General features: G+C 40.2%; 1 protein-coding gene across 1 annotated transcript; it reads left to right on the forward strand.

Annotated features, from left to right (window-relative positions):
* The first annotated feature begins 9,371 nt into the window (after positions 1-9,371).
* On the forward strand, positions 9,372-60,576 carry UFL1 (UFM1 specific ligase 1). Its single transcript, XM_061623377.1, has 19 exons — positions 9,372-9,549; positions 11,335-11,480; positions 18,773-18,801; positions 19,500-19,597; positions 20,689-20,803; positions 22,659-22,789; positions 23,345-23,403; positions 31,337-31,483; positions 32,409-32,584; positions 34,303-34,482; positions 37,809-37,929; positions 40,238-40,360; positions 45,649-45,769; positions 47,471-47,637; positions 48,381-48,511; positions 50,074-50,154; positions 52,281-52,366; positions 53,706-53,886; positions 60,328-60,576. Exons 1-19 carry the CDS (start codon positions 9,473-9,475, stop codon positions 60,541-60,543), a joined length of 2,385 nt encoding a protein of 794 aa, XP_061479361.1. The 5' UTR covers positions 9,372-9,472; the 3' UTR covers positions 60,544-60,576.
* Positions 60,577-62,583: the final 2,007 nt, after the last annotated feature.

Here is a 62,583-nt window from a genome sequence, read left to right on the forward strand (position 1 = left end):
TCTCTAGGGTCGCTCTCAGAGAACAGCATTGGGTGACTGTCTTTTGGCCCCCTGGCAGGTGTGCTGTGGGGTGCCGCAGGGTACCATCTTGTCTCCCATGCTGTTTAACATCTATATGAAGCCCTTGGGAGCAATCATCAGGAGCTTTGGGGCGAGGTGTCAGCAATATGGTGATGATACCCAGCTCTATTTCTATGAATCGGGAGAGGCTGTGCAAGCCCTGAACCACTGCCTGGACTCGGTGGTGGGCTGGATGAGGGTCAATAAACTGAGTCTGAATCCTAGCAAGACGGAGGTGCTGTGCTTTGGTGGTTCTCGAGTTCGGATAATTGGTCAGTTGCCTGCTTTGGACAGGGTCGTACTCCCTCTGAAAGAGCAGGTCCGTAGCCTCGAGGTGCTCCTGGATCCATCTTTGTTGCTAGAGGCCCAGGTGACCTCAGCGGCTAGGAGTGCCTTTTACCAGCTTCAGCTGGTGAGACAGCTGCGGCCGTTTCTGGACTGGGATAGCCTGGCCACTGTTGTCCTTGCACTGGTAATCTCCAGGCTGGATTACTGTAATGCGCTCCATGTGGGGCTGCCCTTGAGGTTGGTCTGGAAGTTGCAGCTGGTGCAAAATGCAGCAGCGAGACTGCTCACTGGGGCAGGGTATCACCAACATGTCACCCCGCTGCTGAAAGAATTGCACTGGCTGCCCATTTGTTACCGAGCCAAGTTCAAGGTTCTAGTTTTGGTGTACAAAGTCCTATACAGCTCGGGACCAGGATACTTGCAAGACCGTCTTACCCCTTATATACCCAGTCGATCACTGCACTCTGCAGGTGAGGGCCTCCTGCAGATACCATCTTATCAGGAGGTTCTGCACAATATAGCAAATGGACCTTTAGTGTGGCAGCACCTACCCTGTGGAATTCCCTCCCTTTGAATATTAGGCAGGCGCCATCTCTGCTATCTTTTCAGCGCCTTTTGAAGACTTTCCTCTTTCAACAAGCCTTTTAGGTTGAGACCTATCCCAGTCTATGTCTGTGTTAGAATTGCTTAATATGTTTTGAATAATATTTTAACCCTTTTTTAAAGTTGTTGCTTGTTTTTTTAAAATGCTTTTAACGCTGTTTTGTTTTAATGTATTTTAAGATCTGTTTTTATGATGTTTTAAAATGTTTTTAGCGCTTTGTTTCCCGCCCTGGGCTCCTGTTGGGAGGAAGGGTGGGATACAAAATAAATAAATAAATAAATTATATGGAAAATTGACCTGGAAGATTGGCAAGGAGGTAGAATGGCCTGTGACAATTGTTCCTTCATGTCTGACTTTCTGACTCTTTGACTGTGAATTTAGCAGCCAGGCCCTTTAGGAGTTTGCAACCTTTAGAGGCTTAGCTATTTTCTCAAATAGACTGTAAGCTTGTTAACTTAATGAGCTGTTTTCTTAAAAGTAGCCACCTGTTCAAGACAACATCCTTGAAGTTTGGGAGAAGTCCTTGTCTGTTTAGGGTGGGTAATTGATGTTCTTGGCTCATCTGCAAAAATATTCATAAACATTGATAAGAGTTGGGAATATAACCTTCAAACCAGGTGCAACTAATTAAGTTGGTCCAAACTAACTGCAACCAGTTAAGTTAGTGTAAACTTCAAAAAAAGATGCTAAGCAAGCAATGATAAGACCAAGAACATGACTATTACAATAGGTATGATTAATGAAATTGTTGTTGAGAATCAGCACATAGCCTTTGGGACTTTTAGTTATATAAGACCCCACAATTGCTACCCAGGTGGACTTTGACACAGACCTTGACCACGGCAGTGCTGTGTACCTGTTGGCCACCATCTGGGATCTCTCTGTTGTTGCCTATTTGGAGCTCCCAACAATTGACAGGAGAACGTAAGATCATCTTTGCTCAATAGCTCATTTTCTGCTTGCTTTAAAATAAAAAGTTTCAAGCTTTCCCCTACTTGTGTTTCTGGCCTCTGAATCCCCTGAACCTCTTGCCCTTGGCAAGACAGCCCCTATATCCTCCCCATCCAAGGATAGCCATGCCTATGTGGTTTTGTCCTTAGAAATACACACGCTACAGTACACATTTTCATCTCTATCACATTCATTCAATTCTAGCATTCATTTCCTTGCTAAATGAAAGGGGCTGATGAAGCAAATCCTCTGAGAGATTTGGTTTTCATACAAATTGCATTATTAGTATTTTTTTTCCACTCAGGTTCAATCAAAATGTATGAAAGCTCATTTAGCATCCTAACTCTTTCTCTTTCTCTTGTGTGTATGTGTGTGTGATGTGCAGTGGCTCACAGTCAAGGGTTTCTTCTGTGAGAGTATTGGCAGTGGATGACATACCTCTCCTTAATGTTACAGAGGAGTACCTGTGACCTGCTTTGTGGCAGGACCCTGTTCCCTTCATCATCTAAACCAGTTATTTCGTTTGTGGTTTCAAACACTTAGCCAACTGTAGCACTAAAACAGCTCTCTGTTCTCCTCCACATGTCACAGATCCTTTTGCTGACTTGCCTCATTCTTCATTGCAGCTCAAATAAGCCTCCATGTGCCATCTGTTAGTAATCCTCTGAGGAGGGAGCCACTGAGGGCACATGTAGCTGTATAAAATTATTCTTTGGAAGCTGATGTCAAGACACAATGCAAGATTGGCAAAAGTAGTTTAACCTAAGGCTCATAGCAAAACTTTAGTAGATTAAAGTTTTCTGTCAAATAATGATGTTTGAGGGATTTTCCCATTTTTTATATATATAAAAGCAGTCTTAGTGCTTGGGCAAGGGGGGAGATAGTGAGAATATTAAAGGAAGGCACAGCTGCCAGTACAGGAAAGTCAATGGCTGTTCCAGTTCTTGTGGTGGTACTGGGGTCAGGTATCAGAAGTGATGAGAGCCAGTATGGCATGGTGGTTAGAATGTTGGACTACAACCTGGGAGATCAGGGTTCGAATCCCCACACAGCCACGAAGCTCACTGGGTAACCTTGGGCCAGTCACTCCCTCTCAGCCTCAGAGGAAGGCAATGGTAAAACCACCTCTGGATACCGCTTACCATGAAAACCCTATTCATAGGGTCCCCATAAGTCGGAATTGACTTGAAAGTGCTCCATTTCCATTTTCATCAGAAGTGGTACAAGTTCTGTTATTGGAAACCCTACGTGTAAAGCAGATCTCCTTCAAACTAATGCTGATCATGCATTGTTGGGGAGTGTGGGGCAAGGGAGTAGAACTTGCCCCACACATTCCCACTTGCCAATTTGAGCATTCATACTGGTTGCTCAAAGACAGCTTACTGTGAGTCCTGCAAGATCAGTCCCTGCTCTCTGTCTGACCCATTTCCATCTGGGCTGGGAAGGCAGAGCCCTGACTGACTCCAGCTATAAAGGCTGTTTCTGCTGCTCAAGATGCCTGGAGACCATCAGGGTGAGGTATTGTTCAGTGGCTGTTGGTGGGGGACAAGGTTTAGTTCTGGAGATACATTATCTTTTCTGTTATGTGGATTATGTTCTTATACTTTTATTACGGACTATCAATGGATTGTTTAATGTTATTGTATATTTATTAATTCTAGATGTTCTCATTCCCTTGTTGTTCATGTGATTATTTAAATTTTGTTGTGCTTTGTAATTGAATTATCTTTTGCAAACTCTTTGATGTTGTGAGCCAGTTAGAGTATGGTTTACCATAGAAAAGTGGCATACATAAATGATCATGATACGGTTATTGCAGTATTGTCTTTAGACTTTAGTAAAAATGCAATCCTCAGTATAATATTAAAACTGTATCCCTTAACATTGACCAGTTGTTCTACAGTTGATAGACTAATCTAGTTTTTTCAGTCAAGTATTTAGCTGCACAATGACATGCAGGTGGTTAATCCAGTTTTAATATTTTTCATCCTATCCTAGTAATATGACAATAAATTTTATTTCAAGCTGTGCAAAAGCCTGAGAACATTAACAATGTATCTTTTCTCTGCTGAAAAGATGCTGCATGGTATTCAACAGATGAGGTAAAATAAATAGTCTCAGTAAACCCGTGTTTCATTTCAACATTTTCCTGAAACAAGATCAAAGACAATTTGGCACAACATTAAAGTATGAAAATGTATTTAGTGAAATGCTTTAGTACATTCAGCCTTCATTCCTACCCAAATAAAGTAATAGATTTACAGTGCTATCCTATACATGTTTACTCAGAAGTAAATCCCATTGAGATCAGTGGGACTTACTCTCAGGTTCAACTGGTGAAATGTTTTGGTTTGTGCATTGATCCAGGAAGTGCAAATTATGTGAGTTTGCATTAAAATGTGAACTGAATAAATTTCCCCCCATCCATATCAGAAAGTGGAGTCAGCCTTCTTTCAACACTTAGCCCAAAGTATGCCACTAGCCACAGCATCTTCACTAGTATTCAAATCTGACACAGGAGGGCACAACCTGTCTTCTTAGTGTCCTGTCTATGCAGAAGAAACGAACTTTAAAATGTGAGTGAAACAAAAAAACCTGTCAAAATTATTTTTAAAACTATGAAATGTTTATGTGTTGCTATACAGTTCTCCAGAAATTGATCTCATGAATCTCAGGGAGTCCCTCAGTACCTCTGAGCAGGAATTATAGAACTGGCATATTCCATTAACTTATACGTGGTTAATCAACTAAAGTGTTTGTTCCTATATGAATGATCAGTGACTGCAAACACCTGTGAATATTTAAATATTTTGTAACATAGTTTGTCACACTTACAGCATTGATTCATTCTGACAACATTAATACCTTGGAATTTATACCTTGGAATTGTTTCTAATTATGGTAGGCAAATGCCTTTCCCAGAGTGAATCAATATCGTACAGTGGTGAAATGTATAATATATGGTAAACCTGCGTTCATTGTATTTTTTTGCGAACAATCATCAATCAATGTTACAATACTGACATAGTGACTTTTTAAAATATCAATCCACTATCTGCCACTGTTTACCCTCGATGAATCTGTATAATGAGACAAAATTGTTTTTGTGATCTTTATTGCCCGCAAAGCTTGAAAAGTCACTTTAAAATGGAATAGGAACACAATAAACAATTCATTTATATTGCTGGCTGTAGTTCATCAAAACTGAAAAATGGTTCACCCTGTCTCCCCTCACTCTGTCTCACTCTGAGGAGTTATCCTTAGAAAAATGTGAGAGAGGAAGAAGAACTTGCCCATTGCCACCAACTCAGTTTTAGTTCCAGGTCAAGAAGGGGTCTGGGTAGGAAGAGCTTGGGTAACTTGGATTGAACATGAAAAGATCTCCCCATCCTCCCAACAGACTGCACCAAAGAACCTCTCCCCCAAGGGCATGAGGGCCCTTTTAAAAGTTGAGAACCGCATTCCTTTGGGGGAAAGTGGTTGGGGGTGCATATCACTGGTGGGGTGTGTGTGGCAAAGCCAAAAGTCGGCAGTGAAACCATGTGCTAGCGGGAGAAGGGTGTGTTCATTGAGAAGTGTAGGTATTGGAGAACCACACTTGCTCCTTTCATGCCTAAAGATTCCTTTGGGCCAAAGTCCTGCAATGGGTAATTTTTTATTATTCTGTAAAATAGTCATTATTCTCTAAAATAGTAGTTACAGGGGTGGAAATAGCACCACTGAGCAGAGCCTGGGAATGTTGATCATTTGTCTCTTTCAAAGAGATAAGCTTACTATTACACCACAGTGTTCAGCTGGTACTTGTACAAGGGGGGAACAGCTGGTCAGTTATGTATCTTGGCTGCTCGCCATAAAGTAAAGTGCTGTCATGACCTTGTAAATGTTAACACTGTCACAAGTACTGATGTATAAACCAAATAGCAGGTGTGATTAATTAGCATTTAATGGTATATAATGCCCTGCAAAACCTTACAATATTGGAACTCAGTATAGATCAGAGAAATCCCAGGGCGGTGCTATGTATTGTATCTGCTAGCTCTAGCTACAGGGGTCCATCCCCTGTCAGTTTGAAGGTTCCCAGGCAGCAACAGGGACATAAGATTTATAATCATCTTTCCTTTTGTATATGCTTTCTTTAGTAGTTAAATAAAATCTTTAACTTTCACCCCATCTGTGTGGTCACTGCCTCCAAATTCACAATGAACCATTGCCCTTTGGCAATACACACCCCTCTTCTCCCTATGCCAACTTCTTTTCTTTCTGTCTCCTTCTCTTTCACCCCCATCCACCCTCATAGGCACCCTTTCCTTTCTCCCATTCACATGCTTTCTTTCCATTCATCTTTCCTTCTGTGCAGGGTACAGAAAAAAAGAGGCTTCTCTTTATCCCAGTCCAGCACAGAAGGAAAGTGAGCTGTTAGGACAGGAACAGAGTGATCTGTTCCTCTACTGGCAGCTTGCTTGCTTGCTTTCCTGAGTGGGTGAGGAAGAAGAGGCTTCTCTTTCTCCCAACCTGGTACACGAGGAAAGTAAGCTGGTAGGGCAAGAACAGTGTGTGTGAGAAGTGGAAATGCTGTGGGGCAGCGGGAGTGGGTGGGGCCGCGGGAGTGGGTGGGGCCAACAGAGAGGGCCACAAGCCAGATTGAAAATCTCCATGAGCACCATTCAGTCTGCATATGGGTGGATCTCCAAGCCTGTCTTAGGGCAAGCTTCACCAAGTAATTTCTACTCTGCTTAGAACTCTGGGTGTGCCAGGTGTGCACATTGCAGCTGCAGATCCTTGTTTGCTGTGGTTGCTTTGCCCTGTGATCCCAGGCCACCTGCCCTGCCTGTCTGGAGCTTCAGTGTGCCTTAGCTTGAGGCAGGGCAGCTGCAGAGCCCTGAGAGAGACCAGTTTGCCAGGAAGTCATTGAAAGAGGTAAGGTGGCTGTTCTGTCTACTAGTTGGATGGTATGGACACTACTGGTGTGGATGAATCCAAAGAGCACACATATAACTGGAGGTCAGTGTGACCAAATGACAAAGAGACATATCTATTTATCTATCCCACACAACTCAGTACTCATAAAAATGTATCAGCCTCTTTTTTCTACACCCAGCACAGAATATACATGTTCATTTGTTGTAGTAAATGGCCCTCTTGTGGAGTAGCTTCCAGGTTCTAAACTCATCTCGTCATGACTAACCAAAAGCAATACTGTCATTACTAGCAGTAGACAGTTACAATAATGATCACTCAAGATAATTTTCACAGTTAAAAAAAAGCTTGCATGTAATCAGTGTTGACATCACAAGGGCTGGCTCTAGGTATGACAGGGCTCTGGGCAATGTTCTCAGGTGGCCTGTATTCTCTCAGTGGGCCCTTAACAGGTTACCTAATTGTGGTGGCAGTGCTCCAAGCAGCCACCCTCTTAATTTCTCACAATGACCCAGAATGACATTAGGTTGGGGATCTGTGGGAAATTTAAGGGTGTCTAGATCCAAATGCCGTGCACTGCTGAGCCATACAAAACAAATATGGAGAGGGTGTCTGGAACAGGTATCTGCAGTAGGCGCTGCAAGCTGATAGCCCACTGGCAGTTGCTCAAGGATGCCAGCTGATGACACCTGTCCTAGATACCACCATACAAGTTGCTACCAATTAATTGCTATTGGTGTTACTTCTGGTATTAACAATTCATTTACAAGCTTTTCAGACTGGCTCTGCCTTAGTCTTGAAGGTTCAGGAGGGGATTACAAGAACAGAATGGCCAAAAGTATATTTATGCGAACAATTAATATCTTTGTTTTAACTGAAGCCATTGAGAACCACTCTCAGTGGACTAGGGCCATTTCCAGATTGTTGCTGTTTTGCAGGTGGAATTCAATTGCTTACCAGCAGATTCACATTATGCAATTAAAGTGGGCTCGGTGCTCTTGTACAACAAATCTCTTCTCTCCCCCGTCCTACTAGATTTTTTTGTAGTAAGGAAAGTGACAAGGAATGTGCTGGAAAGTGCGATAACAATTGCTTGATATAATGTTGTATAAGCTCTCTGCAAACATATCAGAAACAGTGGACATCATATAACCTCCTTCCCAATATACAGGGCCAGCAAATCAGGATTAATGCTCAGTAAACAGGTTGTCTGGAAGCAACTTTAGAATGGAGAGTTAGTTCAGATTCCTGGTCAGCTGTGAAGGGTTGTTGTGAGGATATAATGAGAGGAAAGAACCATGCAGGGCATCTTGGAGGAAAGCCAGGATATAAATCAGATGAATAATAAATGAATACTAATGATTATATTTCGTATAGAACAAGCAGTATATAACCAGTGGTAGTCTGCAGTGTATGTGACGCTGTCTCCTGGTGATATGTGAACATTTTTTATCACAGAAAATCCTAACAGAAATTATACAAATGTGGGACAATAGTGTGCTGTGTTATTATTAATCCTTTCCGTGAACCCTTTCAGTATATAAAGTGCTTTATAATTCTCATCTGGTTCTATTTCATATTATGGCTTGTACTTTCAGATAGAGCCAAGAAAAATATGGGCAAAATGTTAATTTAGATTGGTTCAGACAATTGCGTACCTCAAACCGGTAAGGCGATCTCGCTATGGAGTGGAAGGACGCTTCAGGATGAGGTAGGTCAGTCACCCTCGGTAGATAGGATAGGACATGTTCTGCTCAGGACAAAATCTGAGCCACATGTGTAGCTCTGTTAGGTTGCATAATCTAACCCGTCCCTTACTCCTTCCAAGAAATGACCGGCACTGACAAACTCAAGAACACGGAAAGCGGTGAAATTATTGGCCAACCAAAATGCGTATCTTCCACAGTTTTCCATGACACCACACGCACATAGAACGCTTTAAAGTCTCAATTTTTTTGGTCAAACTAGTCAACCATAATTACAGCTTTATTGTTTCAAAAATTTATTTTAAGAAGCATTCCCAATCCACTGTTAGACAAGCAACAGTAGTAACTATATATTAGATGGACAGCCACAGCATTTGATGTTCCAGGAAACGCCAGGAGCCAGAAAGATAAATGCAACAGTGCATATTGCAGTAATGACTACCTAGTGGCATTTTATGAGAGGCAGTGTGGTGTAGTGGTTAAGGTGTTGGACTACAACCTGGGAGACCAGGGTTCAAATCCCCACATAGCCATGAAGCTCACTGGGTAACCTTGGGCCAGTGGTATTTTATTGCCTCTACCTCTTCCTTCCCGGGTCTCGTATGTCGCGGTTCTGCCACACGGATCCCAAAAGGAACAGCTCTCCTGCAGGGGCTCTTAACCGAGCAGAGAGGCTTGTTCCTTTCCCGCTTGCGCCGCCGCTGCAGCAGCATCTGTTACTGCCGCACTGAACGTGACCTCCTGCAGGTGGCGCTGCCGCGAAACAAAATCGCGTTCTAGTGAAGAGTGATTGTCCATCGTCGCGCCCCGTCGCTAGAAAACGGCTTTTGAGCTGACGTGTGAGTTGCAAAGATCTCCTCTGGGCACGCCCTGCTCTTCCCACTCTGCCGCCCGCCGTCTCCCTCTCCTCCCCCTTTCCCCGCCCCTCCTCGGAACCGGGGCAGCTATGGCGGCTACCTGGGAAGAGATTTTGAAGTTGTCCCAACAGTTCCAATCTGCCCAGTTCGCTCAGGCGACGCAGAGGTGAGGAGAGGCGGAGAGGGAGGCGGAGCCACCTGCGAGCCCCTCGCGCAGTGTAGTCTCGTGCCTTCCGCGGTCCCTTACCTACGCGCGCGCCGCCCCTCTTCCTTGAGGCTCTTTAATTCTATAAGCGGCCCCTCCGCTCCCTCCCCTAGTCAGTGTCCCGTAAACGCATATGCAAGCGGCGCAACAGAAAAGGTGGTCTCTACTGTTCAAGTCGCAACCGTAACACTCAAATAGGGCTGCCTGTTACCGTCGTTGTTAGTCCTGCTGAACCTGCTCTGCTAAACAACAGCCTAAGAAATCTAGCGGGTGAGGCTTTCCCTGGTATGGAGATAAAGTGGTGGGGAAAACTTCGACCGCTTGATTTTTGTTTCGTATGGTGCTGTCAAAGGGACAGGAGCAAGAGAGAGAAAAACAACACACCTAATCTTACTTGCAAAAATCTGGCCTGGAAATCTGCTTTGCTTGCTGTTGCACCGTCCCATACGTGCTGCCAGTGTGTCAAAGGGCCATGTGTCTTTTAACATTTGCCAAGCTCCAGCGTCAGTCTTGTTTGGCAGCAAAAGCACTAAGGGGTCTTGTAGCTCCTTAAAGGTGAACAAATTGACTATGGCATAAGCTTTCATCGTACTTCTAATAATAATAATAAAGATTATTATTATTACTTCTAATGAAGTGGGCTGTAGTCCATGAAAGCTTATGCCACAATAAATTAGTTAACCTTTAAGGTGCTGAAAGATGTCTTGTTTTTTGCTCGTCAACCTGCCATGTTGCTCTGAAAGGACACAAAGGGTGACTGGCCGCCTGAAAATCATTATCTCACAATTTTGCCTACATGTTTATTTGATCAGGCTATATCATTTAAAGAATTGTATTGGATCTTTGATGACTGCGATGATAATCTGAAATACGTACATATGGGTAATATATGAGAGCAGAACTTAAATAGGTCAACATACATTTATGGCTATTTTCAGAATATATATTACTGTGTACTGTTTTGTATTCATTTATATAATAATATAAAACTTAAAATCCCATGACAGCCCATGAAGTCTAGTGTATCTGTGAGTTTGTGGTCAGGCTGACAGTTGTTTTAGTGACCGTGAAACACAACATGGACTTTGAATACACTTAGCTGCAAAAGAGAGCCATTGAGGTCACTCAGAATGTGTCATCATGGTTAGAATGGCAATCAAAGGCTATGGTCCAAAAACACAATAGGATTACATCTAAAGTTCTGATAAGCTACAGCAGAAAAAAAATCTGTAGTTTTATAGAACCTGCATTAAGTATCAAGTGTTGAATGTGCCTACATGTTGCCATTTTGACGTTTGGGGAATACCTTGGATGCTTAAGGGCTTGGAGAAGACTGTTCAGTATATTTGAAGTTCCACAAAGCTATCAGACATGTTAATTGAAGTAGTGCACAGCCCCAGTCTAAGACATTCTTGCCTGTTTTGCACCAATTAATCAGGAATTAATTAATTAACACAGACATTAGTAGCATACCCAGATTTATTAATATTGATTAGAATCCCTGCTTAACATGTAAGAATGGGAGGTGGGGAAATCCATCCTCCTGCTTCCTGTTTTCAGTAAGACTTGATTGTATCATAGATTGGCCAGAAACCCTTGTCTTTACTTATTCTGCAGACATTTTCAGTTAAGACAAAGGTCTTAACTGGGTCTTGAAGCGTCTCAAGATTATCTTAGTAGCACTTGTTTAAAATCAAGTTGTCAGAATCTCACATGAGGTGTTTTGGCTCTTCTTTATGTATGCAGACTGTCAGAACGTAATTGCATAGAGATCGTTTCTAAGTTAATCGCCGAAAAACAGCTGGAAGTGGTGCATACTCTTGATGGAAAGGAGTACATTACTCCTGCACAGATTAGCAGAGAGATACGTGATGAACTTCATGTTCGTGGTGGTAAGTGCATGAAAAAATACATTTAAGAGTTTAGCTGCAGAAAAAGAAAACATTAAAGCTAATTTGCTTTTGAAAAATAAAACATAGAAACATGTATCTTTCTCATTCAGGCACTTAAGGGTCATGAGTCTAGCAGTATAAATAATAAAATGATATTTAATATTGTGTACTGTGGATAGGCTCAACGAAGTCAAATTTCCGGTAGAAATATACTCTTGATGACAAATCTTCAAGATTGTAGTGAGTGGGGATTGTTCTGCAAAACAAAAGCAGCACTCCTAATTATTCAAAATGCTAGTGGCAATATTATGTAATTTTACAGTGCACTCCTATACATGCCTACTCAAAAGTAAGTCCCATTCAGTTCAATAGGTTACTTCCAGGTATCGGATTGCAGCCTTTATGCCATTCCACTTACCTCTCAAGCTACTGCTGAATGTGGAATGGTCACTGAATCTTAATAGCCACTTTATCACTTAAAAGAAACTGCAAAAAAGTGTCTAGAATGTTTTTATATGAGATTACAGTGTACTGGGGTGTTACATATCTTGTTTGCATTGGATAGCAATATTGTGAAAAATTAAGTGGAATTAATTTAAGGATTTTGTCAGTTTACTACTGAGAATCAGTTGTATTTACAGAGCTGCCTGATTTGATCTGAAAGGTAAAAGCCAGCCTCTGTGATTGGATATTCCATCCTTTTACATTTTTAATAAAAAGCATCTGGGAGAGACCTCACTTTGGATCAGGAGTGCAGTACTGGGGAAGGGGGTTGCTAACCTTTTCTCCAGCACAATTTCTTTTACATGTATAAAATGATTGTTCCCCCTCCTCAGAAGCTTACATTTGCCTTGCTTACAAAAACATATGGGTACACAGAATTCTTGTTCGTTGTTTATAAGAATTGTGTTTTGAACTGTAGCAAATGCCACCCCTGGTAATAATTAAACTCCTAGGATATGTGGAAAGGAGTAATTGAGGGAGCTTTCTTCCTGGCAAGCATTGGTTTGTATCAGAACTTGTAGCATCCCTTTCATGTTGAACACAGGAATGAAGGCAAAGATCTGGGTTTTTTTTTATTTTTCATTGTAAAGATTATTTTCCTGTCTATAATAACCACTGTTTATTTAGTCTAAGAACAAAGCATTGTCATTAGAAGGCTTTATCTCCAGAAATCTTGTTCTTTCTATTAAATGTAAATGTACTGCCTTCAAGTCAATTCTGACTTATGGCGATCCTATGAATAGGGTTTTCATGGTAAGTGGTATTCAGAGGTGGTTTACCTTGCCTTCATCTGAGGCTGAGAGGAAGTGACTGGCCCAAGGTCACCCACTAAGCTCCATGGCTGTGTGGGGAATCAAACGCTGGTCCCAGATCGTAGTCCAGCATTCTAACTACTACACCACACTGGGTTTACCTCCACATAGTGTAACTGATATAAGCCCCTGTGTGCACCTTTTTCCACAAGCGGACTGTGATGTTCCTATATTAATGTATATATGGTAAGTGTTGTTGTTTTAGAAGATACATGGTAAGTGGAGTGAAAGAGGAGGGGGAGTGAATGGGCAGTAGAATGCGAGATGATTGGCTGAGTTTTTAAAATGGCTGAATGTATAAAAGGAAGAGTGAGAGTGGAATCGGGGGGGGAGAAGAGAACTGAGTGGATTGCTTGGTGGGGTTTAGAGAGTTGTTTACCAGGAGGGAGGTGGAGTTCGGATTAGTATTGAGTAAAACCATATGCTTACGTGCCTTAAGAAGAAATCTTGTTAATCTTGTTAGCTTTGTTATCTGTAATAAATACTTAATTTGGTTTACCAAAGGCCTGATCCTTGGCTGGGGTTTCACAGACCAGAAGGGAGGGTAAGGTAATGACCAAGGCTGAAGGGGAACTATAACAAATGGTGGCAGCGGTGAAGAGAATAACAATACCAGTATTCAGAGTCTCTGGGAATATTAGTATTGGGACGTTACTGGTGGTTGCCTAGCAGGGGGATCTGTTGAGATCTGTGCTAGAGCGGATAGGTAAACCATAAGAGAGTGCGGTCCGGACTGGTGGAGTCCCTGGTGGTGCCTAGAGACAGGCAGTAACCACGAGCAGGTAGGAACCTGACAGGGAGAGCCAGGGAAGGACGCATCACATGTGGTGTCAGTAGCGGTGGGATACGAACAACAGAGAATCCAGATACGAATACTAGAGAATCCAGAACAGTGGTGTGGCAAACAGAAATAACAAAACAAGATTTCTTGTGAGAGTGACTGGCAAAGAGTGTGTGGCAAAGAGTGAGTGAACTCAAACACCATGGCTGAATACATAAAAATGAAAAGAGAGGAGCTGGTGGAGAAGTGCGTAACATTCAATTTACCTCACGAGGGTAAAGGGGTAGATGAATCGAGGGTAGCACTTATAGGATTTGCTACTGCCCAGCAAAAACAACCTGTCAGAGAAGAGACCCCAGGAGGATATTTAAGCAATCCCGCTTATATAGAGTACTTGAGAGAGAAGTTAAGATGGGAGGCTGAGGAAAAAGACAAGCAGAGGGAGTTGGAAGCTGAGAGATTGAGGAGGGAGGCTGATGAGAAAGAAAAGCAGCGGGTCTTTGAGGCTGAGGAAAAAGATAAACAGCGAGAGTTGGAAGCTTAGAGATTGAGGATGGAAGCTGAGAAGTTGAAGATGGAAACTGAGAGAATGAGAATGGGGTTTGAGGAGAGGGAGAAGCAACGAGCAGTGCATGCCGAATTACAAGTAGAAAAGTTAAAATTTGAAAGAGATAAGTTTCATTCTGATGAAACAAGAAAGGACAGAGATGGCGCAAAAATAAAAATTACTCCAAAGGACTTTGCTGTCTGTGAGCCTGGTCAAGATCCTCAAATTTACCTCAGCACCTTTGAAAAAGCAGCTCAGTTGTGGGGGCTACCTGAAGATAAATACATGCAGTATTTATCAAATCTGATTAAAGGGGAATTGGCTGAGGTATACCAATATTTCCCCTCAGACAGGCCCGTCACCTATGCTGAATTCAAAGAAGCAGTGTTTAAAAGATTCAGACTGGGGCCTGATTATTTTAGAAAGCTTTTCAGAAATTGCCAGATACAGACAGGGAGGTCTTTTGTGGAACTGGGAGCAAAGGTGATGGATATATTTGGAAAGTGGATGAGTAGTGCCAAAGCTCAGTCTGTGGAGGAGGTGAAAAACCTCATGATATTGGATCAATTATACCATCAGTTACCACCAGAAATAAGGCTCCTGGTCAAAGACCGTTCCCCTACATCTGTGCAGGAGGCCGCAGAGATGGCGGATCACTTCGCCTCCAATAGAACTGGCTGGGTGGGGAAAACATCAAGAGAGTTTAAACCCAGACCATATAGTGCTGGCAGAAGGGATGTGGTACCACAGCGAGTGAGTCCTCCATTAAAATCTGAAGGGCACAGGACACCCCAGAGTGGATCTGTGTACCCTAAAAGTGAGGAGAAATTATGCTACAAATGTGGTAGACCAGGGCACCTACGTTTTCAATGTGAGGTTGCCAACCCCATTAGTAATCCTGCTCAGACAAGGGCAGTGAAAACAGAGCCCAAGGCTTTAGAAACAGCGAAAAAGGTTCAGTTCTGCCAGATAAACTGGACAGAAGTAACAGACCTTGATTCAAGTCTGAGAGAGGAAGTGAGTATACAAGGGGCAAATTATTGGGCATTGCTTGATACTGGTGCCGCTCAGACATTACTGAGGCCAGATTTAATAAAATCTGAGGTAATATTACCTCAGGAAACTGTGACTATCCAAGGAGTGAGAGATCAACCAGAAAGTTTGCCTGTGGCCCTGGTGGATATGACTTGGAGAGGCCAAGAGGGCCGATATAAAGTAGGCATTAATGCCCAGCAACAAGAACCAGTAATACTGGGAAGGGATGTAATGGGCGCCCAAGGAAAGATCTATGTAGTGACCAGACAGCAAATTGGCAGAGAAAAAGAAGCCATATTAAGGGGGGCTGAAACAAACAGGGTGGAATCTGTTAGCCAGCCTCAGGTCACCATAGCAACCACTAGCAGGCCTGCTGAAGGAGACAAAATGTATCAAGTGGTCTCTGGGGAAGAAGCAGATCAATTCAGGGAAGAGCTGCATCAAGATATAAGTTTGAAGCAGATAAAGGAACAACCTCTGACCCAACAGATTCCTTTCACTGACAAACTGAGGAATCAAGTTGTGTGTGAGAATGGGATTTTATATAGACTGTGGATGCCTGCTGAGAGAAAGGATGAATGTGAACCAGTGAAACAAATGATGGAAGTGGTGAAAGAGAATCTCAGTCAAGCACAGGAGAAGCAATGTTACTGGTATGACAGAACAGCCAGAGAACGTGTGTATGATGTGGGAGATATGGTTATGGCGTTCATACCCAGGAAACATGACAAATTACAGGCTAACTGGGAAGGACCATATACCATCAGAGAAAGGCTTGACACAGTGACATATGTAATAACCACAGACCAATTAAACAAAAGCAAAGTGGTTCATGTAAATATGTTAAAGCCTTACCATACCAGGGATGCACAGGTGTTGCAAGTTACCTTATTCCCTGAGGGAAGTGGGCCTGAACTTCCAGATTTGGTACAGGAAAGCAAAGACAAAGGAGGGGTAGATCAAGTGGAATGGTCAGAGGAGGTGAAGGAGGAAATAAAAGAAGAGATTCTGAGAGTTTTGAAAACCTATAGGAATCTCTTTAGCAACAAACCTGGCCGAACCAGTATAGTTATACATTCCATTGATACTGGAGATCATGCCCCAATCAGATCTGTTCCGTACCATGTAAATGGGAAAGTTTTGAATGAGATCAAAAAGGAGGTGGAAGAGATGCTGGAATTAGGAGTGATCAGGGAATCCATCAGTCCCTGGGCCTCAAGTATTGTCCTGGTTCCGAAAAAAGATGGAACGACCAGGTTTTGCATTGATTATCGGCTAATCAATAAAATTACTGTCCCAGATGCGTATCCTATGCCTAGGGTAGACGCAATGTTAGAGTTATTGGGGGCAGCAACCATTATCTCTACACTAGATCTCTGTAAAGGATTTTGGCAAATGGAACTAGACGAGCAATCCAGAGCCAAAACTGCCTTCAGTACACCAGATGGGTTATATGAGTTTGTGACCTTACCCATGGGACTAAGGAATTCACCAAGTTCATTTCAGAGGCTAATCAATACTGTGTTGCGAGGCATGTCAGATTTTGCAGTGGCCTATATCGATGACGTGGCCATTTTTAGCAAGTCGGTGCCTGAGCATGTCCAACACCTGACAACAGTATTGGAGGCCTTAAGAAAAGCAGGCCTCACAATAAAAGCTAAGAAATGCCAGTTTGGACTAAAGGAAGTAATCTATTTAGAAGGTGGGGAGTGGGAAAATCACCCCCTTATGGAGCAAGGTGGAGGCAATACAAGCGTGGCCGATCCCCTTAACCAAAAAACAAGTAAGGGCATTTCTGGGTGTGGCTGGATTTTATAGGAAGTTTGTGAGAAATTTTGGGGAAATAGCAACCCCCTTGCATGAATTAACAAAGAAGAAGTGTTCTGAGCGTGTGGTATGGACGGATGAATGTCAGAAGGCTTTTGATCTACTGAAGCAAGCCTTGTGCCAAGGACCCATATTAATAGCACCAGACTATGAGAAACCATTCATCGTGGCTACAGATGCGTCGGACCTGGCACTGGGAGTCATCTTGCTACAGGAGAGAGAAGGCTCCAGACATCCAGTGGCGTACCTGAGTCGCAAGCTGACGCCGAGGGAGAAAAACTATTCGTTGGTCCAGAAGGAGTGCCTAGCGGTCGTGTGGGGACTGAACAAGTTGCTCCCATACATGTGGGGACGAAGATTCACAGTGACTACGGATCATCGGGCCTTGTTATGGTTGCAGACTATGAAAAACAATAACACTATGCTGCAGAGGTGGTCCTGGGCCCTACAGGACTATCAAGTGGACTTCCAGTTCATCAAAGGCAAGGACAATGTACTGGCCGATGGACTTTCCAGGCAATTGGCTGGGACTGCAGTGACGTGACCAGACAGAGGAACAAGAAAGACATTTTCCCCATAGAGACTTTTATTTGTTAACGCGACGTATAAATCCTGGAACAGGAATAATACTCTGCTGTTGTTTAGGGGGGGGAAATGTGATGTTCCTATATTAATGTATATATGGTAAGTGTTGTTGTTTTAGAAGATACATGGTAAGTGGAGTGAAAGAGGAGGGGGAGTGAATGGGCAGTAGAATGCAAGATGATTGGCTGAGTTTTTAAAATGGCTGAATGTATAAAAGGAAGAGTGAGAGTGGAATCGGGGGGGGGAGAAGAGAACTGAGTGGATTGCTTGGTGGGGTTTAGAGAGTTGTTTACCAGGAGGGAGGTGGAGTTCGGATTAGTATTGAGTAAAACCATATGCTTACGTGCCTTAAGAAGAAATCTTGTTAATCTTGTTAGCTTTGTTATCTGTAATAAATACTTAATTTGGTTTACCAAAGGCCTGATCCTTGGCTGGGGTTTCACAGACCAGAAGGGAGGGTAAGGTAATGACCAAGGCTGAAGGGGAACTATAACAAATGGTGGCAGCGGTGAAGAGAATAACAGTACCAGTATTCAGAGTCTCTGGGAATATTAGTATTGGGACGTTACTGGTGGTTGCCTAGCAGGGGGATCTGTTGAGATCTGTGCTAGAGCGGATAGGTAAACCATAAGAGAGTGCGGTCCGGACTGGTGGAGTCCCTGGTGGTGCCTAGAGACAGGCAGTAACCACGAGCAGGTAGGAACCTGACAGGGAGAGCCAGGGAAGGACGCCTCACACGGACTTCCAAATTCACTTCACGTAGAGACCTTTTCTGAGATGCATCCCTCCACTGATGTAAATTGCAGTGGCAGTGTGCATGGAAGGTATCTTTCCATTCCAGATGTTGCTGCTGCAGCCTTTGCAATTAATATCATGCTGGTCCAGGAATATATAAAGATTTCTGCACAAATGGCATAGATTCCTTCCATGAAGATGCCTTTATATATTCTTGGACCAATATGCAAGAAATGCACAGGCACCTGCAATCATACTAGGAAAAGTATGTATAAAAGACGTTTTAAGCACACTTCATTAGTGAATCCCATTGAACGAATAGGGTTAGTTCCAAGATAATATGCTTAAGAAAACTTCAGATCAGGATGTTAAGGATAACTAATAAATAGTAAATTAAAATGTACTTCCTGTGTCTATGACTACTTCTGTATTATGCTTTGTTAATATATTCTTCATTTTGTCACAGGTCGTGTAAACATTGTTGACTTGCAACAGGTAATTTTAAATATAAACATATTATCTCTTCTTAATTGGATCCATTTGAAGTGTACAATTTTTTAATGGTTGTCTAATTTATAGTGCAATCTGATATATGGCTACTCAGAAGTAGTCTCATTGTTTTCAGTGAGGCTTACTGCCAGGTAAATGGGTACAGGATAGAAACCTTACTTACAGAATAGAGTATAAACACTTATGCTAGCCTGTATTTTATTATTACTAACTGTAGGTTCCATTATGTTGCTCTCATTCTTTGTAATTTTACAGTCAGGTATCTTTAGTCATCTTGAAAGTATCCATCACATTGTTTTAAGTTCTGGAAGTCTGTTTTAACCTATCAAGAAAGTTGGGCTTTTTAAATGTCACAGTATGTATAAATAACAATGACTGAGCACTGAGCATATTAATTAATATTTCATTCGTCCTAACCTTTTTCTCTCCAAAGATTTCAGGTAAATTGAACCTTTTCATAATGATTAGACATTTACTAAAATGTTACTTTGTGTGTTAACTTGTCTCGATTGCTATTTTCTTTTTTAATATTAAAATTTCTTTTTCAGTTAAGATATAGTTAGTGTATTGGAATTATTGAAAAGTAGCTGGTATATAATAATTTGTGAATTGGAAAGTGTATATTATTTTAACAGCAGAGAATAGATTTGAATTCTAGATACTAACTTGTTTTCCCCCCATAGGTAGTAAATGTAGATCTGCTCCATATTGAAAACCGAGCTAATGACATTGTCAAATCAGACCGAACAATTCAACTAGTACTGGGACAACTTATAGATGAGTGAGTTCTTTCAAGGGTAATTAAATACAGTACAAATGCATAACAGGCTTTTAAATACGATGAATGCAGAATGGGGTAATGGAGACCAATAATTATGAATTATGACTGAGAATGCATTCTTGGACACTGAATTCAACAGCTTTTACACAAGCTGAGTGGTTGAACTCCCATAAAAGTCTGAGATCCACTGTTCCAGAATATTATTTTAAGCTCCCTAATTGAAGGTAAAGCATTTAAATCTTCCTCATTCCTGTTAAGACATAAGAGAAATGGATTGTCTTGTAGTCCTTGTTATCCTTTGTGTGAGAAAAACCCAAAAATATACAATAGACTCATGTCACATGGTATGATTCATATACTTCAGAGAAGAAACACTAGAAATCACAGAAGATAGGAACTTTGTGTCCCTTTTATGCCCAGTATATAAGTAGTCTGCCTTCTGAATCATTTGAGAGAGAGACACAGACAAAGTGCCAGGAACTCTTACTACTATTGTAGTCTGTATCACCTTTAAGAACCAGTTGTTGGGAATCACAAGTGAGGAGAGCACTGTTGCACACAGGTCGTGCTTGCAGGCTTCTCATAGGCATCTGGGTGGCTGCTCTGAGAACAGGATGCTGGAGTAGATGAGCCTTTGGCCTCATCCGGTAGGGCTGATCTTACGGTCTTATTTTTCATGTTTGGTGGAAGGAATTGTACTTGAGTTTATGAACAGTGGGTAAAATAACCTATCTCTAAATATAACCAGCTTATATCTTGACTTATGTCTCATACTTACGCAATGCTCTATTGATGACACGGACTACTTACCATAATTTGGCTGTGATATCAAATATGGTTGCAGTCTAATTTAAAAGCCAAAATCAATCTATGAACTCTGAGCTCCAGAAATGAGGTTCAGAGGAGATGGGTATATTAGTAACTTCTGAGAGAGGCAAATTCATCACATCTACAAGGTTTATTGTAGAAGCAACATACAATTAAGGCTCTCATATAGTACTATTATATATGATTACTAAAAGCAAATATTGCTATGAAATACAGGGCAAATTTGGAATTTTATACTAATATTTATTTTTGTTTCATTTTAGGAGTTATCTAGATCAGATAGCAGAAGAAACAAATGACAAGTTACAGGAATCTGGCCAAGTGAAAATATCAGACTTGTGCAAGGCATATGACCTTCCAGGAGATTTCTTGAAGCAGGTAATTAATATGAAAATGGCCAACTTTTCACTAAAGCACATGATATTTCGCCTCCTGTAGTTGTTATATTTTTTTCCAGCATCATATGTCCTAAATGGTGATCCAAATTTGACAACATTGCTTTATTTTAATGCTTGATAACAAGGTTTAATTTGCTTATCCTTTTAAAACTGTAACTGCAATATTGAATCTAATTTCCTGGCAGCTGTTGTGCCTAATATAGAGAAGTAAAGCAGTGCCTTTCAAGTATAAAAATAAACACCTATCTGGTCTCCTGCTTCATTAGAAATAGGCTGAAATAATTTTTGGATCCATGTAGGGTAATAGTCATTGCTTTAGCACAGAACTTTGAAAAGACTTGCTGATTCCCTGATGTGGTGGTTTTCAGACAGGTAAGGAAAAATGCATATTCCTAAACTGATGTACAAGGAAAGTAAATTAAGAAGCAAGTTGGGTTACAACAGGTCTCACTTACATGATAGCAAGTACATGTCAGTAGTATATATGTAATACTGAGTAATGTAATTGTGTGTGATCTGATGGTGGTACACTTTCAAATATTCCTGCTCTAAAGGTCTTGATATTTTTCTGTAAGAACCTTAATTGTACTTCAGAATTGAATGAACAATTAACCACATTACTTGCTTTTACTCTGCTTTGATCATTCACTATAACACTGATTTCTTTATAAGAATGGTGGATTTTGATTACTGCCTTCAGGTCATCATGTTTTCAAAAAATAAAAAAATACCAGTGCAGGTATTTCCATGCCACACCATCATCAGAAAGGCAGCAGCACTTCAAGGATTTTTTCCTGTCCCCACCCTCTAATTTCACAAAATTTCCTGCTGCAAGCTGATACAAGGAGATGGCTCTGAAATAGAGAAATAATATTAGAAGGTTTGGTTTGGAGAATGGTTTGTTAATTTTTAATTTGAAACATTTGTATACCACCCTTTATCATGTGAGATTTCAGGGTTGTGTACAAAGCTTATTAAGATCATCTACAGAGTCCTATTGGGTGTCTCCAACAACCCCCAAAATACATCTGGTTGAGACCATGGCAAGGGTCTTCTCAGGAGCTGTGCCCAAGCTTTGGAGCTCCATTCCAAGGAAAGCCCACCTTGCTATCTCTTAAATGACATTTTTTAGGAAGGCTTTGTTGGAAGCTATTTTAATTATTTTATTTTATGCCTTTTCATTCTTGGTTTAACCTCTGCTGCTTTTAAGTTTTTTGATAGTATATTATTTTGATTGTTAGCTGCCTAAGGTGAAGTCTTTCTGAGTAAAGGCAGGATAAAAATATTTTAAAATAAATAAAATGCAGCCCCGGTATAATACAGACCAAAGAAGTAGAAATCTGTTTCCATTAAGTCTTTATCATTCTGTAACAGAGATGGGGCAAAGCACACCAAAGTTTCAGGTGAATGATTGCTTCCAGCTTGCACAAATTTTGACACACACGTCAGTCTTGAAGCAATGGAATATTTTTCAGAATGTTCCAATGGGACTGTAGAAGATGGAGGCTTCTATCAGCTGCCCATTGGCAAACTTAATCCTAGTGCTACGATGTCTTCCGTTCTTCAGAAATTTCTCAAGCCCTGTGATAATGAACAGGAATGTAAGACTCTACATGAGTTTAAATGTCCTATGAGGATTCAAATTCTGAAGAGGGATCTAGTATCTGTACTTACAAGCAATGGGGGATGAATTGTTGGTGGTAGTCTAACATTGCCTCAAGGCTGAATTCGTATGCATATATTATATGCCTGTTGTAAACAGCAACCCTTCAAAATATAAAAACAGTGCACCATTAAACAGCTTCTCTAATTAATTGCTGTGTTTTTGTTCTCAGACATTTTCTATCCGTCTGGGCAAAATTATCCATGGGCAAATCGATCAGGACAATCGAGGGGTGATTTTCACAGATGCATTTGTCACACGGCATCGGGCCCGTATCCGTGGTCTCTTCAGTGCCATTACCCGGTAAGTAATAATACACATTTCTGCTTTTGGATGAACAACTGTGATTATTTGGACTTCTGTTCTTTGTGCTAAATAAGCAGACAGTAAGTCCTGCAAAAGGCAAGTCTAAATGCTTCATGGTAAACTAAAAAAAACTATTTTAATTGCCTAGCTATGACAGCTGCATCACTCTGATGCTTGCTTTTCTTCAAAGAATCAACCATAATTATTCAAATTAATAGGCCATGCTTCAGGTTTTCACATAAAAAAATCAAAAATTTTATTGAGGCACTGAAGTCCCATCCCTAAGCATTCCCACCATGCAAGAATTCCATACGTTTCTTGTCTTTTACCATTGGACATGCAGAAACTATAAACCAAAGCATTGATGGTTGCATAATCTATTCTAACAGTATTCTATTTACAAAGGCGTAAATACCTATTTAATCTTTATTTCAGACCTTGCATAATTATTCCAATATTCACAAACTTGGTGTTTGATGTGGAATAAACAAAGATACTTAGTGTTTATGTGTCAGTGTCCTAGCTTCTTATATGTATTACTTTTCTCTTTAGACCTACACCAATAATTAACCTTATCACTCGGCATGGATTTCAGGAGCATCTGCTTTACTGTGAGTTTTGTTCTGATGCATTTAATGCTGATATTAATTTTGGTAATTAATATCTGAAAGTGCTAGGTAAGAGGCAACTTAGGTGAATTTTAAAGCTTGCATGCCTTTTTGTTGTTTCAAAAGCAAGGTGAAACTGACCCTGAGAAATGCAACTTTCTTGTTTTTATTTATTTTATTTTCAGTAGCTGCTATCTGTGCTAACTAGTTTCAGTTAAACAGTTTTGACATAGCATGCTTTTATTTTAACAAGAAGTAGTCTCTTCAGACCATCCCACGTAAAGCAGTGAAAATTCTGATGAACAGACCATAGGAAGTGAAAACTGCAGTACTGGTTTTGTCATCCATTATTTGCCTTTAGCAGCTGGCAATTTTATCAGTCAAGAGTAAAGAATTCATAGCACATAATGGTGTTAACAGCCCAGGATTTTTATTTGTAGGCTTTGTCCTCTGATACTAAAGCTAAAGTTGTTGATGCTTTCACTTTTGTATGTCAGAACATAAAACATCCCCTTTATATCATTGCTTGCTTACTATATATCATCCCGTTTGTTCATCCTGTCCCCCACCATCTATTTTGCATGTATTTTGGCTGAACCTTTTCTGGCTACCCACACTGTCAGCATATAGGTTTTCCTTGTCCTGAATAAGAAGAGCTTAATTAAATTAATTTGTTGCAACCTAAAGCGGAAGTCAAACACTGACTAAATAAAGCCTAAATTAAACATATCTATTTGAAGAAAATATTATGTAAGTCTTTCTTAGACACCAGTGGATAATGAAAATAACTTCTGCCCCACATACAAACTAGGCAAACAAAGGTGATGTATTTTTTCTTTTTAAAGTCATTTTTAATAGGACATACCATTTACAAATAAATATTAATTCAGTAATAGGTAAAAAAAACCTTGCGGTTTAAGAACGTACCTATAGCCCACCGATATTTCCATTAAACTTTAAAAAGCAGGGAAATTGGGCAGCTATAGTGAACGCACCAGGGGAGCAGGACACCTGACCTCCTCTCTGAGATATTGGACTGCCCTACAAATTTGTCAAAATGCGAACACAATTTGGGTTGGTCTTTCACAGTCCAAACCACTTCCTGTGTAGCTTGGAAGAATTTAATAACATGCCTCTGAGCATATGGTGAGTGGTGTCAATACCTGCCATCTCCAAAGATGGAGAAGTATATCTTTGTATGTTTGTTGGTGTTCTTACTTTGCTTCTTTCCTGTGTTACTAATGTTTCTACAGAGAATCTAAACTAGAAAATTTTATTTCCGACATTATTCATCCTAGCTGTGTCAAATTTATTTTTATTAATTTCAAAGCCTCTGTATTGGTCAATGTCATATGATGGTGAAGACAGCCTTTTGTATTTCAAATTGTTGGTTATGTTCTATTTCTATTTTGAGTGCATTAACAGTTGAATCTGAAACTACAGTTTGATGTAAAATCAGACTGATTACAATATGTTGCTACTTCAGCAATGACTCTAGCTGGTCACCCAGTGAGCTTCATGGCTGTGTGGGGATTCGAACCCTGGTCTCCCAGGTCCTAGTCCAACACTGACCTGGGGGAGGGGCGGGGAGGGGGAGGGGAGGAGATTGGGTGTGTGGGCACTGGGCAGAGGGGAAAACCCTTTCCTTTCCAAAAGGAAAACATTGTGAACAGTATCATTGCTTTTCAGCATTTCCCTCACCTTTTTATTCTACAGCAGGCACATGTAGCCTCCTACCCAAATTTAAACCAAAGCTGTCCCTGGTCACATCCACACCAGGCCTTTATTTCACTTTGGACAGTCATGGCTTCTCTCAAAGAATCCTGGGAAGGATAGTTGGGGAAGGGTGCTGAGAGTTGCCAGGAGACGCCCTGTTCCCCTCACAGACTTTCAATCAGAGTGGCTGACTGTTAAAGCAGTCTGGCCACTGGAGCTCTGTCAGGGGAACAGGAGTCTTCTCTCAGCACCCTTCACAAACTACACTTCCCAGGATTCTCTGGGGGAAGCCATGACTGTCTCATGTGAAATCAAAGTCTGGTGTGGGTGTGGCCCCCAGATTAGACAAGCCCAGCAGCTGTGACGCTTTTAGAACACTGACAGTTGGTTCTTACTGAGCATGGCCAGCATTATAATTGGCTTCTAGCCAAACTTTCTTACATTAATTAAAAATCAGCCAGGCATTTTTTTAACTTTTAAACTGCAGAAGATGAAGGTCAGAGTATGGGGCAAGGTCAGTATTAGGATTACAGGTACTCTGTGAACATGGCTGATTTTTAATGAATTTCAACAGATTATGAGAACTCTCCAAGAAAAAAGTCCAAAAGGGCTCTGGGTTTTTTTTCTCTCTTTTTAGACTTTGAACGCTCTGTTCTCTCTGACTGTTTTGTGTATCGCCATGAAAACTGAGAGGGTTGTTAAGCAAGCATTTCTGAGTTCAGGACTATAAGTTTTGTAAGGTGTTGTTTTGAAATGAGCGTATGGGACGCATCAGAATGGCATGGGGGAGTATTTTCAATTTAACATTGCGGAATGTGAAAAATCCCTGCTGACTATAGTATACAGCCACTCTCGTGGCTGTATAGTAATCTAGATCTAAACAGCTTATTATGAGCCTGGACAAAAAGATGTTTAACTGGCTACTGTAACCGAACAATGCCATTGGGCATTGCTCTGGGTGGAACAAAGTCCTGACATGCTAAGAAGCGAATACAGTATATTGACTGAGAGCTGGTGGATAAGAGGTCCTCTGAGCCAATAAACCCCTGATTCAAATTGTTCATCAATCATGAATTCCCTGAATGGCTTTATGGAAGCCACTCTTATATAAAGCTGTAATGAAAAACAAGCCACCAAGTGGTGGATGCTGGTAGTACAATCTTATTGTAAGAATCCCAAGATGCATCACTGTTAAGGAGCCTGATATGCAGTCTGGAGATACTCCCAAGAACTGTTTGTTGGTTAATGTTTTACAAACGTTAGTGCTTGGAGGTACCTCCCGATTTTGTGGGAGGGATTAAAGTATGTACTGTAAATTTAGGATTGCGTAATTGAAGTGGATTAAAGTGCTCTGTTGTCCTAGCACCAAGAAATGTGCTGACTGAGGGGGGAAACCCGACAGGAGCTGAGAAAGGTCCGGTTCGGAATAAACCTCCCCCCTGGGATAAAAACCAAAGAAATGATGAAATTTTAAAAGGGGTAGGCCTAGAAGTAGGCATTGTGAGAGCAGGGGCACAGGATATAAATTCAGAAGAGCAAAATTACCACAGGCCTAACCACAAGCGCCAAAGACACTTGAAGAGAGACACTGCTTACAAGTGCCTGTACGCTAATGCTAGGAGCCTCCGAACCAAGATGGGAGAACTGGAGTGCTTGGTCTTAGAGAAGAGCATTGATATAGTGAGCATAATCGAGACCTGGTGGAATGGAGAAAATCAGTGGGATACGGTTATCCCTGGATATAAACTATATCGGAAGGACAGGGAAGGACGTATTGGTGGCGGAGTCGCTCTATACGTGAAAGAAGGCATTGAATCCAGCAAGCTCGAAACCCCAAAAGAGGCAGACTCCTCCACAGAATCGTTGTGGGTGGTGATACCATGCCCCAGGAGGGACTTAATACTGGGAACGATCTATCGTCCCCCTGATCAAAATGCTCAGGGAGACCTTGAGATGAGATATGAAATTGAGGAAGCATCCAAACTAGGAAATGTGGTAGTAATGGGTGACTTCAACTACCCGGACATAGACTGGCTGCATATGTGTTCCAGTCATGACAAAGAAGCAAAGTTTCTAGATATTCTAAATGACTATTCCCTGGATCAGTTGGTCATGGAACTGACCAGAGGGACGGCAACCCTGGACTTAATCCTCAGTGGGGACCGGGACCTGGTGCGAGATGTAAGTGTTGTTGAACCGATTGGGAGCAGTGACCACAGTGCTATTAAATTAAACATACATGTAACTGGCCAATTGCCACGAAAATCCAACACGGTCACATTTGACTTCAAAAGAGGAAACTTCACAAAAATGAGGGGATTGGTAAAAAGAAAGCTGAAAAACGAAGTCCAGAGGGTCACATCACTCGAAAATGCTTGGAAGTTGTTTAAAAACACTATATTAGAAGCTCAACTGGAGTGCATACTGCAGATCAGAAAAGGTACCGCCAGGGCCAAGAAGATGCCAGCATGGTTAACGAGCAAAGTCAAGGAAGCTCTTAGAGGCAAAAAGTCTTCCTTCAAAAAATGGAAGTCTTGTCCGAATGAAGAAAATAAAAAAGAACACAAACTCTGGCAAAAGAAATGCAAGAAGACAATAAGGGATGCTAAAAAAGAATTTGAGGAGCACATTGCTAAGAACATAAAAACCAACAACAAAAAATTCTATAAATACATTCAAAGCAGGAGACCATCTAGGGAGACAATTGGACCCTTGGATGATAAGGGAGTCAAAGGTGTACTAAAGAACGATAAGGAGATTGCAGAGAAGCTAAATGAATTCTTTGCATCTGTCTTCACAGTGGAAGATATAGGGCAGATCCCTGAACCTGAACTAACATTTGCAGGAAGGGATTCTGAGGAACTAAGACAAATAGTGGTAACGAGAGAGGAAGTTCTAAGCTTAATGGACAATATAAAAACTGACAAATCACCGGGCCCGGATGGCATCCACCCGAGAGTTCTCAAAGAACTCAAAGGTGAAATTGCTGATCTGATAACTAAAATATGTAACTTGTCCCTCGGGTCCTCCTCCGTGCCTGAGGACTGGAAAGTGGCAAATGTAACGCCAATCTTCAAAAAGGGATCCAGAGGGGATCCCGGAAATTACAGGCCAGTTAGCTTAACTTCTGTCCCTGGAAAACTGGTAGAAAGTATTATTAAAGCTAGATTAACTAAGCGCATAGAAGAACAAGCCTTGCTGAAGCAGAGCCAGCATGGCTTCTGCAAGGGAAAGTCCTGTCTCAGTAACCTATTAGAATTCTTTGAGAGTGTCAACAAGCATATAGATAGAGGTGATGCAGTGGACATAGTGTACTTAGACTTTCAAAAAGCGTTTGACAAGGTACCTCACCAAAGGCTTCTGAGGAAGCTTAGCAGTCATGGAATAAGAGGAGAGGTCCTCTTGTGGATAAGGAATTGGTTAAGAAGCAGAAAGCAGAGAGTAGGAATAAACGGACAGTTCTCCCAATGGAGGGCTGTAGAAAGTGGAGTCCCTCAAGGATCGGTATTGGGACCTGTACTTTTCAACTTGTTCATTAATGACCTAGAATTAGGAGTGAGCAGTGAAGTGGCCAAGTTTGCTGACGACACTAAATTGTTCAGGGTCGTTAAAACAAAAAGGGATTGCGAAGAGCTCCAAAAAGATCTCTCCAAACTGAGTGAATGGGCGGAAAAATGGCAAATGCAATTCAATATAAACAAGTGTAAAATTATGCATATTGGAGCAAAAAATCTGAATTTCACATATACGCTCATGGGGTCTGAACTGGCGGTGACTGACCAGGAGAGAGACCTCGGGGTTGTAGTGGACAGCACAATGAAAATGTCGACCCAGTGTGCGGCAGCTGTGAAAAAGGCAAATTCCATGCTAGCAATAATTAGGAAAGGTATTGAAAATAAAACAGCCGATATCATCATGCCGTTGTATAAATCTATGGTGCGGCCGCATTTGGAATACTGTGTACAGTTCTGGTCGCCTCATCTCAAAAAGGATATTATAGAGTTGGAAAAGGTTCAGAAGAGGGCAACCAGAATGATCAAGGGGATGGAGCGACTCTCTTATGAGGAAAGGTTGCAGCATTTGGGGCTTTTTAGTTTAGAGAAAAGGCGGGTCAGAGGAGACATGATAGAAGTGTATAAAATTATGCATGGCATTGAGAAAGTGGATAGAGAAAAGTTCTTCTCCCTCTCTCATAATACTAGAACTCGTGGACATTCAAAGAAGCTGAATGTTGGAAGATTCAGGACAGACAAAAGGAAGTACTTCTTTACTCAGCGCATAGTTAAACTATGGAATTTGCTCCCACAAGATGCAGTAATGGCCACCAGCTTGGATGGCTTTAAAAGAAGATTAGACAAATTCATGGAGGACAGGGCTATCAATGGCTACTAGCCATGATGGCTGTGCTCTGCCACCCTAGTCAGAGGCAGCATGCTTCTGAAAACCAGTTGCCGGAAGCCTCAGGAGGGGAGAGTGTTCTTGCACTCGGGTCCTGCTTGCGGGCTTTCCCCAGGCACCTGGTTGGCCACTGTGAGAACAGGATGCTGGACTAGATGGGCCACTGGCCTGATCCAGCAGGCTCTTCTTATGTTCTTATGTTCTTATGTTAATCCACTGTAAAAAAAGGAAACTACTTTTTGCTGGTAGGAACGTGATGGGATGAATGACTTAATGGTAAGAAGTATAACTACTGTGTAAGCAAATCAGGAATGAATGCATAAATGCTCATTGTCATGTAACCACCTCACAAACAAATCAGAATGAATGTTAAATAAAGATTGGACATAGTCTAACCTCTGTGTAGGTTTTGTGCGAGCAAATCAGATTGAATGCTCAATAGCTTGGAAAACTGAGTCTATTTCTCCCTTAGTACAAATTAGGGTTACCAGGTGTCTGGTTTTCGCCTGGAGACTCTGGATTTTTGGGGTCCTCTCCAGGTCTCGGTGAGTCAGCTTAATCTCTGGACTCTCAGCTTTCATTTTTTAAAAAAATAAGATTCTAGATAGTCTGTTCACCAGATATACACCAAAATGTCACACACACCCCACAACTTCCGTGAAATGATGTCTTAGCTGGCTGCTCTAACCCCTTCCTTTCAGGTTTGTAGCCAATAAGTGAAGTCAGGGTTGTGATTGAAAGGGATTTCTGGGCCTCCAGGCAGTACCTAGACTGCATTGCGAAAGTAGAAAACTACTGTTTTTTCCTATTTATCTGAAAATCTCATAAATTGAGTAAGTATATAGCTTTCAGCACTACCAAAAGTCTTTTTTTCCTCTTGTGTTCATGAGACATACAAGTTTAAATTTTCCTGGGCTGTTGAAGATGGCAGTGTTTTGAAAACCTTCCCAATATGAAGCTTTAATTCAGTGCTTACTTTTCTGGGAGTAAAGCTGCAATGCTAATCCCACATACCTAGAGTAAACCCCATTGAATTCAATAGGACTTACTTTTGAATAGACATGGTAAGGCTTGTGCTGTAAATCAATGGGACTTTTGAGTGAACATAGCCAAGGATTGTGTTTGAGTTGTAAATCTTTCTCTCCCCCTCCAATCCTATTTGTTAAAGCAATTAGGCAGGGCTTGCATAGATATCACTGCTTTTATTATGTAGGAAAACTGATTTTATTTTTAAAAAATGTTCTGCAATAACCAACTCATTTTGACAATAAACTATTATATGGGGTCTATGTATTTTTACATCTCCAGTGTGTGTGTGTGTGTGTATGGAGTCTTCCCAACAATTCTGTGAGGTAGGATTGCTGATTGGAAACGAAGGCAGCTTACAAGAAGAAATAAATCCCTTTAAAATGCATGGGGGAGTATTTTCAATTTAACATTGCGGAATGTAAAAAATCCACGCTGGCTATAGTATACAGCCACTCTCGTGGCTGTATAATAACAATGTTGATAATAAAGCCACAGTACACACAGTTGCTGGCCACAAATGTCTCTTATTGTGTTTCACTGCTTTCCTATGACTTCTTTCCCCTGTATACACTGTACTGTATCAGCTATGTTACAGGGAGCAGCTAGAGGAGAACAGCTAAGAGGTAGTATGCTGCTTCAATGGCTTCAGGCTGTTTATACATTGGTAAAATAAATAAACTCCTCCCCCCCCAAAAAAAAAATATAGGGACACATGCATCAGGTGTGGCTATATATATTTTAAATCTCTTTGTAAATATTTCTAATGCTGTGGCTGCTTTGTTTTTTTCGTCAGCTGTGCTGGAAGAACTTGTTAATACAGGGCGTCTAAAAGGCACTGTGGTTGGTGGAAGGCAAGATAAGGCTGTGTTTATCCCTGATATTTACTCCAAAACTCAGAGCAACTGGGTGGATTCGTTTTTCAAGCAAAATGGTTATTTAGGTAACTTATTCCTTTTGAGCAAGTTTTTCTTTCTGAAAGTTACTGGTCAAGAGCAGCAAGTTTTTGAGATCTCTCTCATATGCCATTTCTCATCATTCTGTCCAGCTCTTGCGTGACCAAGAAACAGAGCCCATTATGATGCTATGGAGATAGGAGAAAACTTGGTTCTTAATGGCTGGAGCCACCATGGTCAAGGAGTAGGAGCTCCTCAGTTTACTTTCTCTTTGGGGGTGATTGGTTGCCTATAAAAGAAAAAGAAGGCACATCATTTTGGGAAAAACCTGCCCATAGTCCTGTTATTGGGTGGCTAAGCAACCAATGGAGCACAGGAATCAGTGGAGTACTTCTTGCTTTGAGGATTGTGAGAAATGAAGAAATACTTTTATGAACTTAGACACAGCCCCTAGACACAAATACAGAAGAGAAAACAATGCAGCATCACCTAATCTTAAGCATAGTTCCTGGCTTAGAGGAAGGAAACCTTCCTTGCCTCCTTCTCAGGATCTGGATGCAGCATTACGTTTTGGTAATAGGTCTGGAAAAGTAGGTCCGGGCCCACTTCTTAATCAACGCATGGCAGTTACTGACAGGAGGGCAGGAAACGTGCAAGAGAACTACCTATTCCCACCTCCTCACTATCCCATTCACCCCCAAAGCCATTGCTATTACATTGAGGAGAATGGAGGCAGGCCAACTTTTCCTGTTGGGGAGAGACAATAAGTAGCATTGTGGAAAGCTCCATCCCCCCTTCTCATCCCGACATGTTAGGTTTTACTGAATTAATATATAAGCACTAGTTCCTGGGTTCCCTCACACTTCAGCATGGCTGTGAAGTGGCTGGTATCCACTGAAAGACATGCTTAGCCCACTGCCCCCATTTTGTTGTTGTTTACTTCAAAATCAAGGACTTTCTGTAATTTTGTAGAATTTGATGCATTGTACAGACTTGGCATCCCTGATCCTGTGAACTACATAAAGAAAAGATACAAGTCCTTGCAGCTCTTGTTTCTGACAGCATCTTGTGTTGGTCAGGAAATTGTGGATCAGGTGGAGGCCTCTGTGGATGAAGCCATCAGCTCTGGAACATGGGTGGATATAGCGGTATGCTTTTGAATTTTTCTTCCTTTCCACTGGGTTTATTTTTAAGGACAGCCTATATCTCAATTGTAGAGTACATGCTTTTCTTGCTGAAGAACCCAGATTCAGTACCCTAGCATTTCTAAGTGGGGTTGTAGGGGAAACCCTGTTGGAAAACCTGGAGAGCTGCTGCCAGTCATTGCTGATAGTACTGAACTAGATGGACCAATGAACTGACTCTATATGACCCAGTTTCCTATATTCCTGTATGGCTCCAGAGACCATTTTTCTGCAATTACATAGAGGAAAATTGTAAACCACAGATTGAAAGCAGTGATTACTGCAATTTGCAAGGAAAGACAGTTGAACCAGTTTTGCTTGTTCCAACTTGAAAAGCATTAAGCCCTAATTTCAAAGCGTAATTTCTACCAAATCAATATCGAGTAAGAGCTTTAGGTTGAAGTGGCAGAATCTAATACTGCTTGAGATGCTATTTTTATAGATGGAACTTCAGTTCCTAAGCTAAACAATTTGCTAACAAACTTTATGTGTTAATAAAACCTTCTGTGGACAATACAGGATATATTCTGTATTGCTTCCATCCTCAAAACAGTTTTTAGGTTGGTGATAGAAAGTTTTTTTTAAAAGCTATAGACTTTGAAGACTGAAAGCATACTTATCAGCTTGATCACTCCTTAGAAAGAAAAACACTGGGTGCTCAGTGTGTTTTTAATTTACCATACGAGTGTGAAAAATTGAAGTGGAAGTAAATTGTGGCACAGACAAATCTGAATGAGACTGATAAGGTCACTAAACTGAATTTACAAGTTATCTCTATTACACTCAGTAGTAGCTCTTATGTTCTGACAGAAGTTTTGTACCAGTGCTGCAATGCCAACTTGACATTGTTCATACCACTTACTGCAAAACATTGTCTCTAGGTTTGTGAATATACTTTAGCCCATGGTCACTTCACTCCTGTAGATGACTATTGCATTCTTGTCTAGATAAATAGATACCTGTTTGTATGGAGCTGCAATAATCTTTTGCCCAACATCCTCTAGTAAGGCTCCCTAGAAACAAGTAATTATTTATTTGTCTGTCGTCATCCAGGCAGAGGGCACAGACTCCTGTTGTCAAATACTGTATGTTATAAATTGCCTTTTAAATTGGCTTTACATCATGAGTTTTTTTAATTTATACATTATTTTGAAAGAGCTTTATGTGTCAAAAAGCTTTTATTTTGTCAAAAAGCTTTTGATTTGCCAACCTCTAAGAAAAGAAGAACAGAAAAGACCCTTCTTTGTAAAGACTTTGGATCATATACTTTGGATCTTATAAACTCTACACATTCATCCATAGAATTGCACCTATTCGTATTTCCGTAGACATAGCAGAAGACAAAAATCAAATGAGCAGAAAGGCAAGATTTTGCATCAAGATAACCTAAATTCTGCACCTGATTAAAGCTGATTTCTGCAGTCAATATAAACTGCAGATTAAGCCAGTGCAGAGAGATGTGCATAATTTATCTTCCTTCTGCAGAAAGTTATTCAGAGTAGTAAATCGCTGCCCATACATACTTATGAGATTTTACTGGGCATTGTGCAGACACTTTTCAAGAGTATAAGGACTAGAAATCTTTTTTAAAAAACCTCAAAACTGCTAAATTCTGTTCCAGGATGGCTGAACAATAAATTTCAACTTAATTGTTTTTGTTTTGTTTTGCCTTTTGGCCCTAGCCTCTCCTTCCAAGTTCATTATCTGTAGAAGATGCCAGTATGTTACTCCAGCAAGTGATGCGATCCTTCAGTAAACAACCTTCAACTCTGGTCTTCGGTGACACTAATGTAGTCAGTGAGAAATTTATCAACAGCTGTGCTGATTTGTTTAATGATCTGATGCACCAAAAAGCTGAAAAGGTTTGTTTCTGGGCACATTGTTTTAGAAAAAGGCTACATGAGTTATGACCCACCAAGCTCAATGCGCCACACCAGTAATGTATGGTGGCCTGCCAAGTGCTATCTCCCCTTCATAGCTGTATTCATAGTTTGATGCAAGCAACAAAATTGAAATACTTGTTGAGCCTCTGATGGACCATCATACCTGGCTAGAGGGCTGCATTCAGCTTTACAGGCCATATATTGTGCAGGCCTGGCTTTAGCACATCTTAATGTTGTATTTGTATATTTGATGTGAATAACCTTGTCAACATTGTCCATGTATGTGTTTTACATTTTTACATTTGACTTTTGCTTATGTTAAAATGAGACCTTTATTTGGTAAGATTTGTTCACGTTTTGGGAGAATAGTGGGATGCCATCAGATTTGGCACATTTCCTTGAATATATCCATCTATTTCATTTCCAAAGCCAGTCGTTGTCAGATTCTTGGCTTTCCTGCTGATAATCAAGAACGATTAAGCAGGTGGAGAGGAAGGATTGTCTAGTGATTATTTCTAAGTGTATGTGTTTAGTGAGACTACAGCACAGGAAACTAAAAGTAATTTTGCTGTGTTTTAAAGTAAAATTGCAAGAAAATTACGTTTAATAATTCCATTTTTTGCAAAGTTTTCCTATCAAAGCCAGCATAGTCCAGTGGATAGTGTCCAAGTTTAAGATAATAGTATTGTGCTTGGACCTGAGAAATGTGCTACCTCATGCAGCTATTAGCTGACTATATGTCTTTCATAAGGACATAAGCGTCTGCTGGATTAGAGTGAACGCGCATCTAGTTCAACATTGTCTTTCCAAAAATAGCTGGCTAGATGTCTCTGCGAAGTTTACAAGCTGATACAATGGTTTCAGCCCTGTTTCTCTTCAACAGCTGGTATACAGAGCATAATGTTTCTGGGCTTGAGTATCTCCCCCTGCCATCCTATCCTCTGTCTCATAAAACAAATGTTTCACGGGAGGGGAGATGTGTGCAATGTACAACCCACAATTGGGAGAGAAGCATTCTCTGAGTGTAGAAGTGTACATGAACATTGCTGCTGTTGTTGCTCTTGTTGTTGTTGCTTTGCAGAGCTTTGAACCAGGATTACAACTACATAGATACAAGTTGAGCAGCTGGATGTTGGAGACAGGAGTGCATACACGTGCACACACATCAGACACAGACTGAGATGTTTCCACTGGCGAGAACATCTTGTGAGCAGTGTTAGGCTCAGAGGATGTTCTCACCAGCGGAAAAAGAAGTCAGCATTTTTTTTGCCCTAGTCATCTTCCCCTTTGCCTCGAAAAACTCTTTTGGAGAGTTAGGGACCCTCCAGAGCAGCATGAGAGATGGCCCAGGGGGCTGAAGGTGGAAGGAGAGAGTGGTGAAAAATGCTGCCCTGCCCCCACACTCCAATAGGCCCCTCCAGAAGAAGCCCTTTTGTTCTCTCATGGCTAGATAGAATCCAAGCCGCAACCCACCCCTTACATGTGCAGTGAAGCAATTTGCACATGCAAACTTGTTTTCATGCTCACCTTGCCTTTCTTGCACCAGGGCACTGGGTTCAAAGCCCTGCTCTGCAGTGAACTCCAAGGTCACCTTGACTCTCTTTTAGTTTTCCAGGTTTTGGAAATGGAAATAACTAACCACTTGGCAAGTTTGTTCTGACAAAGCATGCAAAGCAAAACAGTTAAGTACTTTAATATTCTAAAGAAGTACAATATAACTGTTACAAAAATGATATTTTGCCACCAGCCATGTATCAATCCAAATGTAGAAGAAGAAAACCAACTTGGCAGTAATTACAATTACTGCAACTGTTCATAATTGGTTGTGTATATCTCCTGAGAGATGTTCCTAAATGGTTTTGTAGTCCCCCAGGTTAGGCAGCCTAGCTGTTTTCTGCCAGCTTTCAAGCAACTAGATACATAGACTATATAATTTCAAAGTCAAGTGCAGGGACTGAATACTATTTAAACATTGAACTAGTATTTTAGAGGGAGAAAGGTTTAAAATTGTAATGCACAGATGGGGGAACCTGTCTCCCACAAGCCTAATTAGGCCCACCAGATAATCCATGCCTACCTTTCTCAGGATTCACAACATATATGACATCAGGTGCTTGAAAGTTTTAGTTGCACCTAAAGGAAGAAGAATTGGAACCACCAGCTCCCCCCCCCGTTGCCATGGGTTTTGCTTGCTCTAAAGGAAGCAAACTACCACCATGTTGTGCAGCTGTCACAGCTTTTTAGTTGGCAACCTTGTGTACAGTTCATTATATAGTAGCTGAGCCTCAACATTATAAAGGCATAAATGAATTATCAAGAAATAGTTACAGCTTTCCTAGTAGTACATGAAAGTCTGAAGTGTGGATTATATTTCAGTATTGGAAGAGCACATGCTTTGCCTGCAGAAAGGTCCATCTCTAACAGCAGGAACTGTGCCTGGGGCCTTAGAGTGTTGCTTGCAGAATAGGCAGTACAGGCCTAGAAATAGACAGATGGCAGCTGAAGTGTAAGGAAGCTTTATAGGTTCAGAGATGTACACGATAGGATACACCTTCTTTCCAGATCCTTGATAGTTACAGCGCTCTTCAATTATCACCAACTCATCCTTGTCTAGATTCTGTTTCAGTTGTCTAACAGAGATTCTCTCTTTCATTTTGGCATGAGAATCTGAAGGGCCATAGCTCAGTGGAAGAACATCTGATTTGCATGCAGCAAGTCCCAGGTTCAATTTCTGGCATTTACTTGTAGGGCCAGGAGAGACCACTGCCTAAAACCCTAGAGAATTGCTGCCAGTCAGTGTAGACAGTACTGAGCTAGATACACCAATAGTTTGACTCCGTATAAGGCAGCTTCCCATGTTCCTTTCTAATTGAAATGGGACATGGATGATCATAGCATTGTAGTAGCGTATTTTTCCAAACTTTCATGAGTCTCATGGTAAACAGGAGGGAATATAGTATCAAAACCTTAATCATCATCATTGGCAATCACTCGTGGCCGAGTAAGATTGTCTTCCAAGGTAAGGTCTTTAACGGTGGGTCCGTAAGTGACTGTGGAGGCCAATTGTGGATCCACACAGCCTCCCACAGTGAGGACATAGGTTTCCAGATGGAAGATGGTCACGATGAGGATTTGCTTGACGTGCCTTCCACTTAGCTCTTTTGTCCCTTTCGCCCTGTACTCGTGCTTCTTCAAAGTCCATAGCACCTTTGATAATGGCCGACCTCCAATTGGGACTCTCAACCCTTAATACAGGGTTCCAGTACATTATATATGAATAAGCGTATATGTGATCTTCATTTTAGGAAATGAAAAATAACCCTGTGAACCTAATTACAGAAGAGGACTTGAAGCAATCTGCTTTTATAGAAAATGCATCTTTGAGTAAAAAGGACAAAAAGGATGAAAGAAGAAAGAAAGCAACAGGTAAGGAAGCTGTTGGAAGCCTCCGTGGGCGAGACAAAGCATTCAGAAGCCTCCATGGGCAAGCCATTTTATTCTGAAAGGAAGAGGAGCTTTCATACTCCCCACCTCCAACAGCAGAGTGCAATAGTGGAGTTATTGTCCCTCTACCAGTCTATTTCCTTGCGTTTCCCATGGTAATGAAAACTTGACAGTAGTCAGTAAGGACTGGAAGCGGTACTCTTTCTTCCCAATGCCTGTGTCTCTATTTTCATTACCATGAGTAATGAAGGAGTAAGTCCTTGCCATGCTAACAGGACATCCCCATCTTGCTTTGCTCTACCATACTAACAAGAAGAAACCACAGAAATATTAACCAAATAGTTATGCCCCAGTCTCTTCTGACTGCTGTTCACTTAAAAGACTCGAGAGCCAGAAAGCAGCAGAAGCAAACCTAGAAAAAACACACACATACACCATTGCTTTGTTTTGCATAGTCTTGCACCACAATCTCTTGGTGGTATGAAGCATGATGAAGACACTTCCTTAAACTGTTTTGAAGCAAACTTAAGTTTCAGTAAGTGGGCAAAAAGTTACTGGAATACTATCTGGGTGCTGAAGTCTCCAGGAAGCAATATAAAAGATGAAATGTTGTAGTGGCGCCCTAAAGATGAGTAAGTTCATTGTGCTACAGACTTTCCCGGGAAATAGCCCACGTGCTTCCCAACATGAACTGAATTGGCACACAGGATGTTAGCTGCTTTGGAAACCCTTCAGGCTTAAAGAGAGGCCTCAACCTGTCACACCCAGTTTCTCATTTCCTTCTTCCTTTTCTCTCCCTCTTATTCCCATTCACTCTTAAAATCTTGTTTGAAGCTTTTGGGAGCAATAACTTGTTTCTTTCTGTCCTTATTATGCTATAAAACTTTATTTTGTTGACATGAGATGATGATGATTATTATTTTTAGAGAGGAGGTGATGATAGGAAAAATATCGTTATTGCAATTTATTTATGTAGCCCTAGCCCACCATAAGATCCTGACTCAATGAGAAATGATGGTTATCTGGGAAAGGCATTAACATGTATGTTAAGAAATCAGTTTTGGGTTGGCATGAAATCCACATTGATGGGGAAAGTCCTCAAGAAAACTTATTTATCTAGAGCCACAACATCTAAGACAGTTTCTAAAGCTGTAATTAGATGAAATGAATTGACACCAATATAGTCTTATAATAGTTTCTGTTATCCTCTTTAATATTATTTTTTCCCAAATGTGTATTTGTGCAGAAGTCTACCATTGCTTAGACATTTTATTGAGCCATAAGACTCTGGTTGTGATGGTAATGGTTGTATGTTAATAGCATGATCCTATGCAGAAGTAAGTTCCTCTATGTTCAGTGAGGCTCACTCGCAGGAAACTGTGCATAGGATTGTAGCCCAAGTAAGGAATGTACATTTATGAAATGATTTCCTTTTTCAAGTGATAGAATGAAAAGGATTTGTTGAAATTTAGAAACTACACTGAATTTTTGGATTAGCCTGAATGTAAATCAACCAAAGTTATAATTGTATAGTTGCATTTATGTTAAGTGACTGTTACCAAAAATTATCAGAAGATAACAGCTACTTTGATGTAATGCTTTTCCTCCAAGTATAGAGTACCCATGGAAGAGCAAACATTAAATGTTTATGCTAGAATGAAAATTGCAGATAATGTTTGCATTATAGCATTAGCATTTGCTCATGCACTCCTTTGTTGGAGGAAAATGTTGCATGAGACACACATAGATCATGCAGTCCTAAAATTGCCTTATACTCAGAATTAAAACCCATTGAGTTTACTGGGGATTACTCTCAAGTAAGTGAGTATTAGATTGCAGCCTAATTGTTGTGATTAGTGGACTGAGGGTCATTTTAAATAAAAGGCTAAGAGGATATCGTGCTGTTCAAAATGCATACAGTAATCATGGTTAAATGTATATGAACATTCTTTGTTCGGCATCACTGAATTGTGTTTATTTCATTGTCAGTCAGCTAAATGCATTTCCTTTCTAGGAAGCAGCAGTTTATTATTATGGAACCTGTTGGGGACGTGGCTTTCTTTTGTTTTGCCGCTACCTCTGTTTCATTTTAGTAAGACACATTCTCATATGTTTCCATTTGTTTCACTGATGAAGTAGAAATTAGAATATTGAATTACAATACTCTTGTTTCCATGCATAATAAATTCAGTTATTATTCTCCCTGTTTACTTTTATAAGGATTTCAGTTTCATTTCATTATGTTTGTCAAAGCATCACTTACTAACCAAATAGGTTTTTTGTCCACCAGAGGGCACTGGAAGTGTGAGAGGTGGTGGTGGAGGAAATGCCAGAGAATTCAAAATTAAAAAAAACAAAAAGAAGGCAAGAAAGGATGCAGACAGCGATGAGGAATCACAAGCAAGTAGCACAAGTTTGTAGTTTTGTTTTTTACTATATTAACCTAATTCTTGTAGTTCTGTAAATTTAGTATTGTTGCCCTGAGTTTGAATAGAAATATATTTTGTTTTTTTAAAAAGTGTGCGTGTGTGTACCTGAAAGATCGTCTTACCCCTTACACACCTAGTTGCTGTGCTCTGCAAGTGAGAGCCTCCTGCAGATACCGTCTTATCAGGAGGTCTGTTCTGCACAACATAGGAAGCGGACCTTTAGTGCAGTGGCATCTACCCTTTGTAGTTCCCTCCCCTGTAGTATTAGACAGGTGCAATCTCTGTTATCTTTCCGGCACCTGCTGAAGACCTTCCTCTTTCAACAAGCCTTTTAAGTAGAGCCCTTATCCCAGTCTGCATCTGTAATCTGGAATTACTATTTTAGATGTTTTTAAAGCGTTTTAAAAAAATGTTTTTAAAGATGTTTTGTTTTAATACGTTTTTAATGTTTTTAAAGAAGGCTTCTTTTAATATATTTTAAAGTCTGTTTTTAAGATGTTTTAGAGTGTTTTTAGTACTTTGTTTGCTACCCATGGCTCCTTCTGGGAGGAAGGGCAGGAGATAAATTTAATAAATAAATAATAAATACATGCACACATACAGTCCCGTGTAAGATACCAAATGTATTAGTATATTTGTTTGTGTGTATATATATATATTATTTTAGGCTGCATTAACAGAAGTATAATTTCCAAATCGCATCAAATATTGGTTTCCCTCTATTCAGCACTGGTTAGGCCTCATCTTAAGTACTGCGTCCAGTTTTGGACACCACACTTTAAGAAGGATGCAGACAAATGAACAGGTTCAGAGGAGGGCAGCAAGGATGATCAAGGGATGAGAAACAAAACCGTATGAGGAGAGACTGAAAGAAATGGGCATGTTTAGCCTTGAGAAGAGTAGAGTTAGGGGAGATATGATAGCACTCTTCAAGTACTTGAAAGGTTGCCACACAAAGGAGGGCCAGGATCTCTTCTTGATTGTCCCAAAGTGCAGGACACAGAATAATGGGCTCAAGTTGCAGAAAGTCAAATTTCAAGTGAGTATCAGGAAAAACTTCCGAACTGTTAGAGTCATACGACAATGGAGCCAATTACCTTGGGAGGTGGTGGGCTTTCCAACACTGGAGGCATTCAGGAGGCGGCTGGACAGCCACCTGTCGGATATGCTGTGATTTGGATTCCTGCATTGAGCAGGGGGTTGGGTTCGATGGCCTTATAGACGCCTTCCAACACTACAATTGTATGATTCTATGAATGGTAACATGAATTCCTTTAACTGTAACACAGAAATGCCACTTTTTGCAAAAATTCAAGATCAAGTACTAAAGGAATGAATATGAAAAAGAGAATTTAATAGACTGTGTCATACGGTGCTGCAGTGGGAGGGGAGAATTGCTTGAAATCAGAAAGAGGAATCTGCTAGCACAAAATTCCATTGCCTAATTTCAGGTGATTTATACACATAAATATATAGACACACACACATGCACCTGTACATCATAGCTCCAAATCTATGGTAGGTCTCCTCGGCCTCATGGAGAAGTTTTTCAGGGGTATACAGAGAGAGCTTCAGGTGGGAAAAGGGGAAGAATGTTGTGCAACTGGAAGGTATGCAACTTTAAATACAACCCAGGATAAGCTTCTTTGTGTAAATGTTTTAAATTTTATAATATTTTTACATCAAAGCATTGTATCACTTAAGTATCTCAGCACATTTGTTGTTGTTGTCATGTGCCTTCAAGTCGATTACAACTTATGGTGACCTTATGAATCAGCGACCTCCAAGAGCATCTGTCATGAACCACCCTGTTCAGATCTTGTAAGTTCAGATCTGTGGCTTCCTTTATGGAATCAATCCATCTCTTGGTTGGCCTTCCTCTTTTTCTACTCCCTTCTGTTTTTCCCAGCATTATTGTCTTTTCTAGTGATTCATGTCTTCTCATGATGTGTCCAAAGTATGATAACCTCAGTTTCATCATTTTAGCTTCTAGTGATAGTTTTGGTTTAATGTGTTCTAACACCCAGTTATTTGTCTTTTTTTGCAGTCCATGGTATGCTCAAAGCTCTCCTCCACCACATTTCAAATGAGTTGATATTTCTCTTATCTGCTTTTTTCACTGTTCAACTTTTACATCCATACATAGAGATTGGGAATACCATGGTCTGAATGACCCTGACTTTAGTGTTCAGTGATACATTTTTGCATTTAAGGATCTTTTCTAGTTCTCTCGTAGGTGCCCTCCCCAGTCCTACCCTTCTTCTGATTTCTTGACAATTGTCTCCATTTTGGTTAATGACTGTGCCAAGGTATTGACAAGTTCAATGTCTGCATTGTCAACTTTTAAGTTACATAAATCTTCTGTTATCATTACTTTCATCTTCTCGACGTTCAGCTGTAGTCCTGCTTTTGTGCTTTCCTCTTTAACTTCCATCAGCATTTGTTTCAAATCATTACTGGTTTCTGCTAGTAGTATGGTATTGTCTGCATATCTTAAATTATTGATATGTCTCCCTCCAATTTTCACACCTCTTTCATCTTGGTCCAATCCCGCTTTCCGTATGATATGTTCTGCATATAGATTAAACAAATAGGGTGATAAAATACACCCCTGTCTCACACCCTTTCCGTTTGGGAACCAATCAGTTTCTCCATATTCTGTCCTTACAGTAGCCTCTTGTCCAGAGTATAGGTTGTGCATCAGGACAATCAGATGCTATGCCACCCCCATTTCTTTTAAAGCATTCCATAGTTTTTCATGATCTACACAATCATAGGTTTTGCTGTAATCTATAAAGCACAGGGTGATTTCCTTCTGAAATTCCTTGGTTTATTCCATTATCGAATGTATGTTTGTGATATGATCTCTGGTGCCTCTTCCCTTTCTAAATCCAGCTTGGATGTGTGGCATTTCTTGCTCCATATATGGTGAGAGCCTTTGCTGTAGAATCTTGAGCATTGCTTTACTTGCATGGGATATTAAGGCAATAGTTTGATAATCACTGCATTGCCTGGGATCCCCTTTCTTTAGAATTGGGATGTATATTGAATGTTTCCAGTCTGTGGGCCATTAGTTTTCCATATTTGTTGACAACTTTTTCTCAAAATTTGGGCAGATTCAGTCTCGGTAGCTTGTAGCAACTCTATTGGTATGCCATCAATTCCTGGTGATTTGTTACTTCCAAGTATTTTACAAGCAGCTTCCACCTCACATTCTAAAATTTCTGGTTCTTCATCATACGGTTCCTCCGTGAATGAATCTGTCATCCTTGCATCTCTTTTGCAAGTGTATTGCTTCAATCTTCTTTTTATTTTATATTGGTCAGTCAGTGTGTTCCCCTGTTGATTATTCAACATCTCTACTCTTGGTTTAAATTTCCCTTTAATTTCTCTAATCTTTTTGAATAGGGCTCTTGTTCTACCCTTTTTGTTTTTTTCTACTACTTCTATACAGTAACTATTGTAATAGTTCTCTTTGTCCCTACGTACTAGTCGCTGTATTGTTGCATTTAGGGTTCTAACCGTGTTTCTCTCTCCTGTCGCTTTTGTTTTCCTTCTCTCTTTAACCATTTGAAGAGTTTCTTCAGTCATCCATTGAGGTCTTTCTCTCTTTTTAACTAGAGGTACTGTCTTTTTGCATTCTTCCCTGATAATGTCTCTGACTTCATTCCATAGTTCTTGTGGTTCTCTGTCAACTAAGTTTAAAGCCTCAAACCTGTTCCTTATTTGATCTTTATATTCTTCTGGGATGTTATTTAAATTGTACTTTGGCATTATGATTGATTTGTTGTTGTTCGTTAGCTTACTCTGATTTTCGATATGACCAGTTCATTATCTGTACCGCATTCTGCTCCTTGTCTTGTTTTTGCAGAAAGTATGGAACTTCTCCATCTTCTGCTACCAATCATATAATCAATTTGATTCCTATATTGACCATTTAGTGATGTCCACATGTACAGTCATCTTTTCAGTCGCTAAAAAAATGTGTTTGTGAGAAACAAATTATTGGCTTCACAGAATTCAGTAAGTCTTTCTCCTGCTTCATTTCAATCTCCTAAGCCCCATTTCCCCACAATGCCTAGTTCTTCTCTGTTCCCTACTTTTGCATTCCAGTCCCCCATAATTATCAGCACATCTTGTTTTGGTGTGTGATCAATTTCTTTCTGTATTTCTGCATAAAATCTCTCCAATTCCTCTTCTTTTGCATTTGCTGTTGGAGCATAGACTTGGATTATGGTTATGTTAATAGGTTTCCCATTTAATCTCGGTGATATCACTTGTTCAGACCTTGTGTTACAGCTCTTAATTGCTTTTGCTACATCACTTCTCACTATTACAGCAACCCCGTTTCTTCTTAATTTCTCGTTCCCTGCATAAAATATTTTGTAGTTGCATTATTGAAAATGTCCCATTCCTGTCCATTTTAATTCACTCACGCCAAGTATTGTAATGTTGATACGTTCAATTTCTTGCTTGACAATTTCTAACTCTCCCTGGTTCATGCTTCTCACATTCTATGTTCCTGTTGTGTGTGTCGTACAACTCTGGACTCTCCTTTTGCATTTGTGCACATCAGCCTTTGGGCTTCCTTTCGGCTTTGACCCAGCTGTGTCATTAGTCACAGCGCTACTCGTACTTGTCCTTTGTTCTTCCCTAGTAGCTCAGTGAGTGCCTTCTGACCTGGGGGGTCTCATCTTCTAGCACTATCTCGTGTTGCATTTTGGATACTCTGTTCATAAGGTTTTCGTGTTAAGAGGTATTCAGAGGTGGTTTACCATTGCCTTCCTCTGAGTTTGGTTGCATCTTAGTCTGGTGTCTCAGCTTTGACTATTCTGCCTTGGGTGCCCCTGCTAGGAGTCTATCCTCTTGGTCTAGTCTCCTGATGGCATTGCTCTCAGCTTCTTCAACACTCTCAAACCCCCTCACCATGTTAAGGTGTGCATCCTAGAGGGGTTCTGAGCACATTACTTACAGTAAATGACAGTGATGGATCAAAATTATTTTAACATCACTTTTGGGGAGACAAGCCTACTTTGCTGGTGATGTTTCCAAATGTTTCTTGGATTAATCGCGTCATAAAATCAGAGGAGAAGAGGAAAAAATCCAGGGCTGTCACGTTAATATACAATGGCAACCTTGAATAATTTGAAGACCAGTGTCCAGCACATGCTAATTTTGTGTGACGTGAAGGAGTCCTGATATTAAGAGGACCATATTTCACTGTGGATTAAGTAAATTAAAGGTATTACAATTTTTCTTGTGGTCATTGCAGATAGGAGCAAACCTCTCAAGATCCCATTTATGTCACAGGAGGAGATTGAGGAAGTTTTAAGAAAGCATGTGAGGGACTGTCCTGAAGAGCTTATAACAGAACTCGCTGATCATCTCATAAGGTAATTTAATTTATTTATCTTGGATTTGTGTTAAACAAAGCCTAATACAGCAATTCCCAATGTGGGCGGTAGCGCCCCCCTGGGGGGCATTACAGCCTTTCAGGGGGGCGTTGGCATGACTACAAACTTTAAAGGAGCGTTTGGGTTCATTAGGGGGGCGTTGACATTTGGCGGTCTGATGTGACAGTTGAAGCATTTAAGTTTAATTTTATTTAATACACAAATCATTAATTTTTAAACTGTTTTGTCCCCAGTTAGAATGTATTTATTAGTCTCGATTCATGGAAATAACACTATAAATAGTGTGTGCTCTTTAGCAAAGAAATTCTGAATAGCGTCCAGTGTCATATCAAGGAATGGGGATATTAGCTACGCCCTGGCACTAGGTAATGTTCTGATTGTTGACCATTGAACTGCACTGTCACTGAGTTTGTTTTCCATCAAGTCTGAAAAATTGTAACTAGGGGGAGTTACGTCTTTGCCCAGTCTGGGAACGGACTGCCAAGGCCGTTGCTATGGTAGCCATCGCGATAAACTGGGAAAAGTTCTAGCAGCTATCTGTGTTAAGCTGTGTCTTCTGTGTATTGCCTCTGAACTGAGAGGTTGTCTTCTGTGTTTACCTTTGGAGAGAGATGTACCAGAGGGGGGGTGACTGAAGAAACTCTACATGTATTTACTCTTAAGCCTTTGGCCGTAATGTCTTAATAAAGACTCTTAACATGATCTAATGCTCTGAAGAAGTTTCTTGCTCAACTTAACTCCAACGTAATGTATGCTGTTTCACACAACAACGCACACACATCAACACTGATGCTGTGTTGAGGGATGTTGGAACCAGTCACGAGAGAGTGTTTGATAAGCTGGGTGTATTGGTGGAGGGCGCATTCTTCCAACGGATGAACGGATGAGTGCCGTGTGCATACGGGTGACGCAGACAGTTATTTGCTGGTTTTCTTCAGGAATGGGACACACTCGCTACCCGTTGTTTCTGTGATGTTTAAATGAACTTGTTTAACGAAACAATGCCAGTAAACTGAATGAGTTTGTTGTTAAGTAACACCGTGTATTTTATTGGTTTATACTGTGTGGACTTAATTAGTTTTTGCTTAAGTTTTTAGGATTTGTGAAATAAGAAACAACTCCTATACCTGCAATTAGTTTCTTGCGTGTATTTTATGGATTTATATACTCCAGATATTGTGAAGTTAGCCAAAACTCATCAAGCTCAAGGATCACACTAGTATTTTATAATAAATCTCATTTTATTTACTTTTCTATAACTATGTATGTTTATTTATAAATCATACTAAGAATTCAATGTGTAATCTAAGTGCAATAAAAAGGCATGATAAAAACAATCAGTAATAATCATTGAAAATACCTTTTATGCATTACTCATATTTTAAGGGAAGAATAGGAAGCATTGACATATACTTAATCTGAGGGGGGCGTTGGGCACAAAAAGATTTTGCAAAGGGGCATTGGGTCGAAAAAGGTTGGGTAACGCTGGCCTAATAGATCGTGTAACTAACTGAGAGCCAATGAAAAATCCGAATTTCAGCATTCCATCTTGTGAGGTCTCTTGTAAAACTACATATGATTAGAAATGGCACAAACTTTTTGAGAAATGTTTCTCACAGCTGGTCTGCCACAACATTTGTTATTTTCATGCCTGCCTTTTCTCTTTTTCCTGTTCTTTAGGCCCTTAACAAAGAATTATCAGGAAGTACTGCGTTCAGTATTTATGTCCTCAACATCTACTTACTCTGGAGCTAGCAGGAAAAGGACCATCAAGGACTTGCAGGAAGAGGTTTCCAACCTGTATAACAATATCCGGTTATTTGAAAAAGGAGCAAAGCATTTTACAGGTGCAGTAAACAATCTTATTTTCAAAATAAATGTTATGGCTTAGCACTTTGCTGCTGGACACCTTCTGACTACAAAAAAAACCCCGTAAAAGACTAGAAACATTTGGGGATGTACAATGAATGCCAGCATATGAAGAGTGTTAAGTGCTGCAGCTCAACTGTGATCATTCTTGCAATTAAACAGGATAAACGAGAGCATTTGGGTATTCATAGTAACCTGTGATGCAATCACTGAAATTGTTCTACTGTTGTATCAGCTTCATACATAGGCATTTTAGTTTAGTGGCTGAATGGTGGTTCCCCACTTCCTTGGTTTTTCTTTCCAACTGATGATACTGCCCAACTGGTTCTGTGAAGATACTGCCCATCCATTTTCTTAAAATTTCCTTTTACATCTTTGATTTCTGTTCTTCTCTCCCATCTACCACAGATATTTTTGTGTTGATGATCACTGAGTTCTACAATTTATGATGCATGTAGAGCTGCCGTTACCAGTCAGTTTAATCTTAGCTGTCTCTGCTTGAAGATAGAGATGGCCTAGTTTGAAACATCTTGTTTGACCTTTCCGGTAATGTTTATAGGCCTTTCATGCTTTTTGATACCATGAGCATTTTAACACCTGTAAAAGCAACTGGAAGCAGGGAGACTTACACACTGTGGCTTGAAGAAAGCAGAGACCTTTGTAGATTTGCTAATGTAATATGCTAATATTTATAAAGTTGCTTTTTAATTCTGTTTTGCAGATGAGACACAAAATAACACTGTCAAGCACATGCTGAAGACAGCTTGCACTGACCTCACTAACCTTATTTTCAACTTCCTAGCTGCTGATCTAATGATGGCAGCAGAAGACTACACTGCCATTACCTGTGAGGTATGTTAATGCAATTTTTGTTAGTCTTGTGGTTTTTTAAGCATTTGTTCATGACTTTTTTCAGTTGTAGAGCAGGAAGAGGAACCTGTGGTACTTCAGATGTTTTTGGACTCCAATATCCATCAGCCCCAGCCAGCATGGCCAGTGATCAGGAATGATGAGAATTTTAGTCTCATCTGAAGACCAACAACATCTGGATGTCCATAGGCTCCCCAACCCTGTTGTAAGGTATTGGATCACAAGCTTTATAAGAAGTGAGACTCTAGGACCCCTACAGGAATCCTTTCCACTGTTGCCAGTCCTTAAAATAGGATCTCCAATGCAGTGCCTGCAGAGGCCATCTCTGGTGACCACAGGATCCAGTCCCCCTGCTGAAATTAGACTTGAAAGAAGCCTTCTATTGTAGCCAATACAATGACTTTGGGGGGGGTATGTTAAATTCTTCCTTCCCCAGCACTGACCCTCCTCACTGACAGGACATCACCTGCAGGTCCTGCAATATATTTTACATCATCGAGTGCAAAAGACCAGGATGTCATATCCAATACGTAGAAAAGATCACAACTGACCTATGCACGCGCTTCAGGAACCACAAGTCGGCAATTTTGACAAAAGTGGAGCAACCAGTTGCAAAGCATTTTAACATCGAGGGTCACAGCCTGTTGGACTTTTCCATTTCAGCGATAGAGATGCCAACAGATCCAGCAGCGTTGACCAAAAGGGAGAACTTTTGGATTTACTCCCTGGACACATTGGCACCACATGGCCTGAACCTGGAGGACAGTACCACCACTACTTAGCTTCTGCAAGTGAAGCCCCTCTGAGCATTCGATCCTCAAAGCTCTATAACTGCCACCTTAGTAACAGCATTTATATGTTGGCAGCTGATGAAGGCAGAAGCTGAAACATTTTGTTAATATAATAAAAACCTCTGTTTGGTTAATCACAATTATGTTCATATATATATAAACACACACACACACCACAGTCTTCCAAGAACCCTCCTAATTGCTACAATAGAAGGCTTCTTTCAAGCCTAATTAATATGAAGAGGAGATGGTTTTTTGTGGGGAGCAGCTGGAGAGGGAAAGGTTACCCCTTCCTTCCAGTGCTGCAACCCCCTCAAAATTTCCCCTCTCTTTCTGCAATGGAAGGCTTTTTTCTCATGCCTAATGTTCATGAGAGGTGATCTTCCTGGAGATTGCAGATGTGAAGAGAATGTTAGCGCTTGTCTCCCCAACTTCACTCTATAGGAAGATTAAACACCCCATTAGTCTTGTGGGAGGGGGAGACACGCAAAAACTTTTTTTCAAGCCTAATTCCTGGGGTGGGAGGAGTGTGTGCATTGTTGCAGTGTGTGCAAGGTGCCTGTGACAGTTTCTCTGGTTTGCAAATGTGTGCAGGGCCCAATGAGGTTGACAATCCCTGCCATGGAGGAAAATTGGTATTTTAAGACCAATTTAGTAGATTTAGTCATTTTTCTTTGAGGTTTAATGACCCAAACAAGTTGTTAGTTAGAATCTAAAAATTGTCTTCAATGTTTTACACATTTCTTTAAATAGATGAGAAAAAAGATTTTAAGTACTTTACCTGAAGAGATGAGAGGTCATTTAACAAAACTCCACCTTTCTCTGAATGGCAAGGTGAGTCATCCACTCTCCTAACCAAACACAATTTTATTTGTTTGTTGTTCTTTAATTTAGTAACAGATTTTGTTCTTATTCCCTTAATAATCAATTTCAAAATAGGTGTTTCAAAACTTAGCTAAATAAACAGAGCTATTTACGAAAAAACAGGATGGATGGAGGAACAGAGGTGCAGATGTAAATAGGCAAAATAGCAGATTTCATACCTCAATGTATGGTGGGAGGTCATAAAACTTCACATTACCTAACTCCTGTCAACCTCTGTGGAAAACCCCATACTGTTAATTTAAAGGAGATGTAGTTTGCTTTTGAATGGAATTAAAGTGAAATGAGCTTAGTTTCACTTGTACCTTAAGACCCACCATTGTTCTCGAGTGACTTTGCAGTATTTTCTCTTATTCCGTTGCTTGAATTTCCTTTTTCTCAGTTCATTTCTTACAGTGATAGAAATATTCTAAATGGAGAGAAACTGAAAAGCAACTTCAAAATTAACCTTCATGATCAATGCTTACCAAATTCAGGGATGGGGATGAATTTTCTCCACATGGCATTTATCCAAATTTATGTGTGGACATTCTGTTTTACAAGTAGGATATGCAGCATGAATCAATCCTGTTCAATATTTCAGCCAGCCATGCTCTCCTCCATAAAATACTGCATTCACCCTCCCACCTGGGTTTCTCTTCTGCCCCCCACCCAGTCAGCCAGCTACTGAGCATGCACGGTTGTCATGTTTTTGGAGGGGTCCCTCTCCTTAGGATTTTTTTTCCTAAGTATGTTTTATGTTTTATACTTCCACAAATTTTGTTTCCCCAAGTCTGCTAATACTTTTCTCTTGTGTGTGGATAGTGCCATTTTGGTTATATAAATACCAGTACTCACCAGTGAACATGGGAAATAGAGGGAATTACTTATTTTGAAAGGCTATCCTAAGGACCACCTTCCCTTGTATGAACTTGCCTGCCTAGTAAACTTGCCTGCCTAGTAAACTTGCCTGCCTAGTAAACTTGCCTGCCTAGTAAGGTCATCTGTGGAAATCCTTCCTTTTGTTCCCTATATCCCTGCTCTCTGTGTGTCTGATACTAGGGGTGGGTGGGGTTCAATACTTGTGGCTAGTTTGTGGAATTCCCTCCCAAGAGAGGTTCATTGTGCCCCCTATTTATTTATTTATTTGTTGTTTTTAACAAAAAGTGTTTTCCTTTTAGGAAACCCCTTGGCTCTCAGTTTCCTGTTTGTTTTTCTTATGCTGTGATTTGTTTTGTGACTGGTTTTACTGAAATGTCTTTTGCTGCTGGTTTTTAATAATAACATTTTACATGTTTTTATGTTTAAAATTGTTCTGTTTTTTCCTTATTGTTAGCTACCTTGAATGAGTAATGAAAGGCAGAGGATGCATTTGTTCTGTTTAATAAAAATAGTAATATTCCCATCTTTGGAAGAAGAGAGAGGCAAAAACACCAAATAGCTTACACCAACTGGTCATTGTTCCTGCTTTTTTGTACAGATGAATTTAGTGTATTCTTACCAGTTTTAAGTTTGTATTTTGTTTTTATTTATTTATTTTATTGTACTCTGCCACAGTATTTTCAAATGGTGGGTGGCTTATAAATTATTTAAATAAATAAATAGCAAATAAATAATATTTGTGAAAAATACTTCCAGCTTGGTAAAACATGGTTAAAATACCATCTGGAATGATGATGATGTTTGCAAGCTGCTGTCTCTCAGCCTGACCTACGTAGATTAAATGAGGCATGTCTTAACTGAAAAGTGCTCTAGAAATGGTAGTGATAGAGGTGTGGGCAATTAGGAAAAAGAGGTCCTTCCTTTGGAGCCAGGAAATAAAATAATAAACATTCAACTTCAGGAGATATGAATACAATTTCCTCTCTGTTAAAATCAGTTATTTTTAAATTTAACAAGGTCAAATATTGTTTTAATTTCTTTTTCTTCAAATGTTACCATTCTTAATTATTGTCTCTTGTGTTTTCTTTTGGATTACTTGGCCCCTTGGATGCTCTTCCTATTTCTGTATAAGTGAAAATGGGGGAAATTACTGGAATTTGAATTAGCATATGTTAAAATAACAAGACTAGCCTTTTCTTTTCCTTTGTTTTTTGAAGAGTTTAGAAGAGTTTGTTTCCTGTCTTGATGCTGCTGCAGAAGCTTGTGATATTATGGTGAAAAGGGGAGATAAGAAGAAAGAAAGGTGATAATTTTTGTGCAATACATTTTTTTTCCATAGGCAGTGCTTCTATAAGTGATCATGTTTTCAAAATAATAGGAGCAAACATTTTTGCTTCATTGTTGGTGGACTGCCTTGCTGCTGCAGTAATAATATGATAAAAATAATACTCTATTTTAATATAAGTTAATTTTCCAGAAATGATGTTTTCAGGTTCTCTGATTATGAGCTTAGGTTTCTTGGGGTATCTCGCCACACCTTTTGTTTTCCCTTAAGAATACAAGAAGCCACTTAACAGGATCATCATCTTGTTTTCAGTCCTTCACAATTTGAAAATGCTTGTGAGTAGAGCAAAAGTTAAACTGAAGTCTCTTAATAGGTTACCCTTCTTCATTATGTAACTATACATTTAGGCTGCAGTCCTATACCTGGCAGTCAGCCCCATTGAATGTGATCTACTTCTGAGTAACTTCTAAATATATATCGTGCAATAAAAACTTGTAGTTCATGGGTCCTAAATTAGACAGAAGGTTTTCAGTTTTATCCAACTGGAATTGGAAACAGCATCCTTTTAAAAATATGGAAAGATATTTCAAAAATGTTTTTACATACATTCTCATTAAAAATTGGTTTTTCACAAACTACTAGCAATGGGAAAGTGCTTGGATATTAAGCATCTATAACCTATCATTGATACCCTTTGTCATTCTACAACCGGTAAGGACTGACTTTCTTGTCACCTCAATGTCCCAGATCTGTCCTGTAGAGTCCCTTAACATCATGGCAGTTCAAATGGTATTTGGGGAAATATATGGGATGGTAGTGATACATCGTCTGAAGCAGAGCTTGGAAAAGTTACTTTTTTTGAACTACAGCTCCCATCAGCCCAATCCAGTGGCCATGCTGGCTGGGGCTGATGGGAGTTGCAGTTCAAAAAAGTAACTTTTCCAAGCTCTGGTCTGAAGGTATATGATACTTCGCTTAAGCTAAGCAGGTGTGGTCACTGCTTGGATAGGAGACTGCCTGGAACTCCATGTATTCTGCTTAGAGGTCTGTGATGGAATAAAGGTACGATAAAGAAATTTGGTGACATCTGTACCTCTTGGTAATATTTTGCAACAGTAAATTACTTATTTTGTTCTTGTTAACCTGTAGAAGAGTATAGAGCCTTTTGAAGTTGCTGTGAAATATGTTGCCTTTATCCTTCTACAGATAGGAAGTTGATTTGAGTGCAAGTCTCTTGTTAAAACCGCCCAGAAGAGAACAGGCTGCATTGTCTCATAAATGTATTTACCATTATCCCAAATATGCAAGTAATTAAGTAAAAGCCTTTTCTGATTGTACAAACTGTTTCTTATCTTAGGCAAATCCTGTTCCAACACAGACAAGCTCTGATTGAACAGCTAAAGGTAACAGAAGACCCAGCTCTTGTTCTGCACCTGACGTCAGTCTTGCTGTTCCAGTTCTCAACACACTGCATGCTTCATACACCAGGAAGATGTGTGCCACAGATCATTACTTTCTTAAGTACAAAGATGCCAGAGGTATTTGGAAAAATAAGAGGCTTTTAAAATTGGAACCCCAACTCTGTATCTGTGCAGTAATTTCCCACTTTGGAAAAGATGGGAAAATGTTGGCAGGCAGAGAAACTACTTTTCTTATTGACTTAGGTTGCAATCCAATCTATGTCAGAAGTAAGCTCTGTTGGTTTCAGTGGGACTTACTCCTAGGTAAGCGTGTATTGGATTGCAGCATTAGGCTGCAATCATATACACACTTATCTGGAAGTAAATACCATTGAAATCAATATGCTTACTTTTAAGTAAGCATGTATAGGATGAGGTACGTGCAGGCAGAGGGAGAGGAATATACCATATATTCCGGCGTATAAGACGACTTTTTAACCCTGGAAAATCTTCTCAAAAGTTGGGGGTCGTCTTATACGCCCAGTCGTCTTATACGCTGGAATATACGGTATTTCTCCTGCTCGCAGCCTGGCCCGGCGTCCCCTCCCCTGAGGGGAATCCCCATTGCTCCTCCGTCCCCGCCATCTCCGCCTCCTCCACCGCGGTGAAGGCAGCGCCCTGCACGGCCTCATCCGCCTCCTCCTCCGTCGCAAAATGGCGGCCGGGGTGGGCAGCAGTAGCAGCAGCAGCCTCCCCGCGTCCTTCTCCTCCGTGGCGGCCTCGCCTGCGCCGCCTCCCGCCGCTGCTGTTGCTCCTCCGCCCGCGGCTGCTCAGGCGAGTGACGGGGCTGCGGCAGCGGCGGCTGCTCCTCCTCGGGTGGCCAACGGCGGGCCGCTTTCGTTGCTCTCGCCGCCGCAGGCCGCGCCGGCGCTGACACACAACCACCGGGCGGCGGCGGCAGCAGCGGGAGGCGGCGGAGGCGGGAACCCGCTGCCGACAGCTGCCCCTGCGGCCTCCTCCTCGGCGCCCACCGCCGCCGCCTCCGGCCCGCTGGCGCCACGGGAGCCGGCCTACAACTGGCAGGCGACGAAGCCGACGGTGCAGGAGCGCTTCGCCTTCCTCTTCAACAACGAGGTGCTCAGCGACGTCCACTTCTTGGTGGGCAAAGGCTGCGCCGGGGCGCAGCGCATCCCCGCCCACAGGTCGGTGCGGGCTACGGGGCGAGGGGGCGCTGGCCACGCAGGGAAGAAAGGGGAGAGGGACGCTGGCTTTTTAAACGGGGATCAGGGTCAAAAGTTGGGGGTCGTCTTATACGCCCAGTCGTCTTATACGCCGGAATATACGGTACATTTTCAGCTACTTTGGTTCAGTTCTACAAAATAGAAGTATAATTAAGCACATACAATAAATTCTATAGGGTAAAAACAAAATAAGCTTGGTAGAAAAGTACATTGTCCGCTGAATTTAAAAGGAGCCGCTATTGTGCCATGTTTCTCTGTGACACAATGGCCTTCCAGAGATAACTGTAAATATATGACATAATATTTAATAGAGAATTAAAATAATTTACCCAGTGACATGACTCTGGTGACTTCGCTGTACTGCTGAAAACTTTTGTTTCAGCAAGCTGCTTTATTATTATTATTAATAATAATAATAATATTAGTTAATTAATTAACTAATTAATTAATTAACTTTACATACTGCCCTTCCTCCCAGTAGGAGCCCAGGGCAGCAATTTACATAGACATGTAAATTTGACACACATTGTAATATATATGTATATTTTAAAAAATATTTTATTTATATGTTGAAAAATAGATTAACGTGTTTTGTGTTTTTTATATATATATATAGGTTTTATTTTATGTATAACTCATTATTGGGAGATTGACTGATTGATTGATAGTTTTATTACGATCAGGGACCAGCAAATATCATCGTACAAATATAAACATGATAAAAAGGAATTAACAATGCAATACTTGTGAGCCAATAAGCATATACATGCAGTTTAAACACATGCTGCAAAATGCAGTGGTCCTTGGCTTATCAGCACTTTGCGGAGATTAATCATTGCAGCAAAGAAACTCGCTACCTTAGATGTTATTCGGGGGTCTTTATCTGCAAAACAGTATTGCACATAAAAAGCAGCGTCCCTGCCCGGGAGCTTCTGGAGAGTAGGGATAATAAACCACCTACAGAGATCGTTATAAAAGGCACATTCTAGTAGAACATGACTTACAGTCCATTATTGGGAGAGAAAAAGAAAAAGAAAAATAACAATATTATACACAGATAATGGTTTCAACTTGAATAATTAAATAAATTAATAGTAATAATTAATTTAAGTAAATAATAATTAATAATTGGTTTCAACCTGAATAATTAAATAAAGTAAAATAATATTCAAATGTTCATATATAGTTATGCATTAGATCATATTTCAAATTATTGTGTAACTGCAATTCTTGCTGTTCTGATGTTCATGACTAGATTGAATTGAGTACAACATATGGTTGAGCTGCATCTTGTGTTTTATTAGTCCAATATGTGATGAATGACCATTTTTCTACAAAGGAATTGTCTACAGCCCTTCCTTCTCTAACTCTAACAAAATATTTCAACTTGACCATAATAACTGTGTCCCAGATTTTAAAAAGCCATTCATCAATTTTAGGGGTTCTTACTTTTTTCCATTTAGCAGAGGTTGCCATTATAGCAGCAGTGAGCAAATGGATCACCATTTGCCAATCTTCCAACAGAACTAACTCCTTGACAAAACCAAATAATAAAATTACTGGATCTAATGGTAATCTATATCCAGTTATGATTTCCATTTCATTTATGACTTCCCAAAAGGTTTTTATGCAGGGGCAGGACCAAAAAAATATGTTACATGTCTGCATTTTGCATTTGACTTCTCCATTAGTTACTTTGAGCAGTGTTATATATTCTTTGAGTAGTGTTATGTATACAGACCCCCTCTAGGATACACACCTTAACGTGGTGAGGGGGTTTGAGAGTGTTGAAGAAGCTGAGAGCAATGCCGTCAGGAGTCTAGACCAAGAGGCTAGACTCCTAGCAGGGGCACCCAAGGCAGAATGGTCAAAGCTGAGACACCAGACTAAGATGCATCCAAACTCAGAGGAAGGTAAACCATCTCTGAATACCTCTTACCATGAAAAACCTATGAACAGAGTATCCAAAATGCAACAAGAGATAGTGCTGGAAGATGAGCCTCCCAGGTCAGAAGGCACTCACTGAGCTACTGGGGAAGAACAAAGGACAAGTACAAGTAGTGCTGTGACTAATGACACAGCTGGGTCAAAGCCAAAAGGAATCCCAGAGGCTGATGTGCACAGATGCGAAAGGAGACTCCCGAGTTGTACGACGCACACAATAGGAACATGGAATGTGAGAAGCATGAACCAGGGAGAGTTAGAAATTGTCAAGCAAGAAATGGAACTTATCAACATTACAGTACTTGGCGTGCGTGAATTAAAATGGACAGGAATGGGACATTTTCAATCATGCAACTACAAAATATTTTATGCAGGAAATGAGGAATTAAGAAGAAACAGGGTTGCTGTAATAGTGAGAAGTGATGTAGCAAAAGCAATTAAGAGCTTTAACGCAAGGTCTGAGCGAGTGATATCAATGAGATTAAACAGGAAACCTATTAACGCAACCATCATCCAAGTCTACACTCCAGCTGCAAACGCAGAAGAAGAGGAATTGGAGAGATTTTATGCAGAAAAACAGGAAGAAATTGATCACACACTAAAACAAGATGTGCTGGTAATCATGGGGGACTGGAATGCAAAAGTAGGGGACAGAGAAGAGCTAGACATTGTGGGGAAATGGGGCTTAGGAGATCGAAATGAAGCACAGTCATTAACCAAAATGGAGACAGTAGTCAAGAAATCAGAAAAAGGATAGGAATGGGGAGGGCAGCTATGAGAGAACTAGAAAAGGTTCTCATAGACAAAGATGTGTCACTGAACACTAATGTCAAGGTCATTCAGACCATGGTATTCCCAACCTCTGTGTATGGATGTGAAAGTTGGACAGTGAAAAAAGCGGATAAGAAAAAAATCAACTCATTTGAAATGTGGTGTTGGAGGAGAGCTTGCGCAAACCATGGACTGCAAAAAAGACAAATAATTGGGTGTTAGAACAAATTAAACCAGAACTATCACTAGAAGCTAAAATGATGAAACTGAGGTTATCATACTTTGGACACATCATGAGAAGAAATGATTCACTGGAGAAGACAATAATGCTGGGAAAAACAGAAGAGAGTAGAAAAAGAGAAAGGCCAAACAAGAGATGGATTGATTCCATAAAGGAAGCCACAGACCAGAACTTACAAGATCTGAACAGGGTGGTTCATGACAGATGCTCTTGGAGGTCGCTGATTCATAAGGTCGCCATAAGTCGTAATCAACTTGAAGGCACATAACAGCAATATATATGGGATAGCCATGCTGGAGTCAGATACCAGTGGAGTAAGAATTTGAAAAAGTTTTATTTCAATTTTGTACTGTATGTTAATTAAGGTACATTTTGCCAAATCCATTTCCATTTGTGTGATATTATTGGCTAACCTAGTCTTCTTTCCCATTTACTCTGGTATGTATTGATACATTCAGATTAATCAGAACTTTGTACATTTTACTCTGCATGTTTCAGATATTTTGGCTTAATAAAAATTCATTTATGGTCTTCTGCCTCCATGAACAATGTTTTGCTATGGGTTGTAATGTTGTAGTCTTGAACTGTAAATACTGCAAGAAGGAGGGTTGTACCTGTTGCATTTTGTTTTTAAATTCAGTAAAGGTTTTAAACCTTTCTTCGTTATATAGTCTGTAAAGTTCTATCTGATGGTACTTTTTCCAAAGTGAAAGATCTCCTAATAGTGATTTATACTCATCCCCCTCATTATAGGTAACACTGGTTAAAGGTGAGAATTCTGGGCAGTTTCCTCTTGAATTTCATCCAAATGTTAAGCAAGTTATATGTGGATGGGTTAGCTTTCAGTAAATTCTTATCAAGATTATCAAGATGCCAAAGCTGTTTTTTTTTTTAAATTCTGTGGAGATGTTAATTTGTTCTAAAATTATAGCTTTGCCTCGATGAAACCAGGTCTTCAAGTGCATAATCATTGCTGCTTTGTAATATCCCGCCAAGTATGATAGGTGTTATTAAAGTTTTTTGTGAGACGCTTGGTTTTTTTCCCCTCCCAAAGTTCATAAAAATATCTTGCCAACTTCTGATTACTGGTAATAGTGGTTTTAGAGGAATGTTTAAAAAAAGAAAGAATTTTGGGCAGAACCACCATTTTCAGAGTTGAAATATGTCCCATCCAAGAAATGTGTTGTTGTTTCCACTTGCCCAGATCAGATTTCACTTCTTCCTTTAATTTGCTATGATTATACTCAGCTAAGATCTCTTAAGTTTGGTGTAAGCCATATACCTAAATATTTTACTGGTCCATCTTTCCACAGAACATTATAGTTCTTTGCAATATCATTTTTAATGGTGATACCCATATTAAAATGGAGCCACTCAGATTTAGTAAAATTGATTTTATACCCTGACACTTGACTATATTACCATATAAGCTCTATCAAGGTGGCCAAAGTGTTCACAGGGTCATGCAATATAATTGCAACATCATCCGTATATAAACTAATCTTAAAGTGTTCCCTCCCTGCTTGAATACCTTTTATAAAATTATTTAATCTGATAGCTTCAGCTAGAGGTTCAATTGACAGGGCAAATAACAAGGGAGAACGTGGGCATCCTTCCTGGTACCCCTTTTTAGTTTTAGTGCATCTGATTCTATACCATTAGCTGCTGTTCGAGCATTAGGGTAAATCATTTTAATTCACTGCAAAAATTGGTTACCAAATCCCATTCTCTCTAAAGTTCAAAAGCTTTTTCAGCATCTAGGAATAGAAGAGCATATGGAAGTTTAGATTTGTTAATATTATGTATTATATTCCAAAGGTTCCTTATATTCATAGATAACTGATGATTCCCAATAAAGCCTGTTTGGTCCTCTGCTATGTAATTCGGTATTATTATATTTAGTCTATTAGGCAGGATAGATGTCCATATCTTAAAGTTTTGGTATAATAAGGCTACAGGCCTATAAGAGTCTACTTTGGTTAAGACTGTCTTTACCCTTCTTTGGAATGACAACTATTTTGGCGTCTTCCTAAGTCTTGGGGAAGGTATAAGATTGCATTATTTCATTGAATACTGCTAATAAAAGTTGTTCATATCTTATAATAACATGTTTTAACATCTGATTTTATCTGTAATTTTAGTATATATTTCATATTTTTAAAAAATCGCTTAGATTATTAAGCAGTATATAAATCTTCTTAAATAAAATAAATAAATCATTTGCTTTGATCTTATCCAGTCTTAAGGTGTGCTCATAATTATGCTCAAAATCGGTCACATTTCTCACTGCAGTTTCTGTTTTTATGAATTAACACAGCTATTATTTGATTTTAAGTTATCTATGTTGACTTCTTAGTAGCCACATTTTATTTTATTTTACAGGATCAGCATTCTCTTCTTCTCAAATACCAGGGGTTAGTAGTGAAGCAGCTGATAAGTCAAAATAAGAAGATTGGGCAAGGGGATGACGATTCAATGGATAACCAGCTGAATGCAGAAGAAAGCATAGAAGGAATCCGAAAAGAACTCCAAGAGCTGTCTGGCTCTGTCAAAGATCTTGTTCTCAGGCCCAGAAAATCTTCTGTAACAGAGGAGTGATAACCTTAATAAAACTCATTCAGGATTTTCAAAGAGTCAGAATATTTTCTTCGAGGAAAACCATGAGCATAGCTTCAAATAAGCTTCACTTTTAGAAGCTGTGCCTGTAACTATTATACTACAATCCTAAACCCTGCAGGTGTGTGGTGTGTGTGAACTCAAGTACTCATTGAGCATTACTAATGTAAAACAGAATGCAAGGTTAAATAATCAAAAGGATAATGCTTCTTTTAAAACATGCTTTAATATCTGGTAACTGAACAAAGTATTTGTTTAGCTTTCATATACTTAAGAATTCTCATTTCTGTAGACAATGGACACAGTGTTGGTCTCAAAGGATGGACAATGTTAAGCATATTAAAAACTATTGAATCAAAACTTGATGAGGGCTTTGCAAGATTTCACATTTCATAGAATTCTGTCAGCCTACATATTTGCAAAGTATGGTCTAGTGCAATACTTTTTTCCTTATATAAAGAACTCACGTATATTCACAAAGATATCGCTTATCTTCCTGTGGAATGGCTTTTCAACATTTTCACACTCCTGCAGACAGAAGGAGGGGAAACCATTTTTGCTGATCCACCCTCATAGAGCCTCCTATTTTGTTTCAGAGGCTCTCGCAACCTTCCAGACCAGATTTTTAAGGGGATTGCAGGGAGAAGGGGGAATTGGCAAAACTTTCTGCCTGTGGGGGTTCTTTTCCTCTACTTTGGATCCAACCCTATGTCTCTGGATTCTATTTTCCCCCTCAAATTACTAACCACTTAAAAAAGAAATGTCACTAGTGCCTTTTTGCATCATAAATTGAATTTGTATGCTTGACAAAGTATAGTGCCGTGTACAAAGAATATAATGGAAAAGCCAGATTATTCCAAAAGAGAACTTCAGTGTTATGGAAAGAAAAAGTACCAGCCAAAGAAGTTGTTATCCCTAAATTCTTTCAGTCCTAATATTTAACAGCTTTTTGTTTGTTCAGTCGGGGTGGGGAAATGTCAGACATGCAGTTACAGACAATTACTAGAAGTTCCTTGAGAGGACAGGTGCACATCACACAGACAAATGTCCATTTGGGTGATATCTTAAACACAATCTGTGGTGGCCTCTTGCTAGTTTAATGTTTAATAGAATTTCCCTCTTGTGGTATTTAGAACTTCATAATACCTTTATTATAAGGCACATGATTTCAGGAGGAAAAGAAAGTAACAGGCTATCGTTAGTTCCTAGGTCAAGTCTTTTGTACATGTTTTAGTTGAGTAAATTATCCACCTGTCCCACTATTCTTTGAGATTTTTTGTTATTGTTTGTGCCAAATATAACTCTTTTTATTGCTGTCACTTCTGGGTTTGTGTAGCTTATATGTATTCATATTAGGGACGTAAGTTAAATCACACTTGTAATAATACATGTGAGGCATTTGGTTTGACAAAAAACATAGCTGTTTCCCATTATTTTTAAGTTGTTTTGCAACAGTGATGAATTGCTTTTTGTGGATACCTGAATGCTAACAAGTTTTGATGCCAGGTTCTATTTTCCCCCTTTTTTCTGCACTCACAATATGACTCATGGATATTGGCTCATAGCCAGACTGAAATGAAACACGTGGCAAGGCAGGTGTGTCTGAAGTGGAAGCAGAGCTGCTTTCTACCAAAGTGGATCCATTTGAAATGTGATTGGGTTTGAAATCATGGCAGGTATATCTGCACCAGTAAAACAAGTTTCCTTCCTTCCTTCCCTCATTGCCTTTCTCACTTCTACCGATCAGCCTTTTCCACATACATGGATCCCCACAGTGCTTTTCATGATGGTTCCCTTTCCTCTTATTTATGTATCGCTCACTTCATATTTCTCTCCCAGGTTTTTTTATTTGTACTTAGACCTTTGCTTTCCTTCCACTTCAGTTTTCATTCAACTTGTCTAACCTGAAGTGCTTCTGCTTTCCTTCCTGATAGCTGTCTCTTTTTTATCTTAGCCCACTCCCCTGTGCTTTTCTTATGTTACTCGAAAATGGAAGCTTTTGCAACAAGATTTTGAAATTTT

This window comes from Rhineura floridana, chromosome 4, assembly GCF_030035675.1.
Source record: "Rhineura floridana isolate rRhiFlo1 chromosome 4, rRhiFlo1.hap2, whole genome shotgun sequence".
Classification (NCBI taxonomy): Eukaryota; Metazoa; Chordata; class Lepidosauria; order Squamata; family Rhineuridae; genus Rhineura; species Rhineura floridana.

Excerpts from the sequence above, each read along its gene's own strand:
- UFL1 (XM_061623377.1), top strand. The coding sequence starts at position 9,473 with ATGGCGGCTACCTGGGAAGAGATTTTGAAGTTGTCCCAACAGTTCCAA. Across the intron at positions 34,483-37,808 it reads TGCACCAAAAAGCTGAAAAG|GAAATGAAAAATAACCCTGT; the intron begins GTTTGTTTCTGG and ends TCTTCATTTTAG. Across the intron at positions 37,930-40,237 it reads AAGAAGAAAGAAAGCAACAG|AGGGCACTGGAAGTGTGAGA; the intron begins GTAAGGAAGCTG and ends TTTGTCCACCAG.